The sequence below is a fragment of the Chanos chanos genome, chromosome 6 (assembly GCF_902362185.1).
Source record: "Chanos chanos chromosome 6, fChaCha1.1, whole genome shotgun sequence".
NCBI classification, from domain to species: Eukaryota; Metazoa; Chordata; class Actinopteri; order Gonorynchiformes; family Chanidae; genus Chanos; species Chanos chanos.
This window is the reverse complement of record NC_044500.1, coordinates 8052689-8124777: the sequence shown is the minus strand read 5'-3', so window position 1 is coordinate 8124777 and position 72089 is coordinate 8052689. Positions and strand designations below refer to the sequence as shown.

The window sequence follows — 72089 nt, the reverse complement described above, 5'->3', positions numbered from 1 at the left end:
TTGTGTGACGTATGTTATTTCTAGCTGTTTGTGGGGGAGAGTGCTGTGTGAGCGCTGACCTAGGAAAACAGTGGGCGGCCGTCACAACAAAGTCCGGCGAGATGAGAGACCCCCCGCAGACGTGCGAACCGCTGAAGTGCAGGCTGAGCTGCCAAGGCCACTGTCCCAGTTTTGCGGTGGCGCCCCCTATGATCCTGGAGGTGGACTGCTGTTTTCCACAGTCTGAAATGAAAACCAGAAACAGTGAGCAGTTCACACCCTCTGTGTGGCTATAAATCAGAACGGTGCCTTAACGCACTGACGACATCTCGTTAACTCTTAAATGAAACTCTTAAATGGCACCAAAACACAATTTACGCAGCAGGGCGTTCCACATGAAGTCTCACGGCAGCTGCTTTCAGACGGAGAATTAGGCGCCATCGTATAAGATCCATGACTTCATAAAGAATGCTCCTTCAGCCAATCTGTTATTCATTAATAACTGGATATTTCATGTTCCTGTGTTTGCTCTGGAGCTGCTTATTCTCTCAGGCACATACGCCCTTACATCATTGACAGTATGTCGTATCCAAACGAGCCCCAAAGTTTTATATTTCATGTCTTAACATGTCATCTCCTAATGTTTATCACGTTCTATGTCATCCATCAGCCTGTGAGCTCATGTGTGGGTATGTAAGTTCAAGCAAGAGGTAGACAGAGAAAGTGTCCTGGGGGCTATTCCAGAAAGTGGGTTTAGTGAAAACTCTGAGTTAATAGAGGAGTCCTATGGCTTCATTCTCCTAGCAAAACAAAGCCATGAGGCTCTTCTATTAGGAGGTTTACTACTTGTTCTGAGTTAACTAACTCAGAGTTTTCACTAAACCCGCTTTCTGGAATAGCCCCCTGTTGTTATTGTTGTTGTTGTAGTTGTTGGTGTGTGTGTGTGTGTGTGTGTGTGTGTGTGTGTGAATGTGTGTTTGTGTGAGTGAGTGAGTGAGTGAGTGAGTGTGGGAGAGAGAATGACTAGCTGAACTATTTTTAAGAAACATTAGGTAAAGCATTGCAAAAATCTATGACAATGAAGTGGCCTGAGTTCATCCAATCAATATGGTCATAGCACACTGCACAGCACTACACAAAGTGATTTTGTCTCCTTAATCATTGATCAAATACAAGTTAAGCTTGTTAATCTCTCCAGTCCTACACATCAGGGGAAGAATTCACAGTGTCACTCTGAATAATGTCCAGTCAGACAATACATAGTAGTTATAGATTTCAAAACAGATAAAAAAAAGACAGAAATCGAATATGAAGTACGAGTCTCTCTTGTTTTGGGAAGACCTGAGACTTACCTACACACTGCAGGGAGACAGTCTTTTGGTTGGGACAGGACGTGCTGTAAAAGAGAGGAATGACAATGAATCGTGAAAATGAACTCATGTCTTCAGTAACAGTTTTCATAAGCAGACTTGGGCCATTTCAGTTGGCAGGAGGACAGATGGTACAGATCTGAATGACTGTGGTAATGCCACCCATTCTCAGAGGATTACAGAGGTAGAGACGCAAGTCCCTAATTTGGGAGTTAGGGTGGAAACGGAGACGGGGAGCCGTGTGTAGTAGACTCAGGTGCTCGGAGACGCGTCCTCCTTACCTGACGTTGACCAGACCCTGGATGGGCAGAGCTGCCCTGGGCCTTAGGGTCAGGGCAGTGGACGGTTCACTCTGTAGCTCACTGGACTGGTATGATCTGAGAGATTCACGGACATGCACACACACGCATGCACACGCACACGCACACGCACACACACACACACACAGAGCACATGATCTATAGAATCTCTATTTACATTAAAAGGGTTTTTCTTTTCATTGGAAGGATGACATAGAGTAAAAAAAGTGAAAATTAATCAAACATTTTATCTGTATTACACAAAATCATTGCATAGGACACACATACATGACTATGCATGTATATGATGGCTGTAGATGTACTTTCAGGAATAAATGGCTGCATAGCCATGCTAAACAAGTCAGAGACACATTTAATAGCTTTCCTGTCTCCATACAAACTTCCAAGTAGTAACAACAACTCCAGGTTTGTTATAATAATAATAATAATAATAATAATAATAATAATAATAATAATAATGATAAATAAAAAGTTTGTAGCAGTAGGAGTATAATTAGTAATTAGTGGTAGTGCAAATAGTAGTGGAAGTAGTAGTTATATCATCTTCTTGGTAATGATAACAGTAAACTGAGTGTGTGATGTTGGATAACTGAGATGGTAATGATAACAGTAAACTCAGTGTGTGATGTTGGATAACTGAGATGGTAATGATAACAGTAAACTGAGTATGTGATGTTGGATAACTGAGATGGTAATGATAACAGTAAACTGAGTGTGTGATGTTGGATAACTGAGATGGTAATGATAACAGTAAACTCAGTGTGTGATGTTGGATAACTGAGATGGTAATGATAACAGTAAACTGAATGTGTGATGTTGGATAACTGAGATGGTAATGATAACAGTAAACTCAGTATGTGATGTTGGATAACTGAGATGGTAATGATAACAGTAAACTGAGTGTGTGATGTTGGATAACTGAAATGGTAATGATAACAGTAAACTCAGAGTGTGATGTTGGATAACTGAGATGGTAATGACAGTAAACTCAGTGTGTGATGTTGGATAACTGAAATGGTAATTATAACAGTAAACTCAGAGTGTGATGTTGGATAACTGAGATGGTAATGATAACAGTAAACTCAGTGTGTGATGTTGGATAACTGAGATGGTAATGATAACAGTAAACTCAGTGTGTGATGTTGGATAACTGAGATGGTAATGATAACAGTAAACTCAGTGTGTGATGTTGAATAACTGAGATGGTAATGATAACAGTAAACTGAGTGTGTGATGTTGGATAACTGAGATGGTAATGATAACAGTAAACTGAGTGTGTGATGTTGGATAACTGAGATGGTAATGATAACAGTAAACTGAGTGTGTGATGTTGGATAACTGAGATGGTAATGATAACAGTAAACTCAGTGTGTGATGTTGGATAACTGAGATGGTAATGATAACAGTAAACTCAGAGTGTGTGATGTTGAATAACTGAAATGGTAATTATAACAGTAAACTGAGTGTGTGATGTTGGATAACTGAGATGGTAATGATAACAGTAAACTCAGTGTGTGATGTTGGATAACTGAGATGGTAATGATAACAGTAAACTGAGTATGTGATGTTGGATAACTGAGATGGTAATGATAACAGTAAACTGAGTGTGTGATGTTGGATAACTGAGATGGTAATGATAACAGTAAACTCAGTGTGTGATGTTGGATAACTGAGATGGTAATGATAACAGTAAACTCAGTGTGTGATGTTGGATAACTGAGATGGTAATGATAACAGTAAACTGAGTGTGTGATGTTGGATAACTGAGATGGTAATGATAACAGTAAACTCAGTGTGTGATGTTGGATAACTGAGATGGTAATGATAACAGTAAACTGAGTGTGTGATGTTGAATAACTGAAATGGTAATTATAACAGTAAACTGAGTGTGTGATGTTGGATAACTGAGAGGGTAATGATAACAGTAAACTCAGTGTGTGATGTTGGATAACTGAAATGGTAATGATAACAGTAAACTGAGTATGTGATGTTGGATAACTGAAATGGTAATGATAACAGTAAACTCAGTGTGTGATGTTGGATAACTGAGATGGTAATGATAACAGTTAACTCAGAGTGTGATGTTGGATAACAGAAATGGTAGTGATAACAGTAAACTGAGTGTGTGATGTTGGATAACTGAGATGGTAATGATAACAGTAAACTGAGTGTGTGATGTTGGATAACTGAGATGGTAATGATAACAGTAAACTCAGTGTGTGATGTTGGATAACTGAGATGGTAATGATAACAGTAAACTGAATGTGTGATGTTGGATAACTGAGATGGTAATGATAACAGTAAACTCAGTGTGTGATGTTGGATAACTGAGATGGTAATGATAACAGTAAACTCAGTGTGTGATGTTGGATAACTGAGATGGTAATGATAACAGTAAACTGAGTGTGTGATGTTGGATAACTGAAATGGTAATGATAACAGTAAACTCAGAGTGTGATGTTGGATAACTGAGATGGTAATGATAACAGTAAACTCAGTGTGTGATGTTGGATAACTGAAATGGTAATGATAACAGTAAACTGAGTGTGTGATGTTGGATAACTGAAATGGTAATGATAACAGTAAACTCAGAGTGTGATGTTGGATAACTGAGATGGTAATGACAGTAAACTCAGTGTGTGATGTTGGATAACTGAAATGGTAATTATAACAGTAAACTCAGAGTGTGATGTTGGATAACTGAGATGGTAATGATAACAGTAAACTGAGTGTGTGATGTTGGATAACTGAGATGGTAATGATAACAGTAAACTCAGTGTGTGATGTTGAATAACTGAGATGGTAATGATAACAGTAAACTGAGTGTGTGATGTTGGATAACTGAGATGGTAATGATAACAGTAAACTGAGTGTGTGATGTTGGATAACTGAGATGGTAATGATAACAGTAAACTCAGTGTGTGATGTTGGATAACTGAGATGGTAATGATAACAGTAAACTGAGTGTGTGATGTTGGATAACTGAGATGGTAATGATAACAGTAAACTGAGTGTGTGATGTTGGATAACTGAGATGGTAATGATAACAGTAAACTCAGTGTGTGATGTTGGATAACTGAGATGGTAATGATAACAGTAAACTCAGAGTGTGTGATGTTGAATAACTGAAATGGTAATTATAACAGTAAACTGAGTGTGTGATGTTGGATAACTGAGAGGGTAATGATAACAGTAAACTGAGTGTGTGATGTTGGATAACTGAGATGGTAATGATAACAGTAAACTCAGTGTGTGATGTGGGATAACTGAAATGGTAATGATAACAGTAAGCGGAGTGTGTGATGTATATGATGTATGCGTGTAGCTGAAATGAAAACAGATTAAGAGCCGTTTACTTTCTGAAGCCCAGCTGAGCACAGGTCTGGTCTGCGTAGCTCTGGTCCCAGCCCTGATAACATACTGGAAGGAAACGTCCATCCTTGGAGGTTCTGATCTGCAGAACTCCGTCCAGTCCAAACCTTACTGAAGGTTGAAGAGAGAAGTGCAGTTAAGGATGTGTGGTTTATGAATGTGTAATTAATAGTGTATTAATAGCGCACACAGTACTGCCACATTATGCCTATTCTGTTTATTTGTTCATTCACTCAAGAGACTGCAACCCCACATCGGCATGCAATTAATAAATAATAAATAATACTTTCATTCCTCAAAAAAAAAGAATATACAAAGTGATAAGCACAAATAAACCAAAAGATGGACCCAAGAAACCTTTTTAGAGAGCTATTTCATCCATTTTCATAATGTAATTGTCTACATTTACCAGTGTGTGTGTGTGTGTGTGCGTGCGTGTGTGTGCGTGCATGCATGTGTGTGTCTGTGTGTGTGTGTGTGTGTGTGTGTGTGTGTGTGTGTGTGTGTGTGAGTGTGTGTGTGTGTGTGTTTGTGTGTGTGTGTGTGTGTGTGTGCATATGTGTCTGTGTGTGTGTTTGTGTGTTTGTGTGCGTGTGCATGTGCGTGCGTGTGTGTGTGTGCGTGCATGCATGTGTGTGTCTGTGTGTGCGTGTGTGTGTGCATGTGTGTGTGTGTGTGCATGTGTGTGTCTGTGTGTGTGTTTGTGCGCGTGTGCATGTGTGTGTGCATGTCCTTGCGTGTGTGTTTGCGTGTTGATTTTGTGTGTGTGGGCGTCTACGGCTGATAACTGACCACAGTTGGTCTCGTCGCTGGCCTGTTGGCAGTCGCGGAGTGCGTCACACTGCACACTGGAGTTGGAACAGGTGTCAGGCGTCGTCATGCTCCACTGCTTCTCGTCCTCTGGCTCCTCCCCCTCCGTTTCACCGTGCTCAATGATCACCGTGTTGGCCCGCCCGATCCCATAATGGACTGCTCAGTCAGAAAAAGAAGGATCATAGTAGATTTGAAGAAGAATATACAGAGAGAGAGAGAGAGAGAGACAGAGAGTGAATGAGAAAAACAAATATTTGGGTGTAGCAGGTGGAACTGTACGCTGTCAAAATGCAGTACACTGCCAGAAACTGAGTGCGTACATGAATGCATAAATAGACCATATGGATGTCCCCTACCTCCTAGCCAGATGGCGACCGCAAAGAAGCCCAGTAGGATAACAGTTGCTCCTAATGCTCCATAACACTGTCCACGCCGCTCACAGCACTGCCTTCTCTTACCACTAGGGGGTGCTAGTGAGAGCAAGACCATATGGACATGAGCGAACTTTTATAGAAGAACCTGTACAATAATTGCCACTACAGAAGGCCTTGGATAATGAGAGAACTGTTTGATTTTATGAATTCATGAATGTTTGGAAAGTGCAAACTAGCCGTTGTCATCAACAACAACTGCACTGAGAGAATCTGCTCTGGCCCAAGACCCTCTGATGGTCTCTTCTATCCCCAGCCTTCATGTTTATCAAATCAAACCTCATTTACTATGTAACGCCTGATGTGTGTATGACTGCAGGGATGTGTGATAAAGAAACATCTCTAAGTTATTATTTAAAAAACCATGCAAAGATTTTAGACTTGTGACCTAGATTTTTAAAAAAAATTCAAGATTTTTAGAAACGAGTAGCCAGGCCACTTGTTGTCTTTAAATGCGTGTTAGATGTGTTTGGTTCAGAGTGCATTTTGGGGGAATACATACGGATGTCCCGCTGGGTGACTACAGGCGGGGAAACGGGTGGAGGAGGTTGGGGGATGTAGTATGGTAGCCCCCCCGGCCCAACTCCATAGGCCTGCCCATACACAACCTCCTCGTAGGGTTTAAGGGGGGGCTGAGTGTGTACTGCAACACTGTAGTAGGGAGGGGGAGGATCGCTCTGGAAAGTGAAAGAACGACAGAGTAAAACGAAAATGCATCGTTATTCAAGGCTTTTATCCAGAGCATATTACAGACACTGTTTTCTTTGTGCAGAGATAGCGTTGGCAATGAGAGATTATCCTCGAACACGAGGGCTTGAACCCGCAACCCTTCAATTAAATGGGCTTCAAACTCTGCTACTACATGGCTGGCAGCAGAGTGTGAATTAGACAGTTACAATCGGGGGGGGGGGGGGGGGGGGGGGGGGGGGGGTCAGTGTCTTCTCCAGGGCTATTATGTTGGATATATAAATGTTTCGACCCACTCCGACCTGTTTTTTTTAGGGGGGTCCAAGTCTTAATTAGGGAGGGTCAGACCCAAACCCCACCCCCCCCCCCCCCCAAACCGGTAATTCGAGACATGGCTAACAGTCCCTACTGACAGAAAAGAGAGCACTGCTACTTGCTTTTTCCTTTTTAAAGGCCTAAACCAAGACAGACGTGCTCCAAGTTATCGGGCAGGCTTGTCAAGCTCACCTTAGCTGAATGTAATGTGGTCTTGACCCAGCAGTAACCTTCAGGATTATTCTTTGAGTGCATACTTTGTACGTGACAAGAAGGTTTCCACTGGAACACCTGTATTCAAAAACCCGTTCACTTTGACTGCCCCTCCACTGTAGGCATCAATGAGGCGATTAAAAAGTAAGCGAGATGGAGAGGTATGAAAAAATACACGAGCGGGTCAGTTTCCTTGATTGTGAAGTCAGGGAAAGTGCAATTACGTCGGTTCATTATATAGAGTGGGTGTGGGAAAGATAGACATAACGTAATTCTAGACAACGTAATTCACACGAACTGCTCATATACATAGAGATCGTTTCAGATCCAAAGGAAGAGTGTCAATCTAAAGGTCTGAACAATGCTGGGCGTTTGAATTGGGTGCTTAGACTACACTACAATGGACGAAATATCTCTGAAAAGCAGTTACCTACGATGAGATCCGTCCGTTATGTCAGAAATAGGATTTGTACGAGGATGAAATAGCATGATACACCTGAGACTCCCGGCAACAAAAAGAATATTGTCTCGGAGGTGTTGTTTTGATAACATTCATGGAAACGTTCTTCGTTTCGTCTTCAGCTGTTCCCAAAGTCATGTGCCTGGTCACGTGATTTAATCTATTTCTGTTTTCGAGATCAATCTTTCTGAAATAAAACCAAAAGAAGGGATTCGTGCCAGCCTTGGACAAACATGTCTGCTTATCTTATTGCTGGAATACTCGTGTGGTTAGAGCCAATGACACGGGCACATGACAAGTTTCCAGGCAGTAGGTGAAAACCACGAACAATCAGCCATGCTAGTCGCTTAAGCATTTCTCTAACATCAACTCTTGTCTATGCCCTGCATAAACAGCAGCCCGGTTTGGATGGAGGGCCCCTTCTCCCTACAGGTCAAAAGGACAGTTCATTGTATAGCTTCTCTAACCCTCTATCTGAAGGAAACATTGTCCTAAGAGGAACACCTCTGGTACTACGTTCCAGACATGCCTAAGGGCAAGATGCCATTCACGTACCCAGGTCTGACTCATCAACCTGACTTTGAGTTTGACAACACAGCACCGCACTGTTCACCTGTCTGATTCAGACTAAAAAGTGATGGGTTTCAGAGACGTACCAGGAAGAATAAGGCACCCACATTCCCTTTCCTGGTAAGTCACATTTTTTTTTCACTGTCTGATGAGTGAAAAAGAAACTGAGCGTACAAGGAAAGACTGTCTAAGTACATATTTTAGTTAACACAAAGTCATTCTCACAAAAAAAAAAGTGTTTTGTAAACTATGCTGCTGAACCAGATGCTCTTTAGGCTCGGGTGGTTACGCCTCTGTAATGTGACAAGTCTTGTTCAGAGATACTTTTCTCTTTCTAAACCTGGGGTCCTCTTTATAAATTCACATGGGCGTGTTAACCTAAAATAAGCAGCAACACCACATTCTATAACAGTGCCTCATATATGTGTGTGTATACATATAATATAACATAATACAATATACACCATGTACACCACACACACACACACACACACACACACACACATATATATATATATATGCAAGTTTCTTAGACTTTTTATACATGTTCACACATGGACACTAACACACACACACACACACACACACACACACCCCTAAACCCTAATGTCTACGGTCAGGGTATTGTGTGTGTGTGTGTGTGTATGTGTGTGTGTGTGTGTGTGTGTGTGTCTGGAAACATATCAAAGGAAATGTCAAAGTATATTTGAGGAAATGTCAAATTGTAGGGTCTTCTTTTTTCAGTGATCTGGTCCCATTGTTTACACGCTCTGAAACCGGTGTTTGCTCTGGTCAGCAGTGTTTACCCACAGGATAAGGCTCGAGTGAACACATTCCGTCTGACTGCTAACAGTCACTTGTTGAGGGTACACTGGAACAGCTTACTTTTTCTCTCTCCATTGTCACTGGGATGTAATGATCAACCAGCACAGTTCTTGAGAAAACAGGCCTTTGTGAAGTTTTAAACTCAATGTTCAAACCGAAGGACAGTCTCAGAGCTTCTGAGATTTCATTACATGTTTTTGAATCCATGTGATGAGCTGCCATAATAATATCAACCTTTTTTTTTTCTCCTTTAAAATGGGGATAATGTGTAATTACCTGGGTGGGACACTCTTGTCTCAAAGACCTGGGTGTCACCTTTCACCCTCCCCTCGGTCAAAACAGGCGACTGATACATACATTGAAACGGTCATTTAAATACACAAATGCTTCTATGACCATTTGATGATGATGTACATTGGACGTCTGCGGTCTCTTTGGAGAAGGTGGTATCTGTTGGAGAGCTGACCTAATAACAGAAACAGTCGCTAATCTAAGGTTAGCACCATGGAGATGGCCCTGCTTACACTGTTTCATAAGATGTTTTCAATATCTGAGATCTCAGATTTCAGTTCGTCCATAGGCATCAGGCGGCGTGAGTAACAAAGCTGTGCATCTCAAGGCCGGAAGAACAGGTTTGCTCGAATTCCCAACAATCTTTTTCAAAGCACAAACTCAACACAATGTGAAACTATTACCATGAAGCCGCAGATTTCGTTTTGTGTTCACAGTAAACAAGATCTTTTGGGGAAAGAAAAGAAGAAGAAGAAGAAGAAGAAGAAAAGATTTTTTATGGGTAATATATAAAATAACAGACTTGTAAAAACAGAGTAAGAGGACATCGAAAGCCCGGAAGGATCCGTGACATCCATATTTCTTGAGTCGCGGTTGTCTTGAATTACACACAGAGACGGTTTTTTGACTATGTCCACATACGATCTCGAAGTTTCTCATACACCTTACATCCTCAAACACACACTGAGCGCATTACACACACACATTCCAACATTAGACTATTATAAACTAATTCTATAGGGACGAATGTGACGTTTTGCTCTATGTCACTCCATATGTTTCACACCATATGTCTTTTGCATTGATTCAACAAGGAAGTCTAAAAGCAGCACTGAACAGCTGCAATACTGAAACAAACAAACAAACAAATATTTATAAAAAAAAAAAAAGAAGTGTTTTTGAATCAGTGCGCTGTTTATAAGGTTGTTAGATGATGCAGCTACAGATGTGTTCGTATAAATATATCTGTTCAGCTTCCATAGGGTAAGTTCTTGCCTTGCTTTCCCTTCAACTCTAATATCTATGACAACCACAATGGGATAAGCAACACTGATACACGGGTGACTTGATAATCAGACTTCCACATTTGCCTGTTTCCACTACCATTGTAACTACAGCAACATAACCAGAATGCTACAGAACTTTCATACTCAAGTCATATTCAAGTCAGGATCGTAAATTATACTAACCTTACTTGTGAATAGGGTTTTGATAATCTTTTAGCCATAGTAGACCGCAAGCTATTTGTCACACACACGCACGCTCATACGCACGCACACACACACACACACACGCTTGATGAAACAGATTAACAAATGAGAGTTCTAATCAAAACTCTTGAGCATTGAGTTGGATCTCTTACCGGGTCATTCTTTGCCATCGGACTCTGGGAAGACAAACGCTGCCAAGCTGACCGTATGTAGATGGGTGGGACCTTTCTCCAGAGTCCCGGAGGAACAATGAAGTTCTCATTTCAATGTGGATCTGACCTGCATCCCTAGAGACAGGTAGGCCAACCCACTGCCCACCCCCCCTCTCCCTCCCTCCCTCCCCCACTCACTCACTCTCTCTCTCACTCTTTAAGTCTTTCATTCTTCTCTCTTTCACACAGGAGAGATGAAAATCATGTGTCAGTGTTACACCTGCCAGACCAGTTTCACGGTAATGAGTGATTTACACCTCAGGCAACAACACCGTGGGTCAGGTGACAAAACACAAACCCTTTATGTTCTCCATCCTAAAACGACTAACCGCCAAGTGGGCTCAAACATCGCCTCTCAGTTTACTAACCAAAAACCCGACATGATTTTACATTAAAACATCAGTGGTCTCAATTTTTTTTCCATGTTCTAGTTGTTTTACTTTAGATATTCTGTTTCTTATTTTAGACTTGCTGAGATGGCAGAGCAAACTGCATAATTCATATACGCTTTAATATATATATATATATATATATACACACATACACACACACACACTCACACACACACACATATATATATGTATTGCTCATATATTCCTTTTAAGATTCTGTCATGCCACAAAACTAGTGCATCATTCATTCTCTGTACAATAACTGCGAACATTCTGAAATATTCAGTAGAAATATTCATGAGAGTGATGCAAGGGAGTGCAATGCCGTCTTAATAAAATGCAGATTAGCAAAAGACACCTCAGCAATGAAGCTGATCTACTAAATTAGGTGGCTATATGTATATATGTGTGTGTGCGTGTGTGTGTGTATGTGTGTGTGTGTGTGTGTGTGTGAGAGAGAGAGAAACACACTAGTGGTAAGCTTGGAGGTACGCTTAGGAATGAGGGAACGGTAATTCAAAGATTATGAGTTTGCGTCTCTACATAATGAATTGGATCCCCCAGAATAGTTCTCTTAGGACCCTTGTATACTGCTACTGAACCTTCAAGAAAGAAATGAAGCCCTTGTTGCTGGGGGGGGGGGGGGGGACTTGACTGTGATTCATTCAGAAGCAAAAATGAAGACTAATGGCATCAGCAATAGTTCGCGATTCATGATAAGGTTTGCGGCTGATGATGACGCAGTTTGGTGTCACTTATCGCATTTTCAGACCGAATCACTGAGTGAACGCATGAAGACTTGGTGAGAACAGAAGACAATACCGCGTCTTTACCGGCTTTGGGCAGATTTACCTCTGAACATTAACATGCTGCTTTTTTTTTTTTTTAATGACACCTTAATAATAATCATAAAAAGCTATCAAAGTTCACAGGGAACAGTAAGTTACCATAGTGCTCTTAATTAACAGTGAATGTGGGGGGTGGGGGGGTTGGGGAACATAAACATTTTGCGTTGCAGTTAAAGTTGAAGTAAATCAAACAAATCTCAAATTTGATAAAGAGGGGTTGGATGGCCATAAATGAGAAGCAGGGGAAACCCTGTCATCTACTGCACTGTATAGAACTCATTGGGTCATACCCTTGTTAACAATATGTTCCTTTTATGTAAACCACATTTTAAACTTATACGCACGCATACCCTTGTTAACAATATATTCCTTTTATGTAAACCACATTTTAAACCTATACACATGCAAACAGGGTAACATAGAAGTAGATGTAGAAGTCACTACAATCTAAATAGAATAGAATAGAATCTCCATGATCGCAGGTGCACACACACACACACACACACACACACACACTGTGAGCAGTGAATGTAACACCTGTGTTTAACCCATCCTACACTCCTGGTAGTGCGCGCACACACACACACACACACACACACACACCAGACGCAGGAGCAGTGGGCAGCACACCTGCGACCGGGGAGCAGTTGGGGGTTAAGTGCCTTGCTCAAGGGCACTTGAGCTGTGGAAGTTGAGGGAGGGGAAAGCCCAGTACACCCACTCCACTTGCCCACATTTTTCCTGCCAGGCCCAGGGGACTGAACCAGCAATCTTCTCAAAACTCAAATATAACGTATTTTACAATAATTCAGTTTGATTTAAAGGTCAAAGATAACGTATTTTACAATAATTCGGTTTGATTTAAAGGAATACAGAGATGAGAAGAGAAAGAACAGCCTCTTAACTCTGCATGCTCTGCCACACTACTGAGGGCGCATCACTGCTATTCTTCACCACAAGGGGGCGGTGTGATGTAGTGTTACTGAATAAGATTAAAAACTGAGGACTGAGGACAAGGCCATGCTACCCCAGTGAGGAAAAGAGTACATTTATGAGGGAGAAAGAGGGAGAGAATATGTGTGTGTATGCGTATGTGTGTGAAAGAGAGAGAGGGAGAGAGAGAGAGAGAGAGAGAGAGAGAGGGAGAGAGAGAGAGAGAGAGAGAGAGAGAGAGAGAGAGAGAGAGAAACTGAGCTGCTGAAACATTGTTAGATAGATTTCTTCAAACACGTAACAACCCTTCAAAATTCTTACAAATGTCACGTTTGACAGAAACCACAGACCACAGTCTAAGAGAGGAAGAACAAAAAAAATCCCCTGTTTTTAACCGAAAAGCGAAGTTCCTCCCTCAAATCGCTTGAGCATGACTTAATGGAGAGGTCGCCCCCACTCTACCCCAACAAAAAAAAAAATGTCAGCGGCATCTCCACTGCCTCACTGACCTATTTCCACGAGTTCAGTTTCTTTGATGATAACACCTTTTAAAAAGAAGCCACTCAAACCGAAACTTTTATGATGTTTTCATGAAAAGTTCTGCAGGTTTGGCATTTCGGGATCATTTTTTTTTCAAACAATGTAAAACCACCTCAGACTCCGTGCTTTCTTGTGCAGTTAGGCGTGCCCAAAAAAAAAAAAACGACACCAAATGAAGACTCGATTTATGTTCCCGCTTCTGAACCTCGTTTGGCGTCCGGGCGCCTGGCCGCCTGGCCGCTGGTTGACCTCTCGGGCCGATTCAGCGTTCCTGCTGCTTTTAGAAGAGGTGTTATGCGAGAGGGCCCAGATCATCAGGCAACCAAAAATAAAGCCTGAGTTGTTTCAACAGGTCGTGGTGCTCACTGCCTTATCTAACACATAGACAGGTGTCGTGATAAGTTTCTCTCATTGAGAGGAACCCGTTCTCTGCTTGTCTGTGCCACAGAGCGCCACCATGTGGTTAAACTGAGAATCATACCCACAGCTCAAGCCTTCGAAGACATAGCCTATGAAAACTGAGTCTTTGGGTTAACAAGGAGCACCATCTCTTACAAATGACATCCAGAATTTAATGATTATTTAATGATTGCAGCAATGGCATGATAGGATAATAACATTTCCGCTGTACGTCGAAATGGTCCAGTTTCTACAAAAAATTAAAGTCTAAACAGCTGCCATACATAAAATGACTCAAAATCTTTTGATTAAAAAAAAAAAATCACAGAGCTAGAAAAAGTTAAAAAACAACGTTTTAATCTTATAATCTCCCAGGTGAGAAAGCATACATTTATGTAGAAAGCACAAGTTCACATTTGAATATTTTTAAAAAGTACATAATCACAGTAAAGAGTGTGACCGCTTGCAGTTTTCAGCTGTTGAGAGACTAGGGAGAGGTCATGAGAATGCTGTTAATGATCACGCGTGAGGGGGAAATCCAAAAACATTCAAGTGTTTCCTTGTCACTGATAAAACGATCATTTTGATTTGTGAGCGGAAGATGAGAAGCCAATGGCACTTTGCCTGTGTTATATGTTCTATAATCAATGATGCGTCTATGCCTGTACCATATATGCATTAAGCTTCAGTAATAACAATCACAAGAAAGACATCTAAAATAAAACTTTCAGTGGGACAACCACGCAAACACGCATAACACACACATAACATCGAAAGCTGGTTTAGATCCAAAGGCCTTTGATACTTTAGATATTGATGGAGTGGATTTTTTTTCCCAAATATACATATTATTTACTACAGAAACCAATAAATGTTTTTCATGTTGTGTGTCATAAATGTCCACTGGTCACATTATGTCCTTATTGTTCAAGGCTGGAAGCGTCTGCTCTGACAGGGAAAAAAATCAGGCCATCATATAGTCCAACTTCACTATCAGTATTAGCTTATGTCTATACTAGAAGGATCTGTTTGTGCCAATAGTTTCGTTATGAGGTGTGTTCAAACATTATACTGATGGAGAAGGCAATAGTCCTTGTTTCCTGTTGGCTTTGTCCACCATAACATATCATGTGTACTTTTAGACCACAATTGTGGAAGGGACTTTTCCATCTGTTGATGCTTTCGCTATTTTGCCTCTTCATCACGCTGCTCACTTAGGTCTGGTGCGAGAAGAACATTCTCAATAAATCTTTCTTTGCAATTCACGTCTTGTCCGTGTCTTAGCGGATCGGTATATTTTGGATTTTTCCGGATAAAGTTGACTTTGCAAAAACTTGACAGGAGTCAACGCTGACAGCTTTTAATTGGCTCACTCAAAGAGATGAATTTGCCTAACGCTCCCATGTTGATCAATCAGTCAGAACAACAAGACCAGGATGATAAACATGATAAAGAGCTATTTAAAGTCTTACACAAAAAGCCAAAGCTGAATGTTTATGAAGAGAAACAGAGGCCATGAACTCTGGAATGTGGCTTTATTAGCGTTCTCTTGTGAAGTGCTATTTTTTGCATCCTTCTTCATTTACAGTTAACTCATAATCATTTTTTCCATAATGTCTTTTCACTGATAAATTGAAGTGCAACCCCATAACCCCGCCACACCACACACAAAGACACTCGCACACATACGCTTATGAATACACACACACACACGCACACACACGCGCGCGCACACACACACACACACACACACACACGCACATGCTCACACAGACACAACGAGAAGAACAAGCGATAAAGAAGAGATGTCTCGTGTCTGGAGTTGGGGAGTGAGTTATGAACAACAGCTGTTGACCTTTCAAAGAGAGGAAAGTGAAACTGCACACACACATACACACACACACACACACACACAAACATACGCATACATGTGCGCACACACACACACACACACACACAAACATACGCATACATGTGCATGCACACACAAACGCACGCACACACACATACATGCGTGCACACACACACATGTGCAAACACACGCATAGGCGCGAATGCACGCACATGCACGATGTTGCCCTAAGGCGACATATTCCTAGTGCAAATTCACATCCGAGTTTTTCATTTCCAGTTCCCTTTAACGTCATTTCACATAAACATTTATTGTCAGGTTGACCTAATTTTACACAATTACACCTGTCTGACCTACTCTCTGACACTTCTCATATACTTTCTGAGTAAGTCTATGAAGGACTGAAATGTGTGTTCATTCTGTATCATATATTTGTCCTCCACTGCGTGTTGTATTGCTGAATACGGTAATATATTGGTTGCAGAGTAAAAGAACAACAGTTGCTGAAAAATCTTGAGTAGGCCTATTAGTTAAAAATGGCGCATTAAACTTCTTGAAAACTGTATACTGAGTTGAGTACTGAAAACTAGTTACTTGTCCTTTGCACCTGTCTTCTGTTCACATACACCGCATTCAATTAGTTTTTATTTATTTATTTATTTATTTATTTCATTTGTATGAATAACCTTGTTTTTTCTATTAGTTCTTTGCGAAGTCTTGTCCTTTCTAACAACGCTGCTGTGAGCGTTACTCCTGTGATTTCCGACGCGCGCCTATCTGTGAGCGTACCTTAGGAAACCAAGGGAAAATATGAGTTTTTTTTTAATGGGTTAGATCAAAGACAGAAAAAGCGAGACATGGGGATAAATAACATATTTGGTAAAGAGTCGTTTAAAGGCTCATGCGAACTGATCTAAAACAACACGTTCACGTTCGGAAACGAGGAAAATCATATAGAAACAGAAGACGTGACCACATGAAAGCAGCTTTATTATCGCTCTCATGCGAAGTGCCATTTGTGCACAACGCTATTTTTTCTGTACTCCTTTCCTTTCCTACGACACCGTATCTCCATTTATTTGTAATGAACTCAGACTCCATGGTGTTTTCACTGGTAAACTGAAGTACAACCATGCCACACTAAACTGATAGATACTCTCTCACACACACACAGAGGAGGGAGAGAGAGAGGGAGACAGAGAGGGGGGGGGGGGGGGGGGGTTAAGCCTGTTTGACTCGTGACTGTGGCATCTTACAGTCGTGGTTTAATCATCAATTCGCACACTTCTCTGCACAGGTTCAGAACAAAGAGACATACATTAGCACCCACTTGCAAGTAGACTGAGATTGTTATGGAGATGCTTGAAATTAAGTTAAAACGTTAAAATGAATGACTCGCGAATAAAAATAGTTTATTGATTGATTTGTTTTAAATAAAGGCTGTGGACAAAATGCTGAACAAAACAGCTGAACAAAACAATGCAAAAAGAAGGAAAAACACAAATAAGAAGTAACGCTTTGGAGGGGGGGGGGGTGTAGCTCATGCAGAATACTGCAAAAACAGGAACAGGACGTTTATTGAGAGAACGAAAACACCCCGAGACCGAAAGAAAGAGTTCACGAGCGCGTAAACGTCCGAGCGAGCAAGCGAAGGGGGGGAGAGAGAGAGCGAGAGAGAGAGAGAACGGAAGCGTGTAGCGTAGGCGTGAAGAGGAGTGTCTGATTTGACAGCAGCTATGAGTACAGCCTAACTACGACACCGCAAACAGTGTATATAGAGAGGGCGAGTTAGACACTCCCGCTTTTGGCTTGGTCGGCTGACTCACCGGCCAACGGGGATCACAAGAATCTCCCCAGACACCTTTTCAACAAGCTCCCGCCCGCACAAGAGATATCTTTTCATTCTGTCTGTGTGTATGTGAGAGACAGCTTCGTTCATTTGAACAGACGATCTTCTACGGAGACTTCGTGTTTTGTTACAACATTTTGAGTGGATCGAAAAATGCTGCTCCATTGATGCAACCATGGATTGGCGCTTCTGGTTCTGTGTCCTGGCTGGTTTAATACAGATTTTGAATGGTGTGTCAGGTAAGAATTTCAGAATGTACCTTCTCTTCGCCGGCGCCAAATAATCATTTTCTGAGCATTTTTTAAACGATGTTCATGATTCAAGTTCCGTCTCATTAAATAACTGTAATCTACTGCTTGGTTTGAGTTACATTAGTCACTTTTCTTGAACCAAAGGCAAAGTGATTTTTCAAATCAGCGGCGTTCTTGAATGAGTTTACTAATGGGGGTATTACAATGTTTAGAAATACATCAGCATTATGTAAGTACAGACAATCGTTGTGTCATTTTCGTATGCTCATGAGGTAAAACAACAACTGGCGCACATCAATGCGCATCTAACGGAATTTATACTTTATTTACACACTACGATTAAACAAACGAGTTCGACCCATAATCAGGGTTTTACAGTGTGGGACGCTTGCGATGACACAACCTCAGTTTGAAAGCGGGCGTTAAGCGGTGTCATTCTCTGTTGAGACTCTGACGTAAAGCGATGTAAATTCCAAGAGAGACGGAGGTCGGCGGTAGCACTAAACGGAGCTCCCCTTTGGAGAGTGACATACATGTCACTTTCCGTGCGTGTTATCATGACTGGAAACGATAAAAAAGAAACATATTAAGAAAAAAGGCTCATCTAGGCGCAGACTAGCCTAAATGATTCATATGAAATCTTTTGATAATCAGTTACCTGATGTAATCTCATGAAGTTACTCAAGAAACATTTTGACATTAAACGTGCTCTCTATCATTGAGTTTATAATAGAATAGAACAGAGTAGAACAGTGTAATTTTCATTTATATGAAATAAATGTCACATATGTGTTTGACAGAGACAGTTGTGTATGGCAGATACTTATGTGATCGTTCTGCGGTCATTTTTAGCTTGTCGACTCGTTTAAAATGGTGTGTGATAAGACAAAACGAAGTTAATGAAAACAGAAAAGTGAAACACAGAATGCTCATGGAACTGATTAAAAAAGACAGTCACACTTCCCCGTGGGGAAGAGATACGGAAGATTCTGTTTCTGGCTTATCGGGAAATTTTTTAAAAGTTCCAGGCTCTGAACATGTATTGTATCACATCGGTCACATAAACAACTGAAAAAAAGGCTTAAATGTCTTCTCCTATTAGGTGATAGAGAATACAGAGCTACCAATGTTCAAGTTGAGTTATGGGAAGGAGAAGGGACCATTTTCTGGGCGCCTCCACTTGGAGGTCCAACAGATGCCCTCTATCAAGTTCAGCAACTTAGGTAAGCAGTCCTGTCACTCATCTACATCATTCAACATCATCTGTAACACGTTTATAGATTCACTCCATACATATCCTTCTGTTTTTTTTTTTTACAAAGCCATCTCCTGCTTGTTTTTTGTCATTGACTTTTACAATCTCCTATAAGTCATCCTCCCTGTTTACGCTGATAACTATTTGAGCAGGCAGACACTCAGAAACCCTGTCAGAGGTTCAAAAAAAAAATAATGACCTCTGTGTGTTGGCTTTTTAGATACACGAACTATCCTCAAATCTGGGAAAATGTGACAAACTGTGAGTTGATTCAAGACACAAAGTGTGAACTTGGGCATGTCGGATCAGAACCAACTTACTTGTACCGGGTCGGGCTTCAGAGCAAAGACGGGGTCTTCAGCTGGTCCAGATCGAGGAGGGTCAACGTGAGAGACAGTGAGTATATGAAGCAAATTTGTTCCTTTTAATTGTGGTACCAAAAATCTAGTCCTGAAGGGGCCATAACTAAGCAGGCCTCCACAACAACCCAACTGATTGGTCTCTCATTGGTTGAGGACTGAAAATACCTGTTTCCCCAAGCAGAGAGTGCAGCAGTAACAGATCTTAGGCCATCTTGAGCTGGGCTTGTGTACCCCTGACCAATGACTACAGTTATGAAAACTCTGGGCTGCCTTTGACTCATGTCTGTTACACCACTGTAATATAACATGTGGTATAACATGCATTTGTACACTGCACATGTACTGTGTAATTATGAACTTCTGTTCTCTCTTCAGAAATGTGTCCCTTCACATCTCTCTTTTTTTTTTTTATTGTTTTCTTTCCAACCTTCTCTTAGGTAAACTGCGTGCTCCCACTTTCTCCATGTCTTTCCCCTCCTCAACTAAAGCCAGAGTCAGAGTTCATAAGAGGAGCATTCGGTCAGATGTCTTTCCCTCCGGTCTGCGTTACACAGTCTATCTAAGTTCCAGAGGCGGAGAAAACAAGGTACATTTCTCAGCCGTTCGGTCTCAGGGCAGAACTGGTTTAGTCAGAGCCCGAATCTTTCTACTAATAAGATGCCGCAAGTGCGGGTGGGCGGTATGACTCAGGCTTCTCTGAGGAAGACTTCTGCATGTGTCGAGTCAAACTGATCTTCCATAATCCCGAACCCATTAAAATATACCGTTGTACTGTTTCTCATAAGCGGGCAGCTCGCATATGACAAACAATCTAACGCACGCTTCTCTTTGCGGTTTCACCTCCAACATGTAACTGATACAAGATGAGATGACAATTCTGTTGCACATTCTAGAAAAAAGCAAACAAACTGTTCAAACACTGAACTGTAATGGGTTTTTTTTCTTGTCGTTTCTAATATAGACTCTAGAGAAGATTGTGCCGAATGATGAGGATGAAGTAGAGTTTGACCACTTGGAGTTATGGCAGGAATACTGCATCTATTTAAAAGTGGAGAACATCGCGAACGTGGCATTCAACACGTCCTCAGAACAATGTTTTCAAACTCGGCCAGGTATTATAATAACCATGATAATGTTTTTTTTTTATATATTGATAGCTAAGGTATTACTGGAGGAAGATCCTCAGAGCATCTTCACTCGTGGCTCTCAGAGTAAAATTAGAACAGTCTAGAATAAAGTCTCATCAAGGTTTGTGTAATGAATTGATTTTTTTTTTTTTTTTTTACTTTCAGACATGCTGCTGATAATCTCCTTTGTGATCGTTGGTGTTCTGGGGGTTATGGCTCTGCTAATTCTTGCGGTCTGCTGCTTCCTGAGACGTCCTGGCAAACTGCCTTATGCCCTGGTAGGTCTTTCACACCTTAACTTTCTCGCTCAGCTTCGTTAATGGAAATGTCACTATTACCTCTTTCCATTCCTAAAAGAGGAACTGAGGTTTTTTTTTTTTTTTTTTTTTGCTGAGTAAGAAGAAATGTGTGTCATTATCTACTCGGAGCGAATAATCAGTTCTTGTTTCTTGAAAAAAAAAACGGGGAAATGCTTGGGGGATTTTTTTTATTGTTCCAACGTTAGGCATTCTTGATATTGTCCCCAGTAATGTTATTCTTGACGCCAAAAAAGGTTTTATTCTCTCATTCTTGTTCTCATATTTTCATGAGTTTCGTTACCCTTCCTATTTTCTCTCTCTCTCTCTGTCTTTCGTTCATTCGTCTTTCGTCGTCTGATACACAAGTGGCACTTCTATGGCAATACTGTTACTTATCATTAACGCCACACCGATTCTCTCTCTCAGAAATCCGCCGCGAGTAGTTGGCACCCCATGATGCCAGGAGTGGTAAAGGTCGAGACAGTCACAGACAGGGGATGGTTCCTGTCCAGCGGCAGAATGGAGGGGATGGGGCAGATTTCCGAAGCGAGGGCGGGAAAAGCCGAAGACGAGAAAGAGAGACGGGCGAGCATGGACAGCGGTGTCAGCGTGGAGCCGCCGCCCGTGTCCGGTAACAAAGGGGTGGCGGTCCAAGAAGACAGCGGCTGCGGAAGTCTGAAAGAGGCGGAGGACGGCACGATGAGCGGGAGAGAGACGGCGGAATTACCTCTGCTGGCCGACAGTGACAACAGTAGCCATGGGAACAGGAGGGAGGACAGCGGACTCAGTATGGGGAACCACGAGGTACCCGGGAGTTTGGAAGGGGAGGACAGTGGGCTCCTCACCGAGGTCGTGGCTGAGTTTGGGGACGGATATCGGAGCCAAAGCCCGTCCAGTGTGAGCGTCCAGATCTCGGAGACTGAAGACAATGTCAGTCCCCACTCCTGTGCTACAGACATTAATCTGGCAGCCCCCTCGGCGGGATACAGGTCTGGCAAAGTGACGTGCGTGTGTTTACCTGATGAATTCTGCATCTGGTGTCAGGCAAGAAAACACTATTTGACCAAGAACCGTCACTCAGCAAATTCAGAACTGACAGAACAGTGTGGCCAGACAGCAGTTGATGTGGGTAATCCCGACCCGACAATCTCTAGCTATTTGAAAAAGAATCTTCAAACAGTGACCATGCTAGACTTTGAGGAGATGCTTTCTAATCGGCCTCAAACAGACTGCCATGAAAACTCTTCACTACATCTCTCCTTACCATCATTTGCTGTGGAACAGGAAAGTTTCACACAGAATACAGGCAATTTGTCTCTCATGCTCTCTGATATGGAACTAACTTTTGGATGAGCAGCGATCATTACATGCAACAACAACAACAACAACAACAACAACAATTAAAATAATAATGATAGTATTTTGAAGTCTAGCCAGGACTAATGAACAGCAGTATTGATTTACCTGAGTAATTATTGGTCAGAATTTTCTATAAGACTCTAATGCCTACAGACACATCGAGCCAAAACAAGAGCGGCTGTGTTTGGTTGAGGTCTCTTGACAACACGATGCAACTGCCCATGTACACACTCCCCCCAGGGAAGTGGTTTTGTGGTTCGTTCTGTGAACAGATGTGTGGCTGGCAAAAGCAGGAGAGGTTAGACAGACAGCGTCCAAATGCCACTTAGTTCTGTGTCAGGGGCCCGCAGGGACCTCAGAGCTCATTCAAAGGGCCCCCACATCTCTGGCCTCACGTTTCCTGCTGACTGAGGACTTTTCGGCAGAAATGAACAGGAAATTAAAGTCATAGGAGATAGGTTAGAAGTTGAAGGGGAGAGGGAAGGGTTTGTGTGGGGACCCTTGTATGACCTGATTTGTGCCTTTTTAGCCTGTTCTAACCCGTGAAATGAAGACAAACAGACAAATGTTTCTGTTAAACTTAAAACTGCACCTCAGTGAGGTTTTAGTGGACATTACGTCACATTCTGTGAAAAAGTCTGAGTACTTGAAGTGTAATTGTAACTTATTGTGGATTTGCACATAGCTGTAAATAAGACTATTTATTGACTACTTAATGAGTCAGCTGTCGCATCAGTGGTAATAAGTGATTATGACTAATAAAATTGTGCATTTACTATGACTGGAGTTTTCTAGATGCCTTTGTATATCACATCCATGCATAAAACAAGTGTGGTCAATTTGGGCATTCCAGTTCACACAAACACATTTGGCCCAAACACTGGCCAACTTACTTTTACAGGAACATGAAGAAATGAACTAACTAGTTACACTGAAATGGGAGAGCGAAGATTTTTAAGAAAATGTTAAATGCTTCGAATTAGCCTGGACAATTCCGGCCTTTGAAACAAAACTGTAGCCCCCCCCCCCCCCCCCCCCCCCAAAAAAAAACGGCTGATCGGCAATCAGGAGAACGAAAGAATGAAGGGAGCGCCACGCTCACACACACACACACACACACACACACACACAGAGACAACAGGGGGTGCGCAGATGACACAGGGGAGAGGGAAACACTAGAAACATAAGGAAAAACAGGAAACTGTTGTCTCTGTGTGTGTGTGTGTGTGTGTGTGTGTGTGTGTGCATGTGACACAAACACAATGTGTGCTCAGAAAATGAAGAAATAGCATATGCAAAGCCTCACTGGGGAGGGGTTTTTGTTTTTTTTTTTGCTTTGGTGACAGCTCTGTGAAGTAGTCAAATTAAAATATATTCACACTTCTTCTCATATGAGAAATTACTTCACAGATCCCCCGAACATATGGGAGCTGAGTGTGACTCGAGGTGAAATTACAGGTTTACAAATTTAGTCTGGTGTGAAATTTAGTACATGAACAAAAATCCCCATGACTACTGGATCTATGTACTTCCTATATTCTTAGTCTGGCGGTGACTTTGACATCCCCTATTAATAACGTTTTCAAACCTTTTTGATGACCATCACACCTCTTACAGGCCATTGGGTCCTTTGTGTCATACAACATGTGAAAATCACAAGGGACGGGCTTTCTTTTTTATCAAGGACTTTTTTTTGAGATAGCGTTAGAGGTGTTTCTGTTAATGCTGAAACTGAACTTTGTCTGTACCTCTGACCTTTATCTGTTCGCAGATGAATGAGGGGAAGCAGTTGTTTCAGAAGCAAAAGAAAAGCAAAGATCCTCCCTCTCGACGACTCATGACTCATCACTTAGTTTTCGGGATTTTCTTTTTCTTTTTCTTTTTTTTTTCTCAGAATCCAGCGTGTTTTCTCGGCGTAACGCAGGTGTTGGTTCAAGAAGAAAACATTGGCACCATTATCATCACCACCAACACTCTTAACTCCTTTGAGGGCTTGTTTCTTTGAATCTTCCTCCACATTTCTCTGTCTGAGCGTTTGTAACTGTGCTTGCTTGCACTTACTAGTAAGAATCATACTCGAAGGCAATTCGGCGAGACCTGCCTCTTGAGATGACACGGCATGCTCTTCGTGTGCCGGAAGCTTCTGGACGTGTTAAAGTGTGACGGGAGACAGTCGATTAAACACAGTCTGCGGCCCGGCAGAAGAATTCTTGATCTCATCCGTTGGTTACATACGCACGACTCAAATGCGAGCCCTATCTGCGGAGTCTGATTCCATTTAATCTTCGATTAAATTTTAATCCGTCTTTACAGGATTTTACAGGACCGTACAGGAACATGTAAATTGCGGTTTAGTTGGTACACGTCTGACTCAGAATCCCAGAATGACCGTTGTAAACAAAGCAGTCCTCCCCTTCAGTACATATATGTGTGTGTGTGTGTGTGTGTGTATGAGATAATTTGCACATTTCAATAATTTGCACATTTATTTGAATATTGTATATTGGGAGAAAGCATGACTGATATACAGTCATGCCTAGAATATGGAATTCCATAGTGTAGGATTTTAATAACAAATCAAGAGGAAAATGAGAAACCATAGGTGGTTCTCAGAAAAACAGCCGGTGTGCTCGATTGGCAGAGACGGCAAGTTCCATACAGCCACCGGTAATATGATTTACAATAACCTAAAAAAGGCATACTCCAGTGGGGTTATTTTTTTTAAGAGACTGACTCACTTTCAAATCCTGAAAACCTACACTGCTGAGACAAGAGAATAGTGAGAAATGGTTATTTTCAGGTGTTTCATAGATCCTGTCTGGTCTGGTTATCAGCCTAAGTGTGTGAGCGTTTAAAAGAAGGTTTCTAAGCCTTAGAGGAATACAGATATGTAAAGTTTCTGTGGCTTGTATAGATACATGCACTCACACTGCAACACCTGTTTAATCATCACTGCTTTGGTTGGGTTTTCCTACCCTGGACACCCACACCTTCTACCAGTTTATGTGTCACACATGAATGATGACTGATGTATGAAACAAAAGAAGATTCTGATAAACATGACTCTTCAACTAAACCTGATAGATTACTATTAGTGTACTAGTGTAATCCAAAGTTCAACAGTTAAAATGGGAAGAGAAACACGGACTCAGAGATGGACACATGTTAAGAGTCTCTGTGTAGGCATAGGGGACTTTCTGAATGTCAGCTTGGAAACCACACACCACCTTTTGAGGCAACATTAAACTAACCAGGAGAGGTACTTTAGGTATGGGCACAGAACACAAGGGTTAGCCGGGAGGTGCATCTCCTCACTTAGAAAAGAAACATCGTTTAAAAGCTTCAATAGTGTCTGTGGCTTACGTTCAAACATTTCACTACAGAGCCTGAGAAGAACAACAGAGAACTACTTCTCCGTGAGCAAAAAACCAAAATTACCTGAAGTGAAACTTAGACAAAGGTTAAAGGGCACTGGGGCTCACAGTTCTGCCATTGTAGCTCTCAAAGACTTTCTTTAGACTATGACTGAAGTCCCCACCTCAAAGTCACCCTTCCCCAAGGACTGAGAAACTCTGGGAACTGAAAGGTATGCTGGGGATGGATTTGCCACAAAAGGTACTTTTCATCATGCTGTTTGTGTGGTAAATACAACCTGTGATGAGAAAGTTAGATTGAGAGATGAATCCACGTTGAGCCCATGAAGGCCAAAAAAAAAAAGAAAAAAAAAAAAGAAAAGTGACAACACTCACGTAGCCGTGCTGGCTGCAGTTAATTGGGAGTGAAGCTGTTTCTTGCATCTTTACTGTCATGACGGTGGGTTTTTGAACATTCCAAATCAAATTCAGATCAAATTCACTCAATAGCCTCATCACGATTGTTTTATGCATATCTGCTTGTTTGATGTTAAACCCGTACTGTCCTATGTTACGTATCAAATTTTTGTAACTTTCCTTGGCTAGGATGTTGGCCAGCTAACATTAGACCACAACTGAAAGCACAGAGACATGACAACACTGACGTTTCATTTCGTTCCCATATTGCTGCACAACGGGGTGCTTTGGAATGATTAAAATATATTATGCTAACTCAAACGACTGCAAAGAATCCTTTTCAGCGATAGCCTAAATTATGAATCTAATGTCGCCTTCGAAGCACATTTGACCGCAGAGTTTCTGTGTTGATCGGTGGTACCGTGGAATTTCTAACGTGAAAGCGAAGCGCTTTCGGCTTTTTTTTTGCAACAAAGTTGCATCAAAGTTGCGGGTAAATTACAAAGGCTGTTGTGCAGCTCAGGACAGGCAGCTACAGCTTAGCTACAAAACAACAACAACAAAAAATTGTGCACAAGTTTAACAGCTTCAACACCTGTATGACAACGGTAAAAAAAAACCCGATAACAAACGAATGCTCAACATTCGAAAGTCTTTTCCTGCCATCAAAGAGTCTCTAGCTGTTTTTCTGTCCTATATATGTGTGGCTTGCTACAAGCTTAGACTGTGGTTTTCTGATAGCATGACATTATATGAACTCTAGGCCCCCAACTTAGGCATGATGTCTGAAGAGTGTAGTTAAAGGGTATAGACATAGGGTTTTGTTCATTTCTATCTCTTCTATACTTATGCTGTACAATTCAAGCAATTCACTTACAATGCTACAAGATTTTTCATGTTCTGTAAATCTGGAGTCATTAGGCCGTACAATAAGACATGGGGGTGATGTCATTTTCATTAAAATAAAATGTAACTAAATGTGCAGTACTATACGCCAACTGTGAATGATGCTGTTTAACGAACTGATTAAACACGTGAAGCAGTAACACCTGATTTCCATTGTACATTTCTGAAGTTTAAAGCAAATAAACAGAAAAAAAATGGTTTTCCGACAAAAAAAAAGGGTAAAAATAGTGAAAGGTAGTTTGTGTGGGGAAAAAAAAAAGAGATATGATTCACGGAGTTGGTTCTGTCAGACACGCCTGTTTTGTGGTTTTCTGCAGAGTTTGTTATCATACAATACGTTCCAAAGCCTGAAATTCATATGAAATGATATGCATAACAGCTAAGATTGAGACAGACAATCTCTATTAGGTTAACCACATTCTACAGCATCGCTCTAATCAGCCCACCACACCATCTTAAACAGCGTGCAACTTTTAAGCAGTGAGTTGGTTTCAAATGAAACGAATCGATTGTATACCTCAGTGTTCCTGTCTAAAGCACCACACTGTACTTAAAATCACGCAACCTAGAGCTATGACCCACTAAAGTTGAGAAATAATCATATTATTCCCTAAAGGGTCAGCAATAATAATCTCACTCATTATCTAAGCTGCTTATCCTAATTAGGGTTGCGGGGGGGGGGGGGGGGGGGGGGGGTGCTGGAGCCTATCCCAGCGCTCATAGGGCAAAAGGTGGGGAAACACCCTGGACAGGTCGCCAGTCCATCGCAGGGCAGACACACAGACAAACACGCATGCATACCTAGGGGCAATTTAGTGTCTCCAATTTACCTAGCCTACATGTCTTTGGACTGTGGGAGGAAACCCACGCAGACAGGACGCAAACTCCACACAGGAAGGACCCTGGCCAAGGCCAGGAATCGAACCCAAAACCTCCATGCTGCGAGGCAACAGCACTACCTACTGTGCCACCATGCCACCCAGCAACAACAATAATGAATAAAAAAAAAACAATCAAACCCCCCCCCATCCCACACACAAAAACATAAATGACTGAATACTTTTGCGGTGCCTGTTTCCCACACAATGTCCTTATGGAGTAACTCCACTAATGACCAAACTACTGTGAGTGCAGAGGTGGTTACATGACACGTTCCAAACTAACAGTAATGTTATTTTAAGCTCACCTGAAACATGCTTCAGACTCAGACACAAAAGATAAAAATACATGCATACATATATAATGATAAGTCAACAACTCAAGTAAGTAAGCACGAATAATACTGGAACTGAAGAAGCAGCAAATGAAAGAGATCTAAAAATACAAGAGCCTAACAGAATACCCTTTAAATTAAAATAAAGACATCTTTTTTTTTTTAAAGTCGGTGCATTGTTTTAAACATGTTGCAACATGTTGGAATTATTGTCTCTGGCAACCCTGTGTGACATGCACTGTGATACTTCAAATGACTGAAAAGGAAAGCATGAGTCAGTCATAACGCCTAGTGGTCTTACGAAGCATCTTCTCAAGCTCTAACGCGCATCAGAGATGCAGCATTAGAGGCAAAGTTCTAGCCAGTAGACATGCGCCCCCCCCCCCCCCCCCCCACCACCACCACAAAAGAGACACAAAAACTGTCTTTCTTTACGGCCTAAATGACAGTGTTCTAAGCGGCGTTTCGCAACTCTCAGCTCAAAATGTCAAACTAGCCAATGGATAAAGGTCAGAATTGGGGTCTGGGTATGACAGAACTGTATATGTGCCTGTAACTAAACGTTAATGTTAACTCCATTCTCACAGATGAGTTTATCTGGTCAATACGTGCGTCAAAAAAAAAAAAAAAAAAAAAAAAAAGAATATGTCTGAGATACTCCGTATGACAGATGAAAATGTGTCCATGGTGAGTAAGGCCGGCACAAATTGTTGTTATATATTATATTTGTGTGAAAGTAGTGTTAGGTCTAGAATGACTAATTCAGTTTTCAAGATGATGAATGAGTGTTCTGCGATGCTCTCACAGGTGAACGGGATTTAAAGAGTTACGGACTGCACAATTTTTCACATCAGAGTTTGAACTGAAGTCATCGATAAGGTTCACTAAGACAATTTCAGTTTCAAAAAGCTGAACCGAGAGAGCGGGGCGGGGGTACAGGGTACTAAATTTGTTAGATCAGAGCAATGAAAATCAGTTGTCAGCTGTCAACGAAAATCAGGTTTTTGCTGAAGCACTACTGAGAGTTTGCAAGTAAAAATGGATCAAGAGAACAAATGAAGGATTTCGTCTGTAAATCTCTCATCTTTGTTGTGAGACACTGTTTAATTGATCAAAGGGAAAGTGTTAGCTTTGTTCAGAATGGGTTGAAGATGTGTTTCTGTCCCTAAATGAGTTGCTCTTTCATAAACAATTCAATTGGAAACCAACGAGTATCTCACACAAGGGGAATATCTGCAAATGCAATACATTTATTAACTATGACATTATATGGGATGAATTTCAACAATAAACCTTACATTATTTAAAATGAAGTCAACCAATAATACATTATGATACACATTTTAGAGTACAGAACAACAGTACAGTATATGTACAACACAGTAACAGTTACTGGCTATACTTTGATTTTCAGTTATTGCACTTAAAGACAGTGGAGTGAAGTAGGTTTATAAGGTGAAGGAAGAATGTTCTATGTTTTTTTTGTTTTTTTTGCAACCTTCTCTAGCATGCAAGAAGAAAAGGTACTTGTAAAAGATGTGAATTCAGCTGGAAAAAGCTAAAGTTAGTCAAATGCAGTGGTGCTTTTGTGGTGATAGTAGTTACATGAAAAACAGTGCATGGGAGGATGACAAAGAATAGGAAAGATAGAAATAGACAGAAAGAGAGAGAGAGAGGACAAGAAGAAGAAGAAGAAGAAGAAGAAGTAGAAGAAGAACAAGAACAAGAAGTAGAAGAGAGACTGACCTGACAGGCTTTCAGAATTACTCTCCCTCGGAAACCAAAATAATTTTTAATCCACAGAGTTAAACAGAGGTCAAAATGTAAAGTACAAAATCTAAAGTACTACTGTGCCCTGCGTTAGACATGTCAGTGAGTGTCAAAATGTGACATGTAAAGTACTACAGTGCCCTGTGTTAGACATGTCAGAGAATGTCAAAATGTAACATGTAAAGTACTATCATACCCTGTGTTAGACATGTCAGAGAATGTCAAAATGTAACATGTAAAGTACTATCATACCCTGTGTTAGACATGTCAGAGAATGTCAAAATGTAACATGTAAAGTACTACCATACCCTGTGTTAGACATGTCAGAGAATGTCAAAATGTAACATGTAAAGTACTATCATACCCTGTGTTAGACATGTCAGTGAGTGTCAAAATGTAACATCTAAAGCACTATCATACCCTGTGTTAGACATGTCAGTGAGTGTCAAAATGTAACATGTAAAGTACTACCATACCCTGTGTTAGACTGTGTTAGACATATCAAAATGTAACATCTAAAGCACTATCATACCCTGTGTTAGACATGTCAGTGAGTGTCAAAATGTAACATGTAAAGTACTACCATACCCTGTGTTAGACATGTCAGTGAGTGTTAAAATGTAACATGTAAAGTACTACCATACCCTGTGTTAGACTGTGTTAGACATATCAAAATGTAACATCTAAAGCACTATCATACCCTGTGTTAGACTGTGTTAGACATATCAAAATGTAACATGTAAAGTACTACCGTGCCCTGTGTTAGACATGTCAGAGAGTGTTAGGCACCGTCCGTTTGCCTCTCAGTCATTCTGAATCATCAAATGCCGTCATGTCTCAAAGGATATATTACGTGTATCCAAAAATAACAGTAATAGTACTGATGATAATACAGTGGATCAAACTTTTAGAGTACATACAGATTGGAAAGGTTTTTTTTCCCCAAGAAATATCATTCAAAATTTGACATCATTCAACAACGATAAGCCTTTGCATGTCTGACAATGTTAACAAGAATGTACAATCACACACAGAAGGTGACAGAGATAATATGGAGGAAAAAAAAAAAAAAAAGAAAATATGAAAAAAAAAAAAAAAAAAAGGTTTGGAAAAGCATGTCATTTCTTGTCTAGGATGCCGCTGACGGAAAACGGAGGTGAGGATTTCTTCAGGCCCACCTTCCTGCAAGACAGCACATACACATATGACATACAACAGAGCCAAACACCCACACACTGCTATAGGCCACTTCCTCTGATGACTTCATCATAAGTTACACGTATTGTGTGCATATGTCAAGTGTAAACATAGCATAGCATAGCATAGCATAACATAACATAACATAACATAACATAACATAACAAAAAATAACACAACATAATGTGATCTGAAGTAATCTACAGGTTTACTTACTTTAGCACTTTGTCTTTCAGTGATCGTTCTAAGGGAGAAAAAAAAAAAAAAAGAAAGTTTATTCTGACTTCCTGCTTTTATCAGATAAGATAGCATTGGCTCTGATATTAGATAGCAATAAAAACAACAACGATCACAGTAACAGCGATGAGTTTTTTGTGGAGATTAGTTTTTTTTATTGGTATTGAAGCAGGTTTTGTATGAATGAAAGCACAGCCAGTCAATACATGTGGACGTATCATTCACATAAAATCTAAAGCTAGCAGAGACAAATGAATGATGTTTTGGTTGTTGCTGTTGTTGTTGTTTTTGTTGTTGTTACATTCATTTTAAATTGAAAATTAATCATTCGCTGAAAGAATGAAATACCCAAGCAAAATACGAATAAACGACAATCTTGTGAATATCTGAAAATGGACTTTTTCCGACGTCGGACGGTCACTCACTTTTGCAGCATTTGACTTTCTTCATGCAAATCTGAATTATACACACCAACAGGAAAATTCCCAGGATGGAGAAGGCCACAGCGATGCCAATAGCCACAGATTTAGACCTGGCATCTGGTCACACATTTAAATGCGTTGTCAAATCATTAACACACACTTGGTTAATACAGTCACAACAACAACACGTCACTCTGTCTGCCTGACTTGACACAATCACTGAAGAGCTGTATCGACAGCCGTACGCCGATACTTAGTGCTGCATGCTGTCCTAAGAGGACTCCATAAATGCTTAATCTTTAAATAAACTCAAAAGTATGAACAAAACAAAAGTATGATTAGGTTTAATAAGCACTTTTGTTCATGTTAATGTTGGCTAATGTAACGTATAAGCTTCAGTAAAGTGTGCCATGGCTAATGCTATCACTTTTTACTGTAAGTCTTTTAGTTGACGAGTGTGTCCGTATGTAATGATGTCTAACATTTGCATTTCAAGTTTAAATTTCTCAAAAAGGCCAAAAAACAAACAAACAAACAAACAAACAAACAAACAAAAAAAACAAAAACAAAAACCACTGTAGGGAAATGTGCTAAGATGCATTAGCCGTTAGCCTGTATGTGAAGGGTGAGTTTTCTCTCCTCAGTTTGCCGTCTCTTACCCATAGTGTCCCTCTGTGCTGGAACAGCTGGAACTTTTTACCCCTCACTTGACTGAAACGGGCTTAATTCCTTCGTTTACTGATAAAAAAAAAAAAAAAATTAAAACCGTTCTCTTAAACAGAGCAAATGTGATTCTTCAGTGTTATCTCTTATTGTCATTCTCTTCCTCTTGGGAGGCCTTGAGAGTTAGAACTAGATAGTTGACATTTTCCAAACTGGTCTATCTTCATTCTCCCTGCCACTGACGTTGGCTGGTCCTTCCCCCACCTTTTCTCTTTTTCTTTTTTGGGCTTTGTCTTAATATAAATGACCCTTAAATTGACACCAACCCAACCTCTAGCTTGTCAAGCTTGGTCCTTCTTCTGGTTTATCTCTCTGTCTGTCTGACCCCCCCCCCCCCAGGTGAGTTTCATCCTGAGTTTGTAGAAGAGTTCTGGTCCTATTCTTCCAATGCACTGGTGAGTAAAGGGATTTGGAAGGTTTCCATCTATATGTGTCCAGCCAGATAGATAGATAGAGAGAGAGAGAGAGAGAGAGAGAGAGAGAGAGAGAAGCTCAGCTCAGTTCTCTGTTAGATGATCTTGGATTTACAGTGAAGTCAAACTAGCAAAAGGGTCCAGGATCAAACAGGTAAACGGCCAAGGTATAGGACTGCCCTCTGCTGTTGACCATGAGAATTGTCTGATACTACATTTGAGAGGGCACCTTGACCATGGATCAGTTGTGCATTCGGGAAAGATATGGAGAGACTGCTCTGTGACTAAGTTAGATGCGATCTAGGATCTGTCATGCTTAATAGAAAGAAAGGGACAGGGACTAATTGCACTTCTGTTATGTCTATGGCAAATATGTAAATATAGGGGCAGATATATAGCAAAGATTAAGTTAGTTTTAAAAAGGGAAGTGAAAGTATTGGTCTGGTGACTGACTGATGAAAAGTATGATTATCATCAGAAATACCCAGAACTGAAGTTATTTCATGTGTAATGTGTAGTATTACGCACTATTCCATATGCAATGATGACACCCCCCACCATACACACACACACACACACCAACACACACACACACCAAATACATCTTCATGCACACCACATGAAAACACGTGCGAAAACTTGTAAATGCACACACACACACACACACACACACACACACACACAGGTGACTACTAAAACAAGAACACACCCATATGCTTGAATTCTCATACACATACACACACACACACACACACAGCCCCCCCCCCTCTCTCTTTCTCTGTCTCACTCACTCTCTTCCTCTTTCTCCCCCTACTCTCTCTCTCTAAGGGTTGTTACGGTCAGCGCCAACGTCGCCGTGAGAAACCATTACCTGACCCACCGTCTAAGAGTTTGAGTCTTCCCTCTACTGAGTCATTACATGCTATCTCTAACGCAGGGACTGTTCACAACTCAAACGAGAACCAGAACCAAAGCATCAGCAGATACCCCCACACGGATATTTCTTCATTTTAGTATGCTCTTCCTCTTTTTCTGTGCCACTCTCTCATTCTTTCCATCACACTGTCCAGCATCAGAACATCCAACTTCTTTATTTTCTCCCTGCCTTTTTTCCCCGCTGTCGTACGTCAGGGTAATCCACGACAAAACGCTGGACCCGAGAGCTTTTTGTTTTACTGTCGTTTTCTATGATCTTTTATGTTTCGGATAATTCATTGTAAACAAAAATTCTCCTTTTGTAGTTTTGTAGTTTTTTCAGTGAGAACACGTGCGATTTTCAACCCTCCACTGAATCCAGAACCAGAATGTTCTCTGATGTGGGAACAGGCTCATGTCACCATTTTGTTCCCTCCTGTCTTGTTTTTGTTTTTATTTATTTTTTACATTTTTTTTTTACTGACAATCAATAGAGTGTTGTTGTTTTTTTGTTTTTTTTTAACTGTCAGTAAATGAATACAAACAAATAGAATACCATTAGACGTGAACTTTTTTGGGGGGGGAGGGGGGCCCTCATTGAAACTCATGAATATTTATAAAGAAAAGCGTGAGGCAGAAAAGTGTGAACTCTGAGAACTTGATGGACATGAGCCAGTACAGAGAGAGAGCGAGAGAGAGCGAGAGAGAGAGAGAGAGAGAGAGAGACAGAGAGACACCCTTAGAAGAATATAGAAACATGAGAAAATACGGTCAGTAGGTTGTTATTGGGTAACCAATGGGGTAACCAAGACTTTTAGAGAACGAAGAGGAAGTTTTTCTAATGTTCAGGGACTTTCCCTTTAAGAGGTTTATTTATCTTTTTTTTCCGAGTACTGCGAGGATGAATATTTGAAGGCCAAATGATCATTTTGTCATTCTCTATATATGTAGAACCTGTAAAACCGCACGCACGAACACAGACACACATACGCTGACACACATTCTCACTCACTCACAAACACTGTCAGACTGTGCAGAGTGCTGATCTAAGATCAGTCTTTCCTGTCATAAATCTAATAAATACAGTAATATGGACTGAGAGGAGCTGATCCTAGATCTGCTTTCTGATACACACGTATGTATGATACATATGGGCAAATACAGGAAGGAAACGTGTAACCCGTTTAGCCAGCGTCATCTCTTAATCATATTTATCAGAACTGTACAGTTTACAAACAACATCGACTGCTAAGTCAGACCGATGCTTTAAGTGTGGGGCGTTACAGTGCATTCCAGATGTTTTTGTCAGTGTTTCCTGTGGATCAAGAGGTTTGGCGTGGGGGCAACGTGACAGGTGGGGGGGGGGGGGGGGGCTACATAAGCAACATACATTTTGCCTACATAAGTGGCAGTACATTCCCATAAAATAATGGCTAGAAGATTAATATATTCATTTAGATATTTCAAGGTATTTATTTTCCGCAGTACTTTTGTATTTGAAACTTACCATTTCGAGTAGGCTATGGTACAACTAAGGCTTGAATCTTGGAATATTAGGCAAATCTGACTTCCTATGTTTGGAGGTTTTTTTTTGTTGTTTTTTTTTTTCTCATCTTTCTCTCTTTCCTCTGCTCTCTCCTCTCCTGCTCCCCGTGCCTGAACACTTTCCTCCCCCTTTCCTCCTCTCTCTCCCCTCATCTGTCCCTCCCTGAACCCTGTCTTCCATTCCTAATCCATGTTCCCTCTCTGTTTATGGAAGTAAAAAAACACTTAATAACCATATCAATTAATATAGGATAGTTCTTTTTCGGTGACAGTTATAACAGCGTTTTTTTTTAGCGGTTGCTAAATGAAGTCCTCAGGAGTTCGCCCGTCACCAGTGCTCAGTGCTTCGCTAAACAACGTAACGAAAGCCTGACTGCACCTGTGTATGTCAACTCAGTCTGACTCGGCGGGATTTTAGTGGGAAGTGAGTCTCTCTTGGTGTGTGAGAGAAGTACCGGCACGTTTCCGCAGCCACAGAAAAGTGTAGCCCTTGCCATTATGGGCAGTCATATTACTTTAGTCAGCCATAAAGTATGTAGGTAAGCTCAGGTTGCAACATAGTAGTTACTGAAAGGCTGTTACTGAAAGGGAAGAGAGCTGGGATAAGAGCTAAGCTAACCCAGCTTGGACCTGAGAGAACGAGGAGAGAGATGCGTGGGGGGGCGGGGCCAGGAATCGGGCTTTCAGTCACCAAGGCAACGGTATCTGTCTACAGAGCCGCACTTTTACGCCTAACAGCAGTTTCACAACAGCAGTTTCAGGCCAGTGGCATTCAGCACATGCGCTGACACTTTATGGTTATGGTTATGGTTATGGTTATGGTTAGGGTTGGACGATCAGCCATTGGCCTGAAACTGCTGCTGTGAAACTGCGGCTCTGTTGTCACACCCTTCTCCACCAAGGTGTTGGATTAGAAGACTGATTGGTTGGATAGATTTTTTTTTTTTTCTGGTGTGGCTGCACATAATTTAGCGTGCGGGCCGCCACGGAGAGATGTTACTGGCGGAAACACTGCGAATTTGTGTTCGATTTTGTCTCCTCTGGTTTTGGTTTTGTCAGAGTGCCAGAGTGTGCTAATCCTGATGAAATATTGGCTCTTACTGAATATCATTACTCATAATTGCTTCAGGGTATTTTGACTCAGGAGCAGGTTTCATAAAAGCTGATGTGGTTGCTTTTCTTTTTTTTTTTTTCCATTGCTTTTTGGGTGGATCAGAAATAACATTTGTCATGTTTCGTATGGATGGCCTATATTTTTCTGTGTTTTGTTTATTCAGCCAATCAAAACATATATTCTACGAGTAGATTTCCATGACCTTAATATGCTCAAAAGTTGGCAGAAGCAGCCTTTCTTTTGTTAGATTGTCTCCCTCACTCTCACCAGAGATCAATAAACACCTTTTTGGGAAGTTGACTCTATGGCAGCACACACACACACACAAACACAAACACACACACACATTCAGTAAATCAAACAGCTTCCTTCTTCCTTCTCACTATTCTATACCTGGGTGATGTGTTACTGTGTTGGGCTGTTCCATTAATGCGATAACAGAGCACAAAGTTATTGCATAAGTCATATTCTGGGTAAGTGTCACAGTATTTCTTAGATATTTCCCTATCTCCCATTCAACCGATACAGAACTGCCATCAAAGCACAATGAATAGGAAGGCCTAACGTGGGAAACGTTATCTATTAATCATACACACACACACACACGCACGCGCGCACACACACACACATACTCACTCACACACACACACACGCACGCGCGTGCACACACACATACACATACACATACACATACTCACACACACACACACACACACACACACACACACACGCACGCGCGTGCACACACACACACACACATACTCACACACACACACGCACACACACACACACATACACACACACACACACATACTCACACACACACGCACGCGCGCGCACACACACACACACATACACATACACACACATACACACACACGCGCGCGCACACACAGAGGACTGGTACTGGTGGACACACCATGTAGTTATGGGTTACATATTGACATTCACACAGTAGGAGAGGTGCTCAGTGGAAGGAGGGGGAGAGAGAGCGAGAGAGAGAGAGAGAGAGAGAGAGAGAGAGAGAGAGAGGGGAGGTTTAAAATTCGTCCACATTTGCAACTGTTTGAACAGTGGGAGAGTCCGTGTTAAACCCGCGTTTACATATCCACATAGTGCTTTGATTTTGAACACAGACACATACACACACAGATACACAAACACACACTTGGACTACCAGAACAAAAAGAAAAAGGAAGTGGACATAGCAGTGGGCAAGAGGAGAAGAGAGGAGAGGAGAAGAAGCCATTACTACTACTACTGTTACCACTACTGCAGTCACTCAACCCCAGTCTCTGACACCTGGGCCTGAAGGAACTTCTGTAGACCATCCAGACTTCTCAACAAAATGTAAGTCAAAAAGATTATTTTTCACCTTGGAGCTCTCTGGCCTTGTATATTAGACTTGCTTACATTGGCACCTCATCACAAATGCATTCCATTCAACACTATACTACTTTTGTGTGTGTGTGTGTGTGTGTGTGTGTGTGTGTGTGTGTGAAAGGAGGACGGTCGGATTTGGGAGTAAACCCGAGGCCATGAAGATGAAAAGGCTCATGTTTTTGGTTGAATAGTCATGCTGTACTACAGTATTGATATGGTCTGGCACGAGAGAATCTGGCAGCAAATGGAGACTTACTTTCCTTCAGGCAAAGAGACTGCTGGTCTCGGTCTGTTGGGGATACAGTATCACCTGAAGTCTGTAAAAATACAGTGGCTCAGTGAGTTGTAAGCACTGGATTTGGGACAACGAAAGTTGCACTACAGCACTAAAAGACATGCAGAATGCTCTTGACAAATTTGCCTCTAGCTAAAATTAGTCACTTCTTTTGTTTTCTCTCCCTCTCTCTCTCTTGCTCTCTCTCTTTCTCTTCCTCTATCTGTCTGTCTTTCCCTCTTTGTATAATAAGGCTCATTTTCAGGGAAAAGCAAACAATAAACCATTGTTAAAACATAGCAGGTTTGCTGGCTAAACAAAACAGCATTGCTCAACTAATATATTACCTTAACCATTCTGTTACTCTTGTTCTTTCGTGCACCCTCATATGGTTTGTTTGCTACTCAGTTGTTTTTGGATTATAAATAAATAAACAATAAGAGTTCACTACATCTAAAATCCACAGACGTCTCCCTGACACCTTTGACTTAATTGCGCTTCGTTGTGAAGCACATGAGGATATCTTCCCTTTAAAACTCCCATAGCTATTAATGAACGTTCCGTGAAAAGGCGGGAAAACAAAAAGAGGATCAAAGAAGGGTTTAGCTGCGTTCACTCTCGTCCTCTGAAAACAGAACCACACACAGAGAGTGACATGGGGACGTACTTCTGTCCTTTTTTTCTTTCTTTTTTTTTAAACTTTTTAAATTTTGTGGGTCAGGTATTGAACCGCTGCACAAATGAATCTTTTATGCCATTCTCTGTTTATCTCTGTCTCAGCTTTTTTTTTTTTTTTTTTTTTACCACCTCGCGGACAATGTCTCCTGTCATAGAGGCCATGTGGAGTCAGATGTCACAGAAAACCCGCTAGCGGCCTCTGTTTGCCCGATGAGATATGCTATACTAACTTATTTTGTGAGTGTTGTTTAGCTTGCTTGTGGCTTGACCATCTGGTCAATGATCTGAACGTTCATGTTAACAAATACGATGCTGTCTCAATCGCTGAAACGCTGAGTTTGTCGATACGAGTAGGCTACTGACGCTTATCTTTTGTGGGACAGAACCGGCTGCTCACGTTCTTCAAAAACGACATGATCTTTCAAAAGTATGAAAAGTATAGAAATAAGAGTGTTTTGAACAACTGATTTAACTGAATCGCAAAAAATCCCTAGGAACGGAACTGAAATAAACTCTGTTATGGTCATTTTAGATCAGTTGTAGGCTACACTATATAGCCTAAATTCAGCATTAGGCCTATAGCGGCTGTAGCCTACACTTCCTGAACTAATAGGGTTAAAACATGAACGGTTGACAAACATTTCTCCGTTTGTTAGTTTTTCTTTTCGATCTGATACTGGAAAACAATAGAAAAAGAAAGGGAAAGAAAAAAATAATTTGACATGTAAATTGAACAGGGTATGCAGGAAATACAGTATTCAATGAATGTGATGTGGAAAACTATCTTGAAAAATGTAGGCTATTCAAACACATAAATAACAAGATCACCAAATTACTAGTTTTCATGACATTTCCGTTTGACCTAGGCTCCTAATGAAGCGGAGTTCGTCATAAAATAGGCAACTGTGAATAAAACGACAGCTTAGCAGTTGTTATTATAAGATTGTTTTCCAAACAAACACCCCCCCCCCCCCCCCCCCCAAAAAAAAAATCAGTGTCATATGAATGACGTTAGAGGATATTTTCACCTGCTGGGTCATTTGCTAACTTTCAGATATTTCTGGTCTGACTCAGCACGCGAAGATCACTCAGCTGATGTTCTTCAAACTTCAACAACATGACAGACAAGGCCACGCCCTAGCTTCAAAAGGGAGAAAGAGAGATCCAGGTGAAAAGGGGAGGGGAAATGGGTGTAGTTTTACATGGCTGAGGTTTGGCGGTTGGGGTGTAAGGTAGTTTAAAACAAAGTTGATCTTAACCGGAGTAGACACCGTTGAACATCAGGAATTATATAGGATAGCACGCTCCTCTCCCAGAGTGGTATATCAAGTGTCTTCAATTGTGAAGGCAGGAACAAAGAGAAGAACTGTGAGAGCGAAAGGTGAAGAGGTACATCTAGAAAGGACTGCGGCTCCTTTTTTTGCTGTAGACGAAGGGGAACCGCTGTGCCAGCAGGCAGAAATAAGGCCTCCGTTCTCCCAAATAAAGTTTCTCCGTTTCCGTCCTCACTCCGGCACCGCACAGGTACTCCGGGTCCCCCAGAGAGCACCGCTTCACCACCATGAGGGTAAGTATGGATGAACTCCGGCGAGTTGGAAAAGAACTCACCTGGATGACTTTGAATATAAGCGGCGGTCGCTGAAAGCATTGCTTATATGCCATACCTGAGTTTTGAAACTCCACCCTGCGTATATGTATTTGAGATGTTTACGTGTGCTTATTTATGATTGCGAGTTGATTTCAGTTATTCTTCAGAACTTTATTGAGCCTAAATGGTGTGCATGTCGATGCAGAATCATTGTTCGTGATCGTGGAGGGTTAGGAAGTGTTCAGTGCATAGCTTTTATTGAGACTGATGCTTTTAAAGAAAGGAGAATAATACTAAACACAGTGTGAACACAAAGTAAAAATGACATTCAGTCGTAATCATTAACTCGGACTCGGATACACCTGAAAGTGTATTGCGGCGCTCACGGGTGTAACGAGCTTTTAAAAGTAGAAAATGAACTCTTTGATAGCTTGTGTGAGGAGAGCTCATGGGGGTTAATTTTATCCTGTCGAGAGGGCGTGTGTTCTGTTTTGTGTGTGTTTTTCTGTTTGGTTTCGTGTTTGGGTGCTTGCTTCTGTCACATATGTAGTACATCAAGAATTCAAGTAGTTACCAAAGACTGCCCAGACCGGCGTAAATTTGCCCTTGTAAACCTAAAAAACACCCACCCCCCAAAAACCCCCCCCACAGTTTTCGGCTGTCGCGGGATCTATCTGAGAAACGAAGTTTGTTTCTTGGTAGAATATAACACCCAACACACAAAAGCCATGTCTCTGGTGTATTTTTCCTCATAAATAAGTCTAACTGTGACCTAAATCACACTCAACAAAGTGAAATGGGCCCATTTCCAAAACCATGACTACAAGCCAGTCCAAATAGGTCAACTCCACTCTGTCTTACAGGGCAGACTCAACCTTTTTCTGTCATAATAGAGCTTGTTTAAACACTCACCTGGCTGTTTGTTGATACCTCAGATATCTTTTCATTCAGTTACTCGGATATGTCATCCCTTGTATTTTTCCATTAAAACATTCATTTTCTGTAATGACCTCAGATGCACTTAAAACGACAGCTGTATTGTCCCAGTAATGGTGGTGGATGTTTTGACACTCCAATTTCTAAATTCCAAATGTCATGGGCAGAAGAAACCAGGAACTTATTTCTAGCCTATGCAAGGTCGTCCATATTTAGTGTTACCTGGTTCATTCTGTCCATATTTGTTCATTGTAGAAAGTGTCTTTTACTATTGGTTTTTAAATCTGAAAAGAAATACTGAATTTCTTTGCCAGAAAACTCGTGTTGGCGCTTCAATATAAGGACGTACGTTTTCTTAGTTGAAGTACAGTGGGATCCTGAGTCAGTTTGGGAATATCCACAGCAGCTGAAAGTTGTAATATATTAAACTCATATTTCTAAACGCTTCTCAGTAGTGACACCTTTATAATCTTAAGTGAAAACGGACCAAAATATGTGAGTGGTTTTTGTTCTTAAATGAAAAATCACAGTTGTTGATCTCGATGTGAGTGTTTCCTGTGAGTTTCGGGAGCTGGGTGGGGGGTGCTCTTGAGACTGGAGATAAAATCTCATTCACTCTGATTTGAAAAAAGAGGGTTTTCAGGTTTTGCATGCTGTCTCCCACCCCCTCATTGTTTCTGAGAAAACAAAAACAAAAACAAACAAAGAAAAAAAAAATCTAGTCGGTGGATCTATGTTCTTTAGGCTACAGCTCCATAACCCCCGTACAGCCCGATGGGAATCTCTTGCTTTGAAGCTCGGTTGGGTTCTCGTGCCTCATTCGTCTGCATTCCTGTTTTTTTCCTCTTCATCTAACTCCTTCTTTTTTTTTTTTTTCATTTTTCCAAAACGTAGCGCTGTTTGCTACAGTTGACTCTTTAACCTACTTGATGACGGTAGATCATCGTTCTTGTGAATCTAGCGTCCGGATCATCCACTTCTGCTTCCCTGTATGAGTCACGTTCATTTCCATTGCCTTCACTTGTACAGAGGGCACGAAACTCCAATTTCAATTTGCACACGCAAAACCACAAACAATACCGCCCAAACTCACATTTAACTCACATTTGACTGTGACCCATTTCACTCTCTCTCTCTCTCTCTCTCTCTCCCTCTCCCTCTTTCTCTCTCTATTTCTCACTGTCTATGGTGTTTTAAGTCTTTTCTCCTCACATTTGCAAATGTAGAAAAAACCCCCAAAAAAAACCCCATGAACCTTAAAAAGCGTAACAAGATGCCAAGATTTTAATGGGTAAATTCTAAAATTTGTAGCAAGGTCAGGTCTCAATAACTAAGCTACAAGGAAGTATCCAATGGTGTAATATCAGTTGTACAGGCAATAAAAGGTAAGATAAACTGTCAAAAGGGCCTGCTATTGCACTCTGTTTAGCACATAAACTACTTAACACACTAAATACACCCTGGACATAGGAGAAGTTCTCATGTCCATGAGCAGATACTGACGTATATAAGCTTTGTGAAGTTTGCGGAATTGTTTGCTGGGTGGTGGTATTGGATGACTTTGCCAATCTGGATGCTTTGTGCTAGCCTGTCTTATGTAAGTGTCTATAACAGTGTCTATAGCTGTGACTGACAGTGCATGAGCAGATAAAGTGACCCTATCTAAGCCCACCATTATAAAAAAAAACCTGCTCCACCACATGCCTCAGTCTCCTTGGTGAGTAATGGTGAAATTTGCTTCAGGTGAACTAGATACATGTTTATCACTGTGTCAGACTGTTGCCCATTTGGCTGTATGACCGAGTATATGCAGAGACAGACTTGTTCATCCAAATAAATAAATAAATGAGTAAAAAACTTGGCATCAAACCAATATGATTATGAACTGCATTTTCAGCTCCGCAAACGTGCCGATAGCGGGATTCTTCATATCCGGTAATGGTTGCCGGAGGTCCTGCTAGGTTTTGCGCTCACCTCAGGCTGAGATTTTTGGCATGGGGAAACGGGTTTGTGTACTTTTCAGTCAAAGACCGCAGTGTTTGGTTTACATGATAACCATCAGGACCCTGGATCACAAGGACCTGACTGAGTCATAGAGTATGCCTAATGCAGCGATTTTTTTTAAAACTCTCCAGTTTGGAGGAAAAAAAAAAAACTCGTTGACCAAAGAATCTTGATATTCCTTTTCTGTTCTTTGATCCTTAATTACGATTATAATCAGACTTTGACACTCTCGCCTCTCTCTGTCTCCCCTTCTCTTTTCTTATTCAGAACGTAAAATCTTCCATATAGGCTGCAGAGGATATTCCTGTTGGATGTGGTTCATGCATTTTAATAGAACTGAATTGCGAGCGAATGCTCTATGAGATCACGGTTTTAACAAAACACCGACCCTTCAGAAGTTGGTCTTTTTGTATTCCCGCAGATATAGCTACTCAATCAACATCGAGTATTCTAGTTTAAGGCCGTTGTTTCGATAGTGCGATTCTGTCGGGATTGTGTTAAGACGCTTCAAGCATGGAAAACAAAAAGAATAATGAGGGGGAAATATTCAGAAAATCTTGGAAGGAAAGCATCACATATGTGGCAGAGACTGTCCGTTTTGACAAACTTAAAAAAAACTCTCATCGTGTAGGCGATGCCCACCCAGCCTAACCAATTCTTTACCTATTTTGAATTCACGTCCAACCTCAGACTGAAAAAGGAAAGATAGGCTAATGAAAGCGAGAGAGATCTATATCTACGTTGTCCTCTAATCTTTCTTGAGAACGACGGTATGGTGTAATAGTAAAACCACGCTTGCAAAGGTCTGCGCTGATACCTCACCGCGATCAGACGTAGATACCAAACAAGCGTTTAGTCATAAAAGACTATTTTGCAGGAAAATACTGCCTTCGATTCAAAGCGGGAAAAAAAGCTTCGTTCTCTTGAACCTCCAAAGTTAAATCATAGTGCCATCTTTAAGTGCACATTAGTCAGTTATCGGGGCTTTCCGTGGAAAACGTATGCTTGGATGATTGAATGAAGAATCATGACGTGCTTATGTTGGCGAGCGTTTTCGCGTACGCTTGGAAACAATTGTTTAGCAACGCAGCGCTAACATTTAGCATTGAACCTACTAGCAGTGACACTTGGACCACTGAAAAAGCTCGGTGAAAAAGATCTTTAACAAGTTTGAAACTGTAGCACTGACGTTTAAAATATTAATTCCCTTCACGGTTTATTTTTGTAATTTCTCTTGTTATCAGAAGACAGGTAGACTCTTAATCTCTTGGAGTGGAAAATATGTTTTATGTGTTTGGGGACAGGTGAAGCAGTGGAAAGTTTATGCAATCCAGCAATTTAAGCTCTAATGGAAGCAGGTATCTCCACCCACCTGAAATGGTTCCCCTGTGACTCCTACAGACATGTACCAGTTTGCTTAATGTAATATTCCACGTGAAAGCCTCACAATGAGTGAAAAGGAAAGGACCATGTGAAAGACAGGAAAATAATCTATATAGTACACTCCGCCGACAGTTGGTGTGAAAGATGACAGAATTGCATAATCTAACACCCTCATATAAGAAAGGTAGGGTGGGAGTCTATGATACGCCCCCCCCAGGGGAGAAAGAGAGAGAGAGAGGGAAGCTGTGAGACAGAGGCGACAGGGAGAGAGAAAACGGAGAGTGAGTGAAATATGAGATAAAGAGCACACTCTGATCACTCATTCATCATCAGTTTATTTGTGCAGTACTTTTTCACTGCAGAGGCACCTCGCACCTGTTCTCTTTCTCTCTCTCCTCTCTCTCTCTCTCTCTCTCTCCTCTCTCTCTCTCTCTCTCTCTCTCTCTCTCCTCTCTCTCTCTCTCTCTCTCTCTCTCTCTCTCTCTCTCTCCTCTCTCTCTCTCTCTCTCCTCTCTCTCTCCTCTCTCTCTCTCTCTCTCTCTCTCTCCTCTCTCTCTCTCTCTCTCTCTCTCTCTCTCTCTCTCTCTCTCTCTCTCTCTCTCTCTCTCTCCTCTCTCCTCTCTCTCCTCTCTCTCTCTCTCTCTCTCTCCTCTCTCTCTCTCTCTCCTCTCTCTCTCTCTCTCTCTCTCTCTCTCCTCTCTCTCTCTCTCTCTCTCTCTCTCTCTCTCCTCTCTCTCTCTCTCTCTCTCTCCTCTCTCTCTCTCTCTCTCTCTCTCTCTCTCTCTCTCGTACGCACACACGCACGCACGCCCATTCATGCACGCACGCACAGCAATAACGAGAGGGGGAGAGACTTTCGTTTTAGACATGGTGATAACTTTCCAAAGAGGCACTTCACACCTTTTCTTTCTCTCTCTCTCTCACACACACACACACACACACACACACACACAAAGGTGTTACTGTCACTGCTCAAACACTGCTCACTACTGCTCAAATAGTGATAATGTTGAACAGACGTGAAATAACAAGCAAGCTTAAACAATAAAATATTAACTCTCTCTGTTTCTCGTTTCCCCCTCTCTCTCTCTCTCTCTCTCTCTCTCTCTCTCTCAGACTAACACCTCAGCAGCTGAAGATAGCTCAGAACCTTTAAACCCAAATCGCCCAGGTAAGAGTAAGAGGATTTGTAATGTTTATTCATAAAGGAGTTTTACTTCAGAGCATTCCCATTCACAGTCTCTCTCTCTCTCTCTCTCTCTCTTTCTCTAAGCAGTGGCCCGCCCAGGCAGGAAAAGGAAAGCCATGACGGCACAGAAACCACAGGGGGCGAAGCAAACATCGTGTAGGAGGACTGTGATCACAGTTTTGTGTGTAGTGGTCATTTTGGCCATACTAGCAATAGCTGCCTACTTCAGTAAGTCTTTTCATCCCTTCCGCTAACTCAGCTCTCAAACCCTCATTAGTCAGTCTAAGCCACAAGGGTAGTGCTTAGCCCACCAATGAGTCATTTTAAATATTATCACTGCCAACCCCCATATGATTTTGAGAAAAGTACACATCCGTATCGCATGTAGTAACCAGCTTCTGCATATGTGGTAAAGTAAAAACAAACAAACAAACAAATGAACAAACAGCAGGATTCTGGCCCTTGAGGACCAGGCCCTAGCAACCCTGCTGAAAGCAAGCACCAGTCAAACTGGACTGCCTGTGTTTAAACATTGTTGATCTCTCTCTCTCTGGTTTGAGAATGCTCCATCAGCAGGAAGGGCACAGAATGCCCGGAACAATGATCCTCTTTCATAATGCATTTTAATCAGCGAAATTCTAAAAATTCTAAAATCCTAGTTTTCACTTTAAGAAGTTTCAGTTTACTCTTGTGGGGTTTTTTTAGGCTTGGTTCCTGTCTGTTTTGGAGAAGTTTTTTTTTTTTTGGTTGTTGTTCTCGTTGTTTTCGGTTGTCTTTTCTCATCCCTCAATTTTACTTCTCTTCTGTGATGTCTCTCTCTCTCTCTCTCTCTCTCTCTCTCTCTCTCTCTCTCTCTCTCTCTCTCTCTCTCCTCAGTTCAGCAATTGATTGTGAGCAAATACTACTTCTGCTCCAAGTCACTCAAGTTCATTCCACTGGACCTGGCCTGTGATGGTAAAGGAGACTGCTCTGGCAATGAGGACGAATCTACGTGTGTATCAGAGTATCAAGCCAATTCTACCTTCCCAGGTGAGACAAGACACACACACACACACACGCACATGTACGCACACACACTCAGATGTGCATTTTTACACGTCTGTTCATCTCTTACATGCCCCCCCCTCTCTCTCTCTCTCTCTCACTCTGGTTGTCATACCCAAACACAAACACCTACACACAAACACCCCCACACACGCACAAACATATAATACAGTCAGCAGTAACCAAACCTGTCCCTCTGGTTCAAATAACTGATTTTTCTCCTCTCCCTCTCTCTTTCTTTTGGTTCTCTCTCTTTCAGTCTCGTCCAAAAACATGTGTAATAAAACACACCGCCCCCTCATCCCAACACAAACACAAGCTGACACACACACGCAAAAACAAACACAAAACACTCCGACACCACCCCCCCCCCCCCCCCCCCCCCCACACACACACACACACAAACAAACATAAACACACGCTGACACACATGTGCAAAAACAAACACAAAACACTCCAACATCCACCCCCCCCCCACACACACACACACACACAAACAAACACAAACACAAGCTGACACACACGCGCAAAAACAAACACAAAACACTCCAACACCCACCCACACACACACACACACACACACACACACACAAACATAAACACACGCTGACACACACACAGAAACAAACACAAATACATCCCGAGTGCAACTAAGCTGAAAACCGAGCAGATTTTAAACACAGGCCCTGTAACCGTCAGAGATTAAAGTCGAGTCTAAGCTCTACAGAACATGGCCTTGGTTCTTAGTTATGATGAAATTCAGGTAACGTTTGATTTCAAGATCGCTTTTTTCTTTTTTTTTTCGCTCCCTCTCAGTGCGTCTGGTAACGGCCCAAAACGTGCTGCAGGTGTACACGCCCACCTCGAGCTGGAGGACTGTGTGTTCAGACGGCTGGACTCAGGAGCACACGCAGGCCACGTGTCAGCAGTTCGGATACACCACGTAAGTGCCTCTTTAAAAAGTCAGAGGTCACGAAGAGCAGACGCTTTAAAGATCATCCCCTTTCTCTATTTAAGTTTCATTTCGGTTTGTGTAAAGCACCTTTTACGATTGAGTGTCACCGCAGTGGAGCTTTAGAGCATATTCAGTATGTAATCCTGAATACTGAATATCTCACATGCTTAAGACTGTCCCGTGAGATGGTTTAGATAAACCAAACCCATGTTTGATGTGTATCAGATGGCCCAGAGTTAGGGTCCTGATCCAGGATCAGCTCCCGATTCATACGCAGAATCATATTTATTGGGTGTTCTGAAATGCTGAAATGGATCTCATTTCAAGAAATCTGATTTATGGCACTTCTCTTCGTCCGGCTCTGTAAGTTAAAATAAAATAAAAAAGAAACAGAGGACATGGAGAAGTGCATTAAATACGAGAGCTATGCATCGTCCCTAATCTGTGTCCTGTCTCTTCAGTAAACCCATGCACCGCACGGTAGCGGTGAGGACCCTGGCGGTCGGTTTTAAGAGCGCATATGTCGCTGTGGGGTCCAATGCAAACCAGCCCATTCAGAACAACGTCAAAGACCGGTAAGCTGCTCCACCCACTCGGACTTCACCTTCCATTGCAAAGTAGCCTGATGTAGAAAAAATACAAATCGGCGCCATTAAACTGTTTCCCTCTTTGTATGTCATTATCGCACGGCGGGCTCGATGGACGTAAGGGTTTTTCGGATTTCGGGTAGTTGGAATGACAAACTTTTGTTCCGGTTCAGTTCCGTTTTGGCTTTTTTGTTGTTGTTGTTGTTGTTGTTGTTTTTACAGTCCTTGCTCTCGTACCTGCAACTCTAAATTTGCTTAAGAAAATATGTTACTATAAGTGCAAAGTGAGCAATCAAGGCTTTTCCAGCATCCCTGAGTTTCTGAGCTACACGCGTACACGGACTTCCGAAACTGAGGGTCGTTTTCACACCATCGAACTGTTAGCGTAGTCAGTTCATTTAGCTGCCTTTTTTTTTTTTTTTTTTTTTTTTAAATCTACTTTGTTTTGACTAAATCGATCCTCTGCCTGTGTTTGAGTAGTAAGTAAAGTTTTGAACATGACCAAGGACTTAAAGACAAGGAAAACAAACCGCGTATGGGTGTTTAGATGGAATAAGTGATTCATCATGACGCACGACCCTGACCTAAATTTGACGGATATCTGTTTCAGACAATACCGTTTGAGACAGTAATCATTCTGAAAGGTGAGATGTCGCGATATCATTTGGTATCGCCTGGGTTTGATATGAGGGACTCGGCTGGTTGCTTTTTAGTCGCGTCGCTTTGGCGATCGTGTCGGCACGGTCTTTTTTTTTTCTTTCTTTTTTTTTTTTTCTTTTATCTGTCTGTCATTTTAAGGTCGCGGATTAAGACAGACGATGCAGTTTAGACTGTGAAAAACACGAGATGATTCAGCTGTCTGAATTTATGTATGGTATTTAAAGCTTTAATGCTTGATTTGGTCTGAAGAGCGTCGTTGTTTGTTATTCTAATTCAAGCCATTTGGAGGCTTCCTTATTTCGGTTTATGTCAAAAGACTCTCAGAACACACTGAAGCAGTATAGGGATTAATATTCATGTTATGCATAAAAAAAAAAAAAAAAGAGGAAAAGAGAATCTGTACACTTTGCAAACAGCGACTCAGCAGATAAAGCCACACACATGATAGGTCACATGACAACCGTACCCTTTTTCCATTTTTCAGTTTCCGTCAAATTCATTTTTCTTTTTTTCCCCGTTTTTGGGAACACTTGAATCGTGATAATTAATCGCGAGTTAAACGCCTACTAACCCTGACTGTGACTTATACCGAGCCTCAACCTTAACAACGGCCCAGACCCCTAACTCCAATCTTAAATCTTACTTTTAACCTTTGACCTCTTAACCCAGCCCTTGTCTGAACTGTAGTCATAACCCATGACCCTGTTTTATCTGTGGAATTTCACCAGAGAGTCTGGTGTCAGTCATAGCAGCTGTGGGCCATATAAATTTGACTGTCTAAATAAAGTGGAAACCTGTTTTTCTCTCTCTCTCTCTCTCTCGGTTTTGGTCGATTGTGCAAAACTCTGTCCTTTGTGTGTGTGACGAATACGCTAACCAGTGAATGAGCTGGTTAGCATACATTATTATTGCTTTCGTCTTTTGATGGTTGCGTTTACTGGGCCACTGTTTGTCAGAATATGTTCAGTGCTATTGTCTAGGTGTGTCCAAACAATTACGTACAGTATGTTCCTTTAGAGCTTTTCTTCTGTCTGTCTGTCTGTCACAAGCCGTGACTAGTTCACACTGAAACCATTAAGAATTACTGAGTCATTGATAGATCGGTAGCACACTGTATATGAGATTTATGACTGTATGTAAGACAATAACTGACACCCCTTCCTTGTTCTCTCTCTCTCTCTCTCTCTAGCACTTCATGCTCTACTGGCTCAGTCATCAGCCTGTCTTGTTCAGGTAAACTTTTTTTTTTTCATTTTCTTTTTCTTCTTCTTCTTTTTTTTTTTTTTTTTAAGCTTTGCTCAGTCTCCTGTGAAGCACAGATTCCTTTATCTGTCATATTTGTAAAAAGAGGAAAAAAGCTTTAGCAGTAAGACAGGGGACTTGGGGTCATGACCTCTGCCCTGACTTTCTGTGCTGCATAACTGCCAAATTTGGTAAGGCTGTACTTTTTAAGAGGCCAAAGACCCCTAAACTGTAGATTGTGTTGTAAGTGAAGTTCAAACCAAAACTGTACTTGTGTCTAGCGACAAGACCAAAACCAGAGATACCCAAGGGAACTGAAATCGCAACTTTTTTTTTTTCCCTGCCAATATTGGCACCTTTAAGAGAAAAAAACAATGTTTGTTGGTTTATTTGGTTAACAGCTTAGACTAAATGAGTGTATGGAAAATTTTAACATTTACTGCTGACATACAGTGAAACCATCACATTTCTCCTTTGCTCAGATTAATTCTAATAACAGAGATGAGTGCCTCACAGTTCAGTAAGCTTTTTAAAATGGTTTCTGGGACCCACGCAACAAAAAGCTTCTCTTTGGTTTTTTTTTTTTTTTTTTTTTAACAGCCCTCTGAGATTGTAAACAGTGATACTGGGCTCTAAATAAACATGAACTTGAACTTTTCTTCTTTTAGTGAAAAAAAAAAAGCTCACTGAATTCAGCTGGGTTTAGCTAATTATTGATGATTTGAAGCCGTTGAGCTTGTACCTGAATAGAACAAAAATGTGCTACCAGATGAGCCCAGGAGACTTGAACAGAGAGACTTTGCTGTAAAAACCCCCCCAAACAAACAAGATATTTGTGTTATAGTCTGCCCCCTACAGGCCATTAAACACTTCACATGTGATGCCTAGTCAGCATAGTTTTTTTAGTTTGGTACATTTGAGAGGTTAATCATTGTTATTCTGTATTTGTGAGAGCTAGTTAACTTAACCAAAATTCAGTCTGAAACATTTTTTGCTCTCTGTGTCTGTCTTTCTGTCTGTCTGTGCATGTCTGTGTGTGCGTGTGTCTCTGTGTGTATGGGTGTGTAATGTTTGTTTAATGATTTTTCTCGTCAGACACCTGTGGTTCACTGGGAAACCAGGACCGAATCGTTGGGGGACAGGATGCGGCTATAGATGACTGGCCTTGGCAGGTTAGCCTGCAGCAGCTGGGTCAGCACACCTGTGGAGGGTCCCTGGTCTCGCCCCGCTGGGTCGTCACGGCAGCGCACTGCTTTTCTGGGTCAGTGCACACAGTTCTCTCCCTCACTATCTAATCACATTTACCGCACGCCCGTATCGCAGATCTTCTATTGGTTGGCACTGCCTGGCCTATCGCTGCCACTGATAAAATGCCACTGACCTGCTGCTACCACAATGGCCTCGTATAAGTTCAACGGGACAATGCCAAAGTCCATCAAAGGTTTCGTTTTGATGGACGCGTCAACATACGTTGCATTACGGTCGAGAACTTTTATAGTGCATTCATGACTTGCATTAAGGTCTGATATAGAGAGATGACGGTGTTTTTTTTTTTTTGTTTTTTTTTTCATTTTAATCTCTGGTATGAAAAGAAGAACATGACTGCCACGTGTTAGTCCTGAAACCGAAGGTGCATGAAGGACTTTCCAGTCACACAGCTTTCGAAATGAGGATGTGGGTTTATTGGCAACCTTCCATGTTGAGAATTCTTTCCCGGTTTGTGTGTGTGTTTGCTAATCGGGAGCGAGTGACTCCTGGTTACAGTGGTTTTTTAGGGCAGCTGATGAGGGCTCAGTAGATTTGTTTTGAACAATGCTATTAATAATTCATAACGGGACAGCTGGGTGGTTGACCGAAAATGTAACCATCAAACACAGATCTGGTAAAGACCTCATTTTATGCAGGTCAGCTATTTTGGAAACCAGTTTTGCACGCAAACTGTTCGAGCCCGACTGTCTGTAGATCCCGTCACTGTGTATTCCCGAAATGAATTTGTTCCGTGAATCTCTTAACATCTGTGTGAAACGTGCACGAGGCAAATATACCCCCCGAAACATCAAAACAACAACAACAACAACAACAGTAATCACGCAGGTTCCTCGTGCAGTTTTCAGCTTTTGGTTTTCATCTTTTTGCTTTCTGTTTCCAGATTATTATGGTCATTTAGATAACATACAAAAGTACCGATGATAATCGGTGTACTAATAATAGTTCATCTGGACCTTGGTAAACAAGTCAATATATTTTGATAAGGATGACCCCACTGATGACTATTGCCCAATGTATTAAGTGATGGGGAACTCTGAATTGTGGGCCAGTGTTAATCGTCTGTCTTGGTCATTTACCCGTCGGTTGTGTTCTATCCATTCCAGCAGTAAGCGAGAGGTGAACCGGTGGAGGGTGGTGTCAGGGAGGTCGTATTTGGGGACGATGGGGGGCTCTACGGTGGACAAGATTCTGCTGAACAAGGATTACAACCCTGCACGCAACGACTACGACATCGCCATGATGAGACTCAGTAGCCCTATCAGCATAGGAGGTGAGACACACACACAGACACACAGACACACAGACACACAGACACAGACACACAGACACAGACACACAGACACAGACACACAGACACAGACACACCACACAGAGACACACCACACACAGACACACCACACACAGACACACACACTGAGGACTGTTTCAGACATGTGGAGACTGACTGTAATCTCTGTGGTTTTTGACCCCGTCAGATGCACAGAAGCCTGTTTGTCTGCCTCCTCATGACCTGGGTCTGAAAGAGGGAGACTCTCTGGTGGTGACTGGCTGGGGTTACCTGCAAGAGAATGGTAAATAGATACACCACTTGTTTGTCATTTCTCCCCCCTCTCTCTCCCTCTCCCTCTCCCTCTCTCCTCTCCATCTCCCTCCCTCTCTATCTCTCTATGTATGTATATGTCTTCTTTTTTTTTAATTTGTTAAATGAGGTTGTATATTTTGTCTTGTTGGAAAGCCTTACAGGTGATTTTTTTTGTGTATTAGTGTTGATTCTAAGGTCCAGACAGCAGGACTGCTTCAGGTTCCATCTCCTCCGTTTTTTTCATCACTCCCCTCCTCAAACGCCCCCTCTGTGTTTTTTCAGGGAAAGTTTCCTCTGTTCTCCAGAAGGCTGACGTTAAGTTTATCAGCCGATCAGTTTGCACCAGACCTGCCGTCTACGGCGCCGTGGTCACTCCCAGGATGCTTTGTGCCGGATTCTTGGAGGGCAAAGTCGATGCATGCCAGGTACTCATCTCGTGTGTGTGTGTGTGTGTGTGTGTGTGAGAGAGAGTCACTTTGACAGGTAATGGGTTTCTTGTAAATAAATTTCTTTGAAGAATATTTGAGTATTGTGTGTATTTAAAGCGATTCAGTTTTACACCATTGGAACATTCAAAGCCTACAGGGTCCAAACTCAGACCTACATTAAATAAGTGTTTTGCAGTATTTAAATACCCAAGCCCTTTTCCAGTAATCGTCCAGTCTCCTCTACATTACTTCCCTTTTTTTCTCTGAAAGCTAGTACGATTCTAATTCAGAATCAGTATCGAACAAACACTGGAGTCTTGTAGAGTCCTCGTCAAAGCTGTCGTCCTTTTTACTACAGAAGGCCAGTTCACAAGTGAAGAGAGAAAATTTTGACAAGTCCTGGTCACTCCAATACCTCAAAAAAAAAAAAAAAAAAAGATCTCTTACATCATGACCTCCTCAGAGAAAGATCAGAACGTCCGGACGACATGATATTAATGTTCTCTCTCTCTCTCTTTCTCTGTGTGTGTGTGTTTCTCAGGGTGACAGTGGAGGTCCTCTGGTGTTTTTGTCTGGTCGCTGGTCCCTGGTTGGGGTAGTGAGTTGGGGTGTAGGCTGTGCGAGGCAGTCCAAGCCTGGAGTATACACTAACGTGGACGAAATGCTTAACTGGATCTACTCAGTCATGGAGGTTCGTACTCATACACTCATACACAGTAAAGTCCCGTAGAGGATTATTCCCATACAGTTCCAGTGACTGTGCTCTCTGTCGGTCACTGGTAAAGTTGTTTTTAAAGTTGTCCCGTTCCTTAATGCAGATAGAAACACTTAGCCGTTCAAGGTCGCAGATTTACAGAGACATGCTCTCAGATATTTGTTAATTGGTTATTACATGTTCTGAACATAAGGATGAAGATATACACACTCCAGTATTTTCTTCAGTTGGTCTGACTTCCCACCTTTCTCTGTGCATGTGTCTGTGTGTCTGTATGTGTGTGTGTGTGTGTGTGTGTGTGTTTCTTTTTCCTGTAGACTGAGTCTTAATGCAGAGAATCTTTGTGAAAGGGCGCCAGGAGCGCCCGAACAGACCCGGACATCAGCGCCACATGAAAGTTTCCCTACAACACACACACACACACACACACACACACTCACACTCTTGTCCACAGCCATAGTCATTAGTGGTTTGATTATGGTAATTTTCTGCATTTTCTCAGGAGCTTGGGAAGTGTCTGTATTAACAGTGCATTGTTATGAATGTGTTGTGGATCTCAGGGCCTAATCACATTAATACACTCACACTGTATTGATGGGAGTCATTTCTTTACAGTTTCACTTATAGGAGATTTTTTTTTTGTTTTTCATTTCATTTTTTATGTTCCTGTTGTCAGGACTAGGAGATTTGAATAGATTTGAACTTGAAAGTGCAATATCATGCCAAGATATGACGTTGTTGTTGTTGTTGTTGTTGTTGTTGTTGTTGTTGTGTTTTTATTTGAGCCCTCTCACTTCGCATGTAAACACTTACACCTGACATGTCAGTTTTTTATAGTTCCTTCATAAAAGCACTAGCTACGTGTTCCATCAGAAGTTTTTAAATGAATACGTAAAGTCATTACACAGCTGAGCCAGAGAAGATCACTTCAGGTTCTCGGAGAGATGGCTTTATGCATTCTGGTATTTTGTTTTTTTTTTTTAAACTGCCATGTGTTGCCATGGTTTCTTATGCACTTTGTTTGTTTGTATTACTGTAACTGTATATCTCATGCTAAAATGGTGGTATTTGTATTGCCCTCCTCTCTTTTTTGCAGTCATTTTGTTGTAAGACTACAGAGTGCTATAAACCTTTTCACGCAAAACAAAGCGTTTACGGTGAGTGCCGACTTCGGTGCTGCTGTATTGTGTTTGTGTGAGTGTGTATGTACACTGTTAACTCTGGACAAATATTTCTTGTAAATTATGAAATGGTTTTTGTACATATTGCCTGGTAAATGATTTTTATATTCCTGTAAATATTGTGTGTCAATAAATCGTGGACTTTTTGGGAGGAAAAAAAATCGTTCCTTTATTTCATTAATGGAATACAATATGAAAAATAATGAATAAACTACATGAGACATAAACCGTGTCTTTTATGCAAACATTTATTTATTTTTTAACCTGTATTTTTATTTCCTTTCAGTTTTTTTTTTTTTCCCGTTTTACAGTTCCAGAGAAAACTGTAGAGGTGCATAATTATGGTCAGAAGAAAAAAAAATGACATAACAATGAGATATCTAAGAGTTTTACAAGGAGGAGTCACACATTCATCAGTTGCTCTTTGGATATGTATAGCATGAAGGGTTTTTTTCTTTTCTTTTTATGAATGAGTGCAGCGTGACTTTCAGTGGGTTCTGGGCTACTGTCCTAGCTGATGATTGACTGCAGGGAAGCCATTATTACATCATAAGGTTCCATCTTTCCTTGTTTCTCATTGGCCCAAATTGGGATTCTAGAGAAAAGGCCCCTCCCTCTTAGTTCTCTGGTAGTGCATGCAGAAAGGGGTAATGGCTGAATCCATGCACTGCAGAGGTACTGTCTTAATACGGTTTTGTTAGAGTGCGAAACAAACAAACAAAAACTCAACCTCTCCTGTATTAAATACGTACTATTGGCTATGTGTAGGGTGTGCCGTGGTTACATATGCACACCGTGTGTATGAGAAAAGAAAAAAAAAATCTGTAAACTAGAGTAATTTGTTTACTCCCCCAGGACACAGTTTGATAAAAGAGTTAGTTATTCGTACCATTAGAAAATGTTTTATGTGTTAGGTTAAAATGCAGTTTGGGCATAGTGCCTGCAGGGGGCGAGTGTGTTCTCTGCAGTGGAATGTCGAGGGGCAGAGAGATGACCACACACACTCTGGGCTTGGCAGTATGAGTGGGAGTCACTCAGGCAGTAGAATCCACATTAATTACTTGATTCAGCTCTTCTTTTATCGCCGCTTTATCGTTTGTCTATCTAAAACGTCACAAAATGCTATGTAAAGAACCTTAAAATTGATTTTTGTTTTGTCTCCTTTATTCTGTAGAAAGATCACTAACCTCAGTTCAAATATTAGTAAATTACTACGGTTTGATCCCTCAAGCTGCAAACAATGTTGACGGTAATCAAATGTTTTTTTTTTTTTTTGTTTTCTTTTTTTCTGTATATAAATCACAATGACGCAGTCGGTCGCTTAAAAAGACCTATCTCTCATCTGCAGTACATTCTAGAACTTTTCTGTCAGTTCATTACAGCAAAAACTGCACGGTTGGCATTTACAGAAGTGTCTTAGGTTACGAATTACAGCATCTGTTTCAATTTCAAAGACTGTTAACAATCTCCACACAGCAGGAGTGAGTGACACATTTAAATACATGTTTTCACTTTTTGTAGATGCCCTTGTAAAATATCTTAACCAGCTAAAACAAATCAATCTCAGAACCGCCTTTTTTCCCCCCAATATATCAATGTTCCTTAAGTGTACAGAGATTAAAAGATCTGGTTACCATGGAGCTGCCCATTGTGATGCAGTGTGTTTGAGTGCAGGCTGTATTCACATGCAGTTATGACTATAATACACTGCAATACCGCAGCTATGCGGGGCTGCCTTTGGTGCAGTGGCTTGCCCAGTCAGACACAACAAGCCGAGCCCAGAGACCACAGATCCCTGCTAATAATGGCTGCATGCTAAGTCCGACACCAGATGTCTGAGTGAAACCAACAAGAGGGTAGAGAGAGGGAGGGGTGGTGTGTGTGTGTGTTGTTGTTGTTGGGGGGGGGGGTTTGGGGGGGGGTGTGGATGGGGGGCATGAACCCTGTACATTCATAAGCTTAAATGGAAGAGCAGCACACAAAGCTTAAATTGTTTGTGGAGCGTTATCAGACTAGAACAGAGGGATAAATTACAGTATTAGTTCGACAGACCTTTCAGTCAAAATCCATAGGGAACATATTCATATGCACATAGGCACTCAAATATTATATTTCAATATTGCTATTTTTGCTGTATTTGCTATTCTTTTCCACACAATCAAACAAAGTGTATATTATTTTATCAGTAAAACATGGAACGTCATAAATCGTCTACACGTGCTTTAGTGCCTTCAGTAAACATGCCTGAGAGGGAATGAACCCAAAACAAACGGGAAAATTAGGCTTGTAAGGGACGGTCGTTTGGCTGACTCTGTAAAAACGCTGTGTCATTCCTCCCATTTCGTCTCCTCTGCCCTGGTTTGAAATGTTTAAGCAAATGCTAACTGCAAACTCGCTGCCGTTTTGGGATGCGCAAAAAAAACATTCAGAGAGATGCCGGAGCTCAAGAAAAACAGACCAAAACCAGAGCGTTTCTGATACAGGTGCCCTGCGGAGCCTCTGGTACTGCGCCCGAGTTATAAAACCCAGTTTTGTCTAGCAGAGTTCAGACCCAACCCACAGCACACTTACAGAGAGAGAGAGAGAGAGAGAGAGAGAGAGAGAGAGAGAGGGAGAGAGAGAGAGAGGGAGAGAGAGAGAGAGGGAGAGAGAGACGGAGACTGAATAAAGACGTCAACAGACCAGTATTACGACTTTGCTTTCCCAGAACATTTGTCTTCTAAGAGAGCACTCGACATCTCAGAAGGGTTTAGGACAATTGGCAAAATCTACATCATGACAAACAATTAATACATCAGTGCACTTGCCAGACAAAACAGCACCAAACCCAGTTTCCCAGAGCCCCAAACACAATGGATCGCATCCATTCACTGACATCACGTATTGCATTGTCTGCTTTCAACACAGAGAAAGCAAAAGGTCATGATTCAGATCGTTACAATCAGAGTTTGAATGAAGATGATGCAATACAGTGACGACTTGTGAGGGTAAAGCTTAAACTCGGTGGAGCCCTCTTAAGTTAGTTTGGTCGCACTAGTAGTTAGCGTAGGTAATGGGTTTAGTTTAGTTTTGTCTGAAAGACAATCTTGAAACAGCTGAGATAGAGAGCCCCTGATTTTGTAAAAGTCAAGTCTTAGAGAAAAGCCATTCAAAATGTGCTCACATATTCCAAAAAAAAGAGAGAGAGCGAAGAAGAGACAGAGAGAAAGAAAGCGAGAGAGAGAGAGAGAGCGAGAGAGAGAGAGCGAGAGAGAGAGAGAGAGAGGTTTCCCAGAGAGGAGAGACTTATTGTATCCTATCGTACAGTGTAGCATAGACACCGCTCCTCATCATGTCAGCTACATTGTATATAGCGGAAAGTTTATCTTTACAGTTAAAGTGCCCAGAAATAGCCCCCCTCAGATTACCAACACCAAAAACCCCCTGTTTGTGTTTCCTCTGCACCGGGGTTTTAGTGAGAGAACTATGGAGGGCATTTTTGCTTGCCTCAGCTGAGTTGACCTCACAAAGTCACATTCATCGATATACTGCTAAATTACAATTATACTTAATGGTCTCAAAAGAGGTATATTTGTAATTTCATACCATGGTTGGTTTGAGAAACGACAAAGTTCTGCATTTAGTTGATATGCACTTTACATTGAACTAATTGTGAAAGCATTGGAACGGAAGATGAAGAAAGAGCCACACAACTGTCCCTGTTTCGTTTGACGGGTTTGGCACTGAAAACTAAACTGATTGTGAAACAGTAAATTCTGTCACAGTCTCACAGAAGAAGCTCTTTTGAAAGTTCCAGAAAATTCCAAAGACCAAACACAGTTATCATTTGTCATTTGTATAGGACACTATATTGTAATTTTCGTTTGTTTGTTCTAATGGAGTGATGTCACCGTCACCTGGCAACTAGCAGGCCAAATATTTACAGTCACCTCTATGACCCAAGTAGAACATGTAGTAGCTTGATTGAATTTCTCTGTATATTTGGGTTGAGCTTGGGTAAAGATTTCAAATGAAGCCCTGTTTTACAAGGGATGGCCCTAGCCACATGTCTCACATCAGTACTGAATGAAAGTTTGCAATGATTACAATTTAGGAGAAGACTACAGAAGCTGTTCCTAGTTCTGCTACTTGGGGACTAATGTAGCTGAAGCTATTTAATACTCTGAGCACAGCTCAGCCAATCGCGTGCAGAGTGGGCGGGGTGAGAGGACTAGAGGAGACGTCTGAGTGGTAGATATGCACTGCATGTTTAAAAAAAGAAAAACCAAAAAGCTGCATGCGCTGAGAAATTGCATTGATTAATTTGATCAAAAGCAGCATCATTCGAAGTTCATTCTTTTCTACAGGGAACGGTTTCTGGGGATTGTCTTGAAAATTAAGGTGTGTTTTTCTTTTTTTCTTTTTTTTGCAGTGTATTCTTTCTTTAAACTTTCTTTTTTTTAACTCCTGTTTTTTTTTGCCTTTTTTTTGTTTTGTTTTGTTATATTTTTCATGTTTCAATGCATAAACTCCCTCGAAGTCAGAGAGCCTCAAGCAATTACAGGCACCTGTGTTTCCTCTAAAGCAAAGGACAAAAAAAAAAAAAAGAAAAGAAAAGAAAAAAAAGAAAAGAGGAAATAAAAAATTTAAAAGACAGTGTCAGGGCTGGATTCAGGATACACACCCGCGATATTTCCGTAAACAAAAAAACAACCTCTCCTGTAACCAGAAAGCGTGTCATCGTCATCATAATCGTTATTCCGTTTCCCGTTACTCCCGCTGATGCTCTGGGTGTGTACTTATGTACTCCTGTCTTTTGCTCTGTCCACACAGATTGGCTAGAATGACTGGATCGCTGACTGCATTAGAGTGGGTAATCTTTACGGTAAACACACGTCAATCCAAGAGGCACCGTCTATCCATGTAAAATTTTAACCAAGACATTTTTTCTTCTTCTTTTTTTAAGCGTGTCAGCAAAAGTTTTGTTTTAGTTTTTGTTTTTTGTTTTTTTTTGCGTTTCTTCGATATTACTGAACTGTCTTTTTTTTTGTTTTTTGTTTTGAAATATCTGGAATGCCAAGGAGAAGTAAAGAAGAAAAGACGTATTTGCAAATGTGTACCTTTTTTTTTTTTCTTTTTTAAATTTCTGTCTCGACATCGTGGTGGTCTTGTGCTGTTCTGGTAGTGGAACTTTCCGGCAGTTTGTTGTTAAAATGGCAGTGTATGTGAGCTGTGTTTACAGTGGCAAATCCAAGTGGAACACAAGTACACACAAAAATGGCGAGTGTTTTTTTTTTACGGGAAAAAAATCCACTGTCATTGAGATGGCTATAGCACAAGAAAAGTGGGTTTTCAGACCATTTAAAGGCTTGTTTCTCAAAGGATATAAGTTTTGTGTTGTCATAAGAGGGTGTGTGATCCAGCCCAAAACACATTTCATATTCTGTCAAGCAAAGATTTATATATATCTATATCTATATCTATATATATATAGACATAGATATAGATATATAGATATAGGTATATATATTAGTACGTATTTTCACATATGTATATATATATATAGTATTTTAACATTAGTTTAAGTTAATAAAACAGTCCATTCATATACCTTTCACTCTCTATACACTTGTTAAATCTATATACACGTACACATATACGTGTGTGTCCGTATATCAACTCATACATACGGGTTTTCATGCCTTTGGTGTCGTTTTGTTTTCTGCTTTGGAGCCACTGAGGCCGTTTTCCGTATTGTCATTCCCCGAGGAACTCACCAGACACTCTTTACTGTTAGAGAGAGGAAGAGAGAGAGAGAGAGAGAAAGAGAGAGAGAGAGAGAGAGAGAGAGAGAGAGAGATTTGTAAAACATTAAATGATATCCACAAAATATCTATCTATCTATCTATCTATCTATCTATCTATCTATCTATCTGTCTGTCTGTCTGTCTGTCTGTCTGTCTGTCTATCTATCTATCTATCTATCTATCTATCTATCTATCTATCTATCTATCTATCTATCTATCTATCTATCTGTCACCACATACATAATATATATTTCAAAAACACACTGTGGGAAAAATATGTTTCAGATGGCCCAAGCTGTTTAGGATAATTGCATTTTAGGAAATACTGCATTTTAATTTCATGGTGAATATTAGGGGATTCTCGTTTCGAATCCTGAAACATTAAAAATGAAACGTCATGCTTTAATAGGTAGGTTTCAGTGGCCCTGGTGAACTCAACAATTCCTTAGACGCTTGAAATTGGAGTTTGACCATATCCATAACAAAAGTAATGTAGTTTAATAAGTAGTTTAGTTTATGTGCTTAGGCCGTGATCAGTTTACAGGCCTTAATTATACTTTACATAGTTGTATAGTTGTGTGGTAAAAAGTAAATGCTGACCAGTCAAAACCATAATTACAGAACACAGAACAGGCAGATATGTCCTTAATTTGTATTGACTTACTTCTTCTCTTTGACCTTGGTGAGAACGTGAAGGACAATTGTTTTAATCACCATTACAATAATGACCAAACCGATGACACCGCCCAGCACAGAGACAATTATGACCGTCACTGTGTTGTCCACTTCCTTCACTGTGCAGACACACACATGCAGAGGAGAGAGAGAGAGAGAGAGAGAGAGAGAGAGAGAGAGAGAGAGAGAAAGAGAGGGGACCAAATGAAAAAAAGGCTCTGGTTAAAACACAGCGGGCCTCCATTTTAACGGCTTTCACAAGTCACTCCAATTAAACAAACATTGACAATCCTGCCCTCTGCTGCTCCTAGTGGAGAATTAAACCAGAACTGAAATCAAATTTGTCTTCGCATGATGGTATGCACGTGAAAAACCTCAGCGAAAGCACAAACATGTCTCCTATATAAAATGAAAGAAGAGAAGGTCAGGATGGAGGGAGAGTAGGTCAGTGATTTTGTCACGGTCTAGAATTTTCCATTTGTCATAAAAGCAACTAAGGCTGAAACTCACTTTTGACTTAAACAGATAGGTCACCAGGGCTAAAACAATACTTAGCACCAGTATTTAAAAATGTCAATGGATGAGATGAGGAGAGAGCTAAACAACCAAAGACACCTACGATCTCACAGGCCCAAAGCTCCTTTAAGTCAGTAACCCGCCATCAACCACTAGGGTGTGTGTGTGCGTGCGCGTGTGCGTGAGCGTGCGTGTCTGTGTGTGTGAGATGCATATTCTCTGAAGGAAACGTGGTCAGTGGTGTTACTGTGGACTTTTTAGGGGGTTTTCTAGTTTCTTTTTCTTGAGAGCTTGCGTAAAAAACAAAGGGGCCTGTGTTTTTTTTTTTTTTTCCCACAGAAACGTACGCTGATCCACCACGATGAGCCTGAAGATGGCGCTGTGGTTCCGGTTCTTCTCTTTGGGATTGCGGGCGAAGCAGGTGTACTCTCCCTCGTCCTCGAACGTGACGTTCCACAGCAGGATGGAGATGTTACTGGTCCTGCTGGAGCCCACAAACTCCACTCTGTCATGCAGGATGTCCACTTTAGGCTCCACCTCTTCAGACGGAATCACTGCTTCACACAGCTGACGGAGAGAGAGAGAGAGAGAGGTAGAGAGATACTATTATCCAAGGTGATAAATGGTTATTAGGATAGAGTGTATGTTTGGAAAAAAGAGAGAGAAATATAGATAGATATGGACAGATAAATAGAAAGATAGAGAGAGAGAGAGAGAGAGAGAGAGAGAGAGAGAGAGAGAGTAATTGGAGAGAACTGTGTAGTACGGAAGATGTCGAACTTGTCTGAGTTGGAAATAGAGTCTAAGTATTATTACAGTAAACCTCAGACATGCTTCTTCCCAATATCCAACAATTTTCTTTACAGAAGAGTTCAGGGAATGAGAATGTTACTACTGATGATTATCCCTCTGATCTTTCTGGTGATGACGATGATGACGATGATTCAAGATTCAAGATTCAAGAGTTTTATTGTCATGTGCACAGCAGAACAGGCAGTTACACTGTACAATGAAATTCTTACTTTGCTAATCCTCCGTTGCCAGACAATATATAAATAAGTAGAAAAAATTCTTAAATGGGAAGATCTTATATGGAGACACTTTTTTTTTTTTTTTTTTTTTTTTTTTTTTTTTTTTTTTTTTTTTTTGATGATGGTGATGATGATGATGACGATGACGACGACGACAATGGTGATGTGTGTATGTGTGTGTGTGTGCGCTCGTTAGTGTATGTGTGTGTGTGTGTGTGTGTGTAAGATTGAAAAACAGATTCCCACCTTCAGCATTGTGCCATTGTCGTTGAAGTGCCAGTTAAAGTAGAGGTTCTTGATGCCGATGCAGCTGGAGTAGGTACATGGTAAAAGGACAGTACTGCCATTCACTGCCTCCACGAAATGAACCTTTCCCACAGACACCTCCAATGCCTGAGCACACCAGAGCCCTGAGAGAGAGAGAGAGAGAGAGAGAGTGAGAGAGAAAGGGGGAGAAAGAGAAAGAGGGAGAGAGAACGAGATGGGGGGTGTCAGTTATGGTCTTATATAAAGTCATATATCTTATATACAGTGTGCTACTTGTCCAACAGTGATTCAGCAGTTGTTAATGATTTCAGTTTGAACTGTGACAGACAGAAAAGAAGAAGTACAGGAACGAGAGAGATAGAGAGAGAGAGAGAGAGAGAGAGAGAGAGAGAGAAAGAGAAAGAGAGAGTGAGAGGAAGAGAAAGAGAGAGAGAGTGAGAGGAAGAGGAAGAGAAAGAGAGAGAGAGAGAGAGAGAAAGAGAAAGTGAGAGCGAGAGAAAGAGAGAGAATCAGTCCGTATTTGTCATCGTTCTCTTTGCTCATACTCGTGGGCCTTTTATCGTGTGCTATTTTAGTTAGTGAGCTGCGTGAGAGTTCTCTGGGCCCTGTTGCGCGTGTCCCACGCTGAGACGGAGCTGGCTCGGGCTGCACTCTGACAGGGCGACACAGACGTGTGGACAGACTCACTCAGGACAGAAAGAAAGCGCTCCGCGTATGCGAGAGAGCACTAGTTAACATGGCAGCCAGTGAGAGATAGTGGCATAGCATTTCACCAGTGCCAATAAAACAAATGGCACACCAGCCAATAACTCTGACATGCATTGCTCTGCCAGGAGTCCAGTGTCGCGTGAACCATCACCCAGTCCGGAGAACAATGAATGAGAAGGTGGCTGCAACGCTTTTTTTCTCTTTTTCTTTTTCTTTTTCTTTTTCTTTTCTTTCTTTTTGACACTTAAAGAGACTGTTAAGAGACTCTGGTCCCAACTGATATCTGTAAAACTAATGGGACTATTAAATCGCATAGGGTATGATCAGTGACAAGTACAAACAGAGAGAGAGAGAGAGAGAGAGAGAGAGGGAGAGAGAGAACGAGAGGGTGAAAGGGTGAGAGATAGAGGAGAGTGAGGGAACAGACGGTAAACTGTTTTGGTATCCTACTCTGGTATTCTCAGCATGCGGTGTGGCGTCAGTGTGTAACGGACTCTTGGCAGTGGCTATTTTTAAAGCCTAGCATCCTGTAATATTGAACAAGCTATCCAGACTAACCTGATCCGTTCCACTGATACCATATAGACCACTCCTATCTCAGCACAGAACCTCAGAACCTTATCACGGCACTGACCCAAAACATTACCACCCTGAACAAAACCACACAACACAACACAACACAACACAACACAACACAACATAACACCTGTCAACGTAACACGGCAACAAAAGATGTATCTGACTTCTGCTGCGGCAGGACTGTTTCTAAAAGAAAAATTCCATTTTGCCTGCTAAAGTTATACAGCTATAAATAAACTTAGGGAAGAGTACTTAACGTTTTTATTTGAACTCACTGAAAGCAGCGTACGCTTTTCAAGTGAGCTCCTCTCTCTCTCTCTCTCCCTCTCTGTCTCTCTCTCTCTCTCTGTCTCTTTTTTCTTCCTGACCTGCTGACCTGGGGAATGTAAGTGTACTTTCACTGAATTCGTTTTTGGGGGAAAAGGGAAGAGTTGTTTGGGGGCTTGGGATGATAAAAGTTTCCTCCTAAAATAGAATGAAAAGATAAGATTGAAGAACATTGAGGGAGACACATTCGCTGTAATACACTACTTTTTTATGGTCAGAGGAATGGTGTTAGCTAGTCAAAACCAGAATAGCAACTTTTTGTGTGTGTGTGTGTGTGTGTGGTTGCTGGCAACACAAACATGAGTTCAGCTGTTTGTTCATTTTAATTCATGGCACTTAATGGGGAAAAAAGTACTGAGCATTATGTATTCTCCATCAGGCCGTCAGGTCCCGGAACGTAAACACACTGTGATGATAAGACTCCTGCATGGACTTCTGGGACGACCTTCAGTAAAGAGGCCTTAACTTTCCCTGCAATTGCCCGTGTATTGATCCTTAGAGAGGCCGACGCCTGGCCATTAGAGTGCACTTAGTCTCTGAGTCAGATGAGGAACTGACATGGCTCCGTTTGGAACCTTTCTCCGCTGAATCACATCCATGGACCGGGTTACTGCACAAAAGACACTGTCAGCAACACACTCAGCTGGAGTTTACGATTCAGACGTCTCGGACAAAAGGGTTCTGATCGGACCAGTTAAGGCTTCGAGGGGCATTTGAATAGTTCAGTCCGGTGTGCTGGATGAGAATTCATCCAAAAGGCTACATACAGTATGGTTTGTCCTCAAATAGCACTCTCTGTGAAGATAATTACCTAGTACACCTCTACGCTAAGTTAATTTGACATTACTGTTTTGTGGAATGGTCAGCGTATCAGACCTCATGTCTGGTCCTCCTCAGTCATATCACTGTATGAAAATAAGTAAATAAACAACTAATTAAATAAAACCTAGTGGAATGAGCGATTGATCTCATCCCAAATGCCTTGCAACTCCACTTTGAGGTATACCACAGTTCCTGTGCATGTTACTCCTCACGCATGTTAATGCTTTCACTGAATGAATAAACCCAGCAAACATTGTGAGCAGAGTCTGTCAGGGGCGTTGCCCTAGTCAGCCTCCCTAATGCACCTGTATCAGAACGATCCTTTTTTTTTTTTTTTTTTTCACTGTAGTTGGCATAGGCTGCTCTTTTGACACCCGTAATCAAATCACTTACCCCTACATCTGGAATTGGGGGTTCGAATTCCGGCCGTGTCGCACTCACTATCTGTGGCTTCAGTGCCCTTGGGGACGTGATCAGTCACACTGCCATGACTGGCTAAGATGGGCAATGGTCTTTTTCCTTCTTATTGCCTTGTAAAGTACATTCAGTTTGGGGGTCGTCAAAGTGTGCTTTGAATGAAGAGATCTGCCATCCGCCTTCACATCTTGTTGTGTGAAAAGGGACGGCAGCTGACTTTGAACGTGTTGCGTTGTGTTTTCTTTACACGTGTAGATTATCAAAAAATCAGTTTAAAAAGTAACACTGCATATAATTGTAATGTGACTATGTGAGGAAAAAAGTTTTGCCATCTTAATAAATCAAGACAGGATCTTATAAAAATGTCTATACTGGACAATGTTTCTCAGGAAATATGAAAGTTGTGAAATTGTGTTAGGGAGAAGACCAATCGGAGGACAAAATGATAATGACATCATAATGAGACACAAAGCAAAAATGTCTTATGTGACCAATGAGCAAAGTGACAACGACTGAATGAGCTCTGTGTCACACATGCTATCCCTTCTTTTCCCAGAAAAGAGGAAAAAAACGCTCAACGTTGCATAACTCTGTTACGAACAGCAGTAACTGCATTACATCCTGATCTGTGCACTAGTGATTGGAATATTTAGCACCTTTGAACATACTGGAGCTGAACCTAAGCTACCCTCTATGTGTTGAAATCCTCCCTCCTGTAGAATGAAAGGTCGTTTCCTATGGCAAACTGCACACACCCCCCCCCCCCCCCCCCCCCCCCCCTTGGATGCAGCATTATACTGCTGCAATGGCTGAGTCTATGCTGTGCCTTCTCTTCTGGTGTGGCACCCCCCACCCCCACTCCCCCAGCCTGTCTTTTCCTCATCTCTCTGTCTCTGTGTGTGTGTGAACACCAAATATCTCCTCCCTGCTCCGTTGAATGTAAGGACACATTTTACTCTGACTATGGATTTCAGTCACATTTACAGATTGCAGCATAACTTATCTCAGCAAATGAATGTTTCAGAAGTGTGTGTGTTTGTGTGTGTGTGTGTGTGTGTGAGTGTGCTGTGTGGTGTGTATATAAATCAGAGGGCAGGTGAAAGGACACCGCAATTTCTGTGTGTGTGTGTGTGCGTGCGCGTGCATGTGTGTGTCCCAGGGGAGTAGACAACCTTAATTTCTGAACACTTTTAATTAAAAATTCTATCTCTCTCCGACCCACACAATGACACACACACACACACACACACACACACAAACCCCAACGTGTTTGGCCACACATGCACAGAACAATCTCTCTCTCTCTCTCTCTCTCTCTCTCTCTCTTTTAAGTCGGCCAATAAACTCTCAGCAGTGCGTTTTATTTATTGCTCCGGTCCGGCTCTGCTTGGCTGCAGCTGTCCTTGTGGTTCTGTTTGCTTTATGAAGAGGATTTTAACTTGTCGATCTGCTCTCCCTGACCCTCTGCAGGGGCTAACATACCATTCCTTCCTCAATGAGAACACATCAACGCCAAAACACACACTACGTGTCTTAGAAGCCACCCTGCATCACATGACTTCAGTTATTGTCCACTTAGTCTCACTGACGCAAGCCTCGCTCCCTCTGTGTCAAGGACTGCGTAGATTCTGAGAAGATAACTGGCACAGAGTGATATACTGGTATAGTGACTGGTGTCAAGTGATGTCATGGTGCTGCCAAAAACGCAGTACGATTGCATTTGGGGAAAGTTTATATTGTAAAGAATTGGCTTCATTTGCTCTTTCTCCCCCGTTTTTTTCCCCATGCAGATAGTTTTTGCCTATTTGCTCTCATCATCTCTGTTACTGCACCCATTTTATCTGTAAGCAACAACTTCGACATCTGTCGACTGTTCCCCTCACACAACAACTAAAACCTCCGTCCCAACTCTACTGCCTGAATTATGGCTCCGTCATATCTCATTGTTCCCCTCTACAGGCCGCCGGAGGCCCCCAGGAAGACACCGTAATCCCCTAATCCTCAATTAATCTCAGATTCCCTTGGCTAGGCTAGCCCATCGCCGCACATCTCTCTCTGGCTTTAATTTTCCATGAATTAAAAAAACAAAAAAACAAAAACAAAAACCAAAAGCGAAAAAACAAACAACAAAAAAAAACCCCGTCCTACGGCAAAAAGATCCCTGACTGTTTCTCCACTCTGACGTTCGTGAAGACAGTCTAAATGGTATTAATATAAACTGCAACACAAGCCATGCATAAAACTGCCAACAAACAGTGGCAGAGAGATCAAGTGGCAATTTTCAATATCACTGTCATTTTGTTCTTTGTTTAACAGAAATCACAACCTCGGTAGGAACCACTATCCTAAACATAAATGTTTAATCCTCATTTTCATATCAAATATCTTTTTTTTTCCCTCCCAGGTACTAGGCAATTATGCAAATACATATTGTTTATATCCAATTTTGGGGACTGTTTGTTCTCTACCTGTTTGTTGACTCATCTGATTCAACTAAGTAAACTTTTGTTGATTAGTCCTGAATCGGTACAGTTCTTCAGCTGCAGTCCTGGGAAAGCAGTACGCTGTGGGTTTTGGTTCATTCCTGATGCCAGCTCGCCTCGTTCAGGAGGCCGAGGACCGAGGAATGAGCGGAGAAGATGAATCAGGCGAGAAAACGCTTGGGTTAGAGCAAAAAATGTGCTGGCTGGTTAGGTGCTCAGGACTAGACGTGAGAAGGGCTGTCTTAACCGAAATCAGATATGTTTGTGCTGCGGTAAGACGAAAAGAAAAAAAAGAAGAATGTTGTAAAGTGGTACCTGAGGACTGTAACTGAGAGAGAGACTGATGTAAGCGTAGTGGTACTAAAGCTGTCTAACTGGACCTGGATAGGACTGGACATCTATAACTGTTTGCACCTTTCTCCCACCCAACTGCTCTGTCCTGTAGAGAGTAATCCACTATAGAACCACAGGAGAGTAATACACTGTAGAGCCACAGGAAAGTAATGCACAGTAGAACCACAGGAAAATAATGCACTGTAGAACCGCAGGAAAGTAATGCACTGCAGAACCACAGGAGAGTAATGAGCAGTAGAACCACAGGAAAATAATGAACTGAACAACCTCAGAAATGTGAATATGTGGAGACCTTTCTCTTTAGTCTCGTGTGTGTGAATGTGTGGAGACCTTTTTCTTTTGCTGTACTGACGGAGAGAATAAGTCATGATTTGTCTGCTCTTCTTCTTCTTCTTCTTCTTCTTCTTCTTCTTCTTCTTCTTCTTCTTCCTTTTCTTTTTCTTCTTCTTCTTCATCTTCTTCTTCTTTCTCTTCTTCTTCTTTGCCTTTTGCCTCCTCTTCATCCTTCTGTTTAGAGTCAATTTCTCACAACTCTTCCTGCTGCCCTTGCATAACGGCTCCAAGGTCATTTAGTGGGAGAGAAATAAACTGTAATTTGTCTTCTGTGTATTTATTAATTCTAAGAGAGCTTCCCTCTGATATTCCAGGACTGGGTGGCAGGCATTCCTTTCCATGCCTCATCCCCCCCCCCCCCTCCCTCTTATCTGTTCAACGTCCACTATCAGAAACTGAAAGGTCATGCAGTTCTATCAGGCTTTACCCCTCTGAGGAGCATAGAATGAAGAAAAAAACAAAAAAAAGGGTAAGCTACTACTTTAGCGAAACGCATCAGCTGCATCCGCGTTGTTGTGTGGGTGGTGACCGTGAAGGTACAGGACTCCCTGCCCCCCCCCCCCCTCCGGGTTGAATCAGCGGAACATCTGAACGCGCCGTGTTTTAGCTGTTTGTCATCAATACGCGTTTCAGCAGAGCATTGTCAGCAGAGTGTAACTCAGACCTTCACCCTAAACTGTGTTGGTTCCCAGAGCTTCTCATATTTCCACTACACGGCCAGTGAAAAGGGATACTTTACATTCCTATTTTATCTTCGCATGTGATTTTCATTAAAATAATCCATCGTCACCCTCAGTTTAGGACACAACAGAGAGAACAGTCAAAAATATCTCTATCTATCTATCTGTCTGTCTATCTATCTGTCTGTCTATCTATCTATCTATCTATCTATCTATCTATCTATCTGTCTGTCTATCTCTCTATCTATCTATCTATCTATCTATCTATCTATCTATCTATCTATCTATCTATCTATCTATCTATCTGTCTATCTATAAACTGCCCTTTATGCAAAATGGTCTCATCTCACCTAATCTTTGCTTCTTTAGCTATTCCATTATTCCCAATGTAACTTAGAAAAATAAATGTCAGAATTAATATTTTAGGCTTCAGTTTCAGCCAAATGAAATTCAGTCAAGATTCTTATTATGTGTGGTGAGAGTAAACGGTCAGAAAAGCTCTGTTTATGAAATATTGATTGGGCTGTGTCTTAATGTTTTGTATTGGCATCTCTAACAATAGGAAGACATGACCACGGCTCTGAAACCATGCTTTTGCAAGACCTTTTCCTTCTGTATATCATTTCTTTTTCTTTCTTTCTTTCTTTCTTACTCTCTTTCTTTCTTACTCTCTTTCTTTCTTTCTTTCTTTCTTACTCTCTTTCTTTCTGACTATCTATCTGTCCATCTAACAATTTTAGAGCACACGTGTCCTTTCAGTTCCCTGATAATTCCCTGTTCTGCCAACCCGAGAGAGACAGACTAATTAAAGAAAACAATCAGCCCCACACACGCACACACACACACGCACACGCACACGCACACGCACACACACACGCACCCACGCACACGCACACACGCACGCACACGCACGCACACACACACACACACACACACACACACGCACACACACGCACACACACACATGCATGTCAACCTTGACAACCACACTCCATTTGCTGTCCTGATAGCCTGAGGACATATTAGATATCTAATTTGCTCCTGTATGTATTCACCATTCCCCTGACAATCATTCAGCAGCATAGCAGTGATGAAGAACAGTGGACTGTGTCTCAGGCCTTTATTATAATGTTCAGTCCATGTGACACATCAGCTCCCTTTTACTTTCATTGTCGAATAACGTGTAGACACACACACACACACACACACACACACAGACAAAAATATTTTACATATATGCGATCAGATCTAAT

At 41.5% G+C, this 72089-nt stretch overlaps 4 protein-coding genes across 5 annotated transcripts in view; 2 read left to right on the top strand and 2 right to left on the bottom strand.

The window, feature by feature from the left end:
• Nucleotides 1-11027, bottom strand: part of tmprss13a (transmembrane serine protease 13a) — a 29414-nt gene extending 18387 nt beyond the window's left edge. Inside the window, exons 1-8 of the mRNA XM_030777957.1 lie at nt 11010-11027; nt 6788-6962; nt 6211-6324; nt 5834-6010; nt 5026-5152; nt 1631-1726; nt 1332-1375; nt 60-222 (exon numbers count right to left, since the gene is read on the bottom strand). Of these exons, the coding sequence (XP_030633817.1) occupies nt 60-222; nt 1332-1375; nt 1631-1726; nt 5026-5152; nt 5834-6010; nt 6211-6324; nt 6788-6962; nt 11010-11027 (914 nt within the window). The remainder of the gene's footprint in view (nt 1-59; nt 223-1331; nt 1376-1630; nt 1727-5025; nt 5153-5833; nt 6011-6210; nt 6325-6787; nt 6963-11009) is intronic.
• A 7030-nt stretch (nt 11028-18057) lies between these two features.
• On the top strand, nt 18058-22529 carry il10ra (interleukin 10 receptor, alpha). The gene is made up of 7 exons (XM_030777956.1): nt 18058-18121; nt 19236-19356; nt 19609-19784; nt 20188-20336; nt 20712-20862; nt 21043-21155; nt 21603-22529. Exons 1-7 carry the CDS (start codon nt 18058-18060, stop codon nt 22527-22529), a joined length of 1701 nt encoding a protein of 566 aa, XP_030633816.1.
• Nucleotides 22530-37957: 15428 nt separating this feature from the next.
• tmprss4a (transmembrane serine protease 4a) lies at nt 37958-55987 on the top strand. 2 transcript variants are annotated; one of them, XM_030777125.1, is made up of 13 exons: nt 37958-38110; nt 46123-46177; nt 46283-46423; nt 47072-47224; nt 48056-48182; nt 48656-48769; nt 50631-50674; nt 51779-51944; nt 53059-53222; nt 53428-53523; nt 53817-53959; nt 54504-54653; nt 54995-55987. In XM_030777125.1, the coding sequence occupies exons 3-13, from the start codon at nt 46312-46314 to the stop codon at nt 55004-55006; spliced, it is 1281 nt and encodes a 426-aa protein (XP_030632985.1). In that variant the 5' UTR covers nt 37958-38110; nt 46123-46177; nt 46283-46311; the 3' UTR covers nt 55007-55987. The 2 variants fall into 2 exon arrangements, with proteins under 2 accessions (XP_030632985.1, XP_030632984.1); XM_030777124.1 differs by having other exon boundaries at nt 53056-53222.
• Nucleotides 55988-61533: 5546 nt separating this feature from the next.
• scn4ba (sodium channel, voltage-gated, type IV, beta a) overlaps nt 61534-72089 on the bottom strand; it is a 14162-nt gene continuing 3606 nt past the window's right edge. The window contains exons 2-5 of the mRNA XM_030778602.1: nt 64113-64276; nt 63183-63402; nt 62309-62438; nt 61534-61627 (exon numbers count right to left, since the gene is read on the bottom strand). Coding sequence (XP_030634462.1) covers nt 61534-61627; nt 62309-62438; nt 63183-63402; nt 64113-64276 — 608 coding nt within the window. The remainder of the gene's footprint in view (nt 61628-62308; nt 62439-63182; nt 63403-64112; nt 64277-72089) is intronic.

Bases quoted from the DNA above. Each gene is read 5' to 3' on its own strand.
- tmprss4a (XM_030777124.1), top strand. From the start codon at position 46,312: ATGACGGCACAGAAACCACAGGGGGCGAAGCAAACATCGTGTAGGAGG. The intron at 48,770-50,630 runs GTAAGCTGCTCC...CTCTCTCTCTAG, and splicing joins CAGAACAACGTCAAAGACCG to CACTTCATGCTCTACTGGCT. The intron at 53,524-53,816 runs GTAAATAGATAC...GTGTTTTTTCAG, and splicing joins GGGTTACCTGCAAGAGAATG to GGAAAGTTTCCTCTGTTCTC.
- il10ra (XM_030777956.1), top strand. From the start codon at position 18,058: ATGGATTGGCGCTTCTGGTTCTGTGTCCTGGCTGGTTTAATACAGATT. The intron at 19,357-19,608 runs GTAAGCAGTCCT...TTGGCTTTTTAG, and splicing joins TATCAAGTTCAGCAACTTAG to ATACACGAACTATCCTCAAA. The intron at 20,337-20,711 runs GTACATTTCTCA...TTTCTAATATAG, and splicing joins CCAGAGGCGGAGAAAACAAG to ACTCTAGAGAAGATTGTGCC.